This window comes from Diadema setosum, chromosome 6 (genome assembly GCF_964275005.1).
Source record: "Diadema setosum chromosome 6, eeDiaSeto1, whole genome shotgun sequence".
Taxonomy (NCBI): Eukaryota; Metazoa; Echinodermata; class Echinoidea; order Diadematoida; family Diadematidae; genus Diadema; species Diadema setosum.
The window spans coordinates 22,569,184-22,641,272 of NC_092690.1; the positions used below are offsets into that span (position 1 = coordinate 22,569,184).

General features: G+C 39.0%; 2 protein-coding genes and 2 pseudogenes across 2 annotated transcripts; all 4 read left to right on the top strand.

Moving 5' to 3' along the window:
• The first annotated feature begins 20,282 nt into the window (after positions 1-20,282).
• On the top strand, positions 20,283-26,563 carry LOC140229646 (uncharacterized; annotated as a pseudogene).
• A 2,229-nt stretch (positions 26,564-28,792) lies between these two features.
• Positions 28,793-32,267, top strand: LOC140230016 (uncharacterized). Its single transcript, XM_072310223.1, has 2 exons — positions 28,793-30,176; positions 32,141-32,267. Exon 1 carries the CDS (start codon positions 28,906-28,908, stop codon positions 30,154-30,156), a length of 1,251 nt encoding a protein of 416 aa, XP_072166324.1. The 5' UTR covers positions 28,793-28,905; the 3' UTR covers positions 30,157-30,176; positions 32,141-32,267.
• A 22,821-nt stretch (positions 32,268-55,088) lies between these two features.
• Positions 55,089-60,971, top strand: LOC140230036 (uncharacterized; annotated as a pseudogene).
• Positions 60,972-65,010: 4,039 nt separating this feature from the next.
• Positions 65,011-71,400, top strand: LOC140230037 (uncharacterized). The gene is made up of 4 exons (XM_072310241.1): positions 65,011-65,144; positions 66,330-66,381; positions 69,216-69,286; positions 70,799-71,400. Exons 1-4 carry the CDS (start codon positions 65,021-65,023, stop codon positions 71,086-71,088), a joined length of 537 nt encoding a protein of 178 aa, XP_072166342.1. The 5' UTR covers positions 65,011-65,020; the 3' UTR covers positions 71,089-71,400.
• Positions 71,401-72,089: the final 689 nt, after the last annotated feature.

The following is a 72,089-nucleotide window of genomic DNA, read 5'->3' on the forward strand; positions in this document are numbered from 1 at the left end:
GACGTTTTTTCAAAACGTTTTCAGAACGTCTTTTTTGTGGAAGGTTTCGACGTATTTAAAACGTTTCAAATGGACGTTATAAAAACGTTTTTAAACGTTTAGAAAACCAATTAAAAAACCTTTCGACATTTTTAAGGACCTGCAGAAAACCTTGTGGACGTTGTGGACGTCAGTAAAACCTATTAAGAATACTCAAAACGTTCTCTGGACGTTTTGCGGACGTCCAGAAAACCTTTGAAAACCGTCTAGAACGTTCAAAAAACGTTTTAAGAACGTCTAAAAAGTCTTATGACCGTTTCCAGAACGTGCAGAGAACCTTCCATATCCGTCTAGAAAGTCCAAAAAACCTTTTAAGAGTGTCTAATGTGCATTTTTATAGGGTATTATAAAAATCATAGTTATGAGATTATAGATGCAATCTGAGATTAATGTATCCTAACCTATATAATCCTATCCTAACCTATTCCTAATGTCCTACCACCTATATTACACCCTATTTCTAATTGATGAATCTGTATTCTTTTATATACCACAAAAATGTTTTGACGCATGAAGACATGGTTACTAAAATTAGATCACACACACCTTAATGTGAATATTGATAATTTTGCATGAATATTCATAATAAAGAGACGTACAGAGGACGAAACAAAAACGTTTTTTTAAACGTTCATTAAAGACGAAGTCGACGTAGCAGACCTAATAAAAACGTTTTGTGGACGTTTCCAAAGAAGGAAGACATTGCTGACATACTAAAAACGTTTTGTAACGTCCACTGACGTTTCTAAAACGTTTTCCCAAAAAAGGTGTGCTTTGCCAGCAGGCATGTACGTTTTAAAAAAGGTCAATTTTATACGAAGACGTACGGAATCTTAAAAAAAAAAGTTTAGGAAACGTTCTGAAAACGTTCTGTGTTTACTTGGAAGCAACCTTAAAGCAAATCACGTAGGCCTAACTGGTGAATATGGAAGTCTCTCGCGTGAAGCTAACGACTAATCGGATAACATAATGCTTATAGTGTCAGAGCATACTACTATGTACTACAGCAAACCTTGTCTGGCTTACTGTTTTGAGGAAAAAAAAAGGCTTTATTTAGACCTATATTCATTGGACCCGAATTCTGATTGCTTGATTCCATGATAACAATGTCCTATTATACTAGGTGTTACAAAAAAAAAAAAAAAAAAACAAAACAAAACATTTTCCATTTTTGATCTTTAATAGTTCATACTACATAGGTCTAACAGATAACAATGACATTGATATGAGCAAAAGCTGAGTGTACAATTCTTTTGGAGGTAGTTTAGAAATGAAAACATAAATCAGATTCATGAACTTCTTAATTAATTTTTGAGTAAGGGTTCAGATTTTGCTCCGTCTTCAACCCTGTGTACGACCCTCTTTACATTGCACAGGGGTAGGTCGGTGTGTATGGGAGTGTTTTGTTAACACCCAGACAGTGGCCAGGGTGTGAATGTTTTTTTTTTTTTATTATATCTACGAGAAATTCCACCGTCACAGCTGGTTTAAATTCATCCTGAAATGCAGTGTATCCAATCACATGGCAACATGTGCTTACCCTTTTTTTTTAATATGCACGCATTTTACCCTTTATCATTAATTCAGACTAGCAGCGCCCAGGGCAATCCATCTTCAATTGAGTATCTGAATATAAGAACGACCCAAGTCCATGGAAGACCATTTCGAGTAAAGTTAAAAAAACTTACAAAATATCTTTTTATTTGTCCAATAATATTCTTGTGATAGCAAGGCAACATTGTATATACAAATTAGAACATATGTTATCATGACAATTAATATCACATTAATTGTGGAGAGGCCATTATGTGTGATGGACTTGGGTCGTTCTTTGAATCATAATTATGGACTTGGGTCGCTCTTTTAATCATATACATGATATTCTGCTATGGAGATGAGAGAAGGATGAAAGAGGGCGCTATAACATGAATATAAGAATGACCCAAGTCCTTCATTTTTACATTCATAAAAGATTTAACTCATTCATTTCAGGCACTTCCGGGGGTAATTAGGATTTATCATTTATACACAATATGAGTCCATGCATAAGCTACAACTTCCCATGTCAAACTGAATTTGGCCAAAAATTGGACTTGGGTCGTTCTTATATTCAGGTCTTTAATTATTAATAAAACATTCATGCGCCTTAGAGCAAGAGACTAGAAGCCTAGTCATCCTGGCTCTGAAAGGTTTCGAAATATTGAGGATCAAAACTGGGATTTTTTTTTTTTATAAATCTAATATCTAGTATATTTGTATCCCCCGAACAGAGTTTGGAGGATACGATGAATTTGGCCTCGTCGCGCCGCGTCCGCGTCCTCCGCCGGCGCCGCCGCCGCCAGCGCAGAGATTTCCTTGTGACCGCTCGACCAGCTGCGTTTCTTTTCCGATCATCTTCAAATTTGGCATAAGGTGTATTATGGTTAGACGAAGACGCCTGTTGTTTTTGGTGATGGCGCTCTCGCTTGTTCCGTCTTTATACATGAAAAGGTAAATCCAATAGGGTCTAGCTGCTTGTGAGCGCTCTACTGGCTGCAGTCCTTCTTCGATCATCTTCAAATTTGGCATGAAGGTGTATTATGGTAAGATGAAGAGGCCTATTGTTTTTGGTGATGGCGCCCTCGCTTGTTCCGTCTTTATACATGAAAAGGTAAATTCAATAGGGCCTGCTTGTGAGCACTCTTCTGGCTGCAGTTCTTCGATCATCTTCAAAAAAGTACATGAAACTGCGGCTGGATAGCCCTACTCAGCTCCGCCCTCATGGTGGAGCTGTTCTACCGAGGGGTCCAGAAGAAAATACACTCGGTATCTGAAATTAACATGCAAACTTGTATCAACAAAAACTACACTAAACAGAATTAAAATAACATCCTCTACTACCCTACAGTTATACGAACACTATTACCATGATGGCAATAAGCCAAATCAAGGAATTTAACAAATGGGTACATCTACGCTTCAATGAAATAGAAAAAAAAGAAAAAAAAATACATCTACAAACATACTCAAGTGAAAAATTTGATACTATTATATAAACACGATCCTCTATAACTAAAAGACTTACGGCAGTATTGAGTTTTGGGTTTTGGAAGAACAAGAGTACCAACAGAACGAAGATTATATGGCGTATCGGAAAATCTAAACATCTCTTTTAAATACAATGGAGAGATATTATTTACGGCCTTAAATGTCATGGAATACAAATGATCTTTGCGCCGGGATTCTAATGTTTGAATGTTCATCAGTGTATGAATTTCTTGATTTGAGACATATTTATAAGGGTTCACTCGAAGAATTATTCTCAGTGCCCTATTTTGTAATTTTTGTAATCTATCTGTGTGTTTTACCGCCGATGATCCATAAATAATATCGGCATAATCAAATAATGGGAGAATGAAAATTGTATATATCGATTTCAAAGTTGAAGTATTTACATAACTGCGTAAACGGCCCAGAAATTTCACCATTTTAACGATATTCTTACACATTGTGTCTATATGCATATCCCATTTCAGCTGTTGATCAATCATAACACCGAGGTATTTCACAACATCCTTCTGTTCTATTCTATTTCCAGAAATAAATAATTGTAATTTATTACATTTACTTAAATTATAACGAGAACCCAGTAACATACATACTGTTTTTTTCACAATTTACACTAATCTTATTTAAACACATCCATTCATATATGTGACCCGCTACAACAAAATGATCCTAAAGTCGGGTGAGGTCGATTATTTGAAAATTGCATGACAAAATTCCCTAATCTTTCTGCTTTAAATTGATATGTAACAATAATCATAAAAATAATCGGCTGCGGAGATATCGATGTTTAAAAGAGAGCATGTCGAGACGTATGGGAAATCACTGTTTCGAGAAAAGCGCCCTAAAAGTTTTCCTTGCGACGCAATCGCGATCAAGGGACACGCTAGTCAATTTTCACCTCCGGACAATAGAAGGTAAACCCTAGCAACCCCCGAAATGCTCATTCAAGCACAGCGTCGGCGGTCTCCTCACCGACCAATCAGTGACCAGGATGCCAGGAGAAGCGGTTGGGCATAGCGCACCCCGCCCGCACGCACCAGTCGACTTGGCAGTATGCGAGCTTCACGCTTCGGTTAGCGGCAAGCAGCAAACTGACCAATGAGATCACTCTGGTCGTTGTTATGGGCGGAGCCTATCTGTGGCGCTCAATCCAAATTTTCGAACCGGTTTCTGCTTCGTTGAAACGCCAAAAACATGGCCCAGAAAAACGCTATTTTTTGTACTTTCCTTTCATCATTTCGCTTCAAAATTTCGACAGATGATAGAAGACATGTCAGACTCCAATAATACGTCAAAATCAGAAAATCGTAAGTTTTGACAAATTATGATGCTCTGACTTCAAACTCGATTTTCACAGCTTCGACCGAGCGCGACTTTAGGACCTTTTTGTTGTAGCGGGTCACATATGTTCTGCAGGTCAGAATTCAATACACACTCTATTTCATTTACACTTTTCCCCGAACAATACAACACTGTGTCATCTGCATATAAATTTACTTTACATCGTTCAATATAGTCAACCAAATCATTGACATAAATGATAAACAGCAGTGGCCCGAGAATTGAACCCTGAGGCACACCGTGATCAACTTGTTGTAATCGTGATTTTGTCGAGTTTATCTGAGTGCAAATATGTCGTCTCTTCAAATAACTTTCGAACCATTTTAGACTTTCCTTCGACACCCCTATTTTACAAAGCTTCTGTATAAGCAAATCTGTGTCCACAGTGTCGAACGCTTTACGTAGGTCAATAAAGACTGCACCGACATAGCAACCGTCATCTATGGCCCGATACCAGTCATCCGTGACCTTTAACAATGATGTGACAGTTGAGTGTCTTGACCGAAATCCAGATTGTTCCTGGTTCAATATGCTATTATGTTTTAAGTAGAGAGACAGCTGTGACTGGACGATCTTTTCCAGAACCTTTGAGAGAGGTGAAAGAATTGAAATCGGCCTATAATTGTTAGGCAGGGATTTGTCTCCAGATTTAAAAACTGGTATTATTTTTGCACATTTCCACCGATGAGGAACGATGCCCTCTAACAGTGACCGATTAATAAGGTAAGTAAGTGAATGCACTATGCCAGATGCAGATAATTGTACAATTTTAACTGAGAGACCATCTAGACCAGTTGACTTTTTCGCTTTGAGTCCTTTGATGACTTTAAGTACCTCTTCCTCATTTACTACATGCAGAGTCAAACTTGATTGTGTTGAAACTTCATTTACAATACATCGTTGTACATGAGGAATTTGTGATGCCAGATTTACACCAATGTTTGCAAAATAATCATTAAAATCATTAACTCGTGTAATATCATCATCGACTGAATCAGGCGACTTAGGTCTACTGCCTGATGAGGTTAATTCCCTCAACACATCCCATGGTTGATTTGGCCTAAATTTTTCTGTCAGCCTCTTTTTATAGTGATTCTTTTTCGATTTCCTAATCAGAGAAGTAACTTTGTTTCTTATCATCTTGTATTCTTCCCATAATTCATCATAATTAGCTTCTAAAATATGTTTATGATTTTCATCATTTCCATCCAAAATACGCATATGTACCTTTTTAGCTTTTCCTTTTAACTTATCTCGTTTTCTCATTAATACAATAATCTCATTAGTCATCCAGGGTGAGTATTTATTCCTGACACGTGTCTTTCTCACTGGCATGTGTTTATTCACTACCTCAAGGAAAAGCTCTTCCCACACTTTAACAGCATCATCAAGGTTTGAAGTATCTTCTACAATACTCCAGTTTTGGTTTCTTAAATCATCAAAATACAATTCAGTATCTATATTTGTCATTTTCCTGTATATTATCGTACGCGGGTTACATTTAGCAGTTTTGCATCTCCATAACAAATAAGACATCGAGTGGTCGCTCAGACCATTATGAATGACACCATACGTACTAACCATCTCTGGATTGTTTGTAAGGATATGATCTATCAAACTCATTGAGTTACGCGTGATTCGTGTAGGTTCCGTAACATTGATTTCATGTAATGCAAAAATATCATTAATTTGTTTTAACATTCTAGTTTGTATTGACGGTGGCGTTTTTAATAGATCACAGTTTAAATCGCCCATGATAACAATATCAGTATTAAAAGAATCAACAAAAGTCAGGAATTGTTCATACAAATCAAATGTATCATTTCCAATGTTTGGCGGTCTATACCATGTAACAAATGTAATTGCCTTTTCATAATCAAACCTTATGTGGATTGGTATTACTTCAAGGTTTGTTATGTATGGATGATTTAACAATTCATATTTCATATCGTCTCGTATATACACTGCAACGCCACCTCCATTTCTATTTCGGTCTTTGCGAATCAGATTATAGCCTTCAACTTTGAGCTCATTATCCGAGACAGAATCATCTAACCATGTTTCATTTAGAGCTAAGACTTGCACATCATTTTCGAGTAATATACACCTTATCTCACATAAATTTCGTAGTAAGCTACGGATATTCAACTGTAAAATCTTGACACCTTTGCCCTTCAGTTCTGCAAAATGTAATGAATTTTTTACTGGAGAATGAATTATTCCATTTTCATCATTATCAGATAGTTCATCATTATCAGATAGTTCATCATTGATATTCTGTTCTTCTACTGAAGTGTTCAACGGAAGGTAGGTAAATTGACACTTTGAACATTTCCAGTTCCAGAACTCAACATTTGGATTATCATAATCTTTAACACATATACCAGCACATTTTATGTGTAGCCACTGAGAGCATCGCGTACACTGAATTCCCTTTTGATTACTTCGAACAGATTTTTGACAACCAACACACGGATACTTGGGTCCCATAAAAATAACAAAGGGGGCTTCCTTTCTTTTACTGCTATAAAACTGCTTTACAGAAAAAAAAAAAGAGGGGGGGGGGTCTTAGAGTCTATTTAGGTCTTCCTTGTCATGAACTTGTCGTATCATTGTTCCACCGTTCGTAGTTGGGACCAGCACTAGGATGCGACCGTCTGACGACCATGCGGCTTTGACTTGTGGTACCCTTTTCGCAGATTGGAGAAGTTCGGAGTTTTGCTTCGTGAGGTTTTCGTCGATTCCGATCCCTGTCCCTTTCAAACGTCGTCGCTGTGACATGACCTCGCTACGTGTCCGGTACGTTGTGAATTTCACGATGATCGGTCTCGTAGGTGTTTTGCGACGATTGTTGCCTCCACTTTTTTCCAGCCCTTGTCGCGGTTGGATACGATGCGACCTGTCGATGTCATCAGCCTTCAATTGGATGCCCAGGTGTCGGGAAAATATGCCGCGGACTACCTCTGTTGTGTTCTCCGACTTTGATTCCGGTACTCCAAATACCATCAAGCAATTGCGTCTGGAGTATTGTTCCAAGGTGTTCAGATTGTCTTGCAGTTTCTTGACGACAGAAGCCTGTGTTTCAAGATTCTTTGTGAGAGAAGACACCTCCTTTGTCCTCTGATCGAGCTTGGACTCCAAATCTATTATCTGCCCCTCGGTCTTTTCAAGTCGATCAACGAACTCTCCAAGCTTCTTTTCAATGGCCTTACACACCGCTGACTCAATTGCCTCTACGAAAGCCTTGCTCTGAAAAGATTCTTTGACTATGTCACGAGCAATCTGCTCTATTTGTTCGACCGTAGGCTTCGATGTCTTAGACATTGTTCGGTTTCAAGACAAGATGGCGTCGAAAAAAAGCACACAATGTCAAAGCATATATCTCTGTGGCATATGAAACACTCAACCAAAACACTATATGTATTTCATACCGACAAGAACCACAAAACAAGACTTGAAGTGTAAAATGCCACACGAAGTATATAGTAGACTTGATCGTAGCGGTATGTATCAAACCATTTTAAAGTTGGGACTCAACATTCTTGTCGCAAACTTCAATCAAGTGGCGAAGTCGAAGGATCGCAACATGTGGGACTACACATTCAGATATGTGACGCTGGACTTACTCAGTTTGTCAGCAAAACTTGCTATTTCAGGCGCAGAACATGTCTCTCGATATCCAGCTTGTGGTAGATTTGTTCACATTTTTATCCCACAGGAGCACAACGACCGTCCAGGTTGAAATGTTATAGAATAGGAGAGATTTAGATGAAAATATCACCACTTATGTGTCATCATGTCTCACCACGTCTCACCACGTATCAGTTATTCCAGAGTGTTTGAAACTATGAAAGATTTTGCAGATGCAGATGTTTCATGTAAAGTGTGGATGTTTTATGTGTATATGTGATTTTAAATGTGTGAGTGCAATGTCTGCATGCTTCACGTTCATTACATTGATGTTGTCACAGAATTTGCCCGATTTCCATCCTTTTATATGGAAATAAACGGAACAAAGAAATTTTCATAACCTCTGAGAACTGTTGGCAGGCTGTAACTCATACAAGACGAATCGGAGGAGACAGTGTGCATTCAGTTAACTCAAATATTTTAATTGTCTATAACTGTGAATCTTGGTTTTACAGCAAATTATAAAAAGAGAAAAAACGAACATAAATTATCCCTGCTCAGTGGCTTTCTGGCTCTTAGTAACTCAAATTGGATTAATTTCACCTCGAATGGCTGTCACGGATGTACGTTGTGTGACGATGGCTTATGACGACGTATGACGACGTATGACGATGACAATGCAGGTCGATGACGATGTCGGTCGACGACGGGGCCCCGTTACGCTGGTGCTGGTATGGACTGTTGCGTGGTCTGTCGTAGCAACTCTTCGCGATCGCCGTTCGCGTGGTCGCTCTCCCGACGGACGTCTTCGCGATGTCTCCTCAGCATCCAGGAATGAAGTTCAGTCGACAGTCTATGTTCCCTTTACTGCCTCGGAGCTGGTCGACAGTCGACGTACGCCTTTTATGTGCCTGCCTCTTGCAGTACCAGTGGGTCCTTTACCCTTCGGGAAACCCGGAAACCCTTCAAATATTAAAGTAATCACATTACTTCAAGCCAGAGCACTGAAGCACATTCATATTACATTCACGTCCTGACTGACGTTCAAATTACCTCATTATACAAAATATATTCAGGCTCATGCAACCATAAATAACAACCATTCTATATTCTATATCACATATTAACTGAAGCGTTTAACAATAACCATTATATCTACATCACATATTAACTGAAACCTTTATCACAATTCACTCTCAATTTGGATAGATTCTATCCGTTACACAAACGAATTATGCCAATCAAATACATAAACACTTCAGAATTAATGCACTTACCACTATCTGTGGGTATCTCTAGTTAATACTGACTGGGGTGGCGGCCCCTGCCACTGTTAGCGAGTGGCCATTCTCATACAATGGTGTCACGGAGACAGCACCACAGCGTGATGTCCCCTTCAAGGCCTGATGTCATACTGCCGCTCCTTGCCACACATAGCACTACCGTGGCTCTACCGAGAGCGGTCTGGAGTGTCTTCTATTGACATGTTAAAGAGTTTGCGTCAATTTACATACTGAAGTGCTTATTTACAAATTCTATGCAAATTAACCTCAGTGGAGGAGAGCGTCTGTCACTCCACTCGTGACAGGTGTAAAACAATGGATCGGTGCGTGGAATATGTGCTGCGTGACTCTATGACATTACCCAATAGACCGTAATTTGCTGTTCGGTATAATTATATTGCAGGTACTTACCACGAACACTCGGGTGAATCGAAAGACACGGATGGTATGTCGGGCGGAAGTCACACGCTTAAACGAACTTCGTATCGCCTGACTGACCACATTATACTATTCGACAACCAAGGCCTCAACAGTTACGCGACTGATACCGATGAATACCAGAAACGAATGCGTAAGAATTGATTTAGATATAATGCATCTCTATATCGTTTTGTTTCTCACTCGTAAAACATACCTGCCACGAAATTAGCCTAATCATTAGGCTAATTGAAAGTCTCGAGGCTTTCATTGGTCATTGACGATACTGATACATAAATTTCGGTGAACTTCTTAAGCTCTTAAGAAGATCTTTTTATTAAAGAGAGAATTCTTTCAAGCAAAAGCAGCGTAGAATAACTTATACACATACTAATTGCGAAGGTGAGCACTAAATTTTGGCTATACTCCCACACAATTGAGTTGAAAAATTACTAACCTAGCTTCCAGTAAACTCGATTATGTGTCAAACAACGATTGCGAACTTGTAACTATTTCAGATTACCGTAACTTTTACAAGGAAACTGTGCTCTGTTATGAATACAGTATGCCAAATAACTGTACACTTACCTCTTCCATTTCAGAGAGCTTCTTTGAAGGCGGAATAAAGATACATTGTCCTATATTTGTTGGTGATGCAAGGTAAGGCTACGCTTTGACTACATCAATTTTACTTACATGTTGGAGATATTCTGAGCAACACGTTTCTTTTTTTTTCACGATCACATGAGCTGATAAACTTCAAAGTCCTTTTTTTTAAACACGAAAAACATAGAAATTTAATGAATATTTGATTCAAATTAAATGAATTCTTAGAGAAGTGTGATGATGTGAATGTTTGCAAACTCAACCATGAGATCACATTCTGTAGCTTCTTAGATAATTAGTAGTCACGTGACCACATTTAGTTTGCATAGTAGGCCTATCTCAAGTTTGTTATGACAAAAAAAAAAAGAACAAGAAAAGAAATATCGTTGCACTCTGTCCAAGAGTTGTAACAGGCGATATATGCACTTAGATTTCTAACAAATAAGAAATTTAGGGATTTCCTTGTCAATATCATATTTCCTGCTTTCATTTTAACGCTTCGAGCCAGCAATACCGCCCGAAATGTGATCACGGTGAAATTTTAGAATTTAGATTCATCAAACTCACACGAAATACAAACCCAGTGGTCAAATGGCAAATTGCGCCATTTAGTAACACAAAATGATCAGTGGTATTTTCCATGGTGATTTAGAATCGTCCATAAGTAGTATTTCTGTTGGAAATAACAGCAGTCAACTTAATAATGTAGAGTTAGTACTAAGTAGAAATCACAAAGGGAGAGGGATTTGGGGGACTCTAGTCTAAAGGTCATGGCCATGGTGTTGTCATGGTCTTTGGCCGAAGGCAGAAATGTATACATGTACTTCATCTGTTCATAACAAAACTGTGTAGAAATTTGATTTCTTTTGTGAAAAAAGTGGTTTGATTTCTTGAGGGGTCTCAGCCCGGCTCTCCCCTGATTCACTACCGTTAAGATAAAAAAAAAAATAAAAAATGAAACGACGAACATAGCATGCATACAAAAAAAAAATATTTAAGTCACAAGGTAAGAAGGTACAAGAATATAGAAAATAGATCAATGAAAAGAAAGAAAAGGAACATTCCACTTGAAGGAAGAAAAAAAAAAACACAAGAGAACCAGTGTGTCTAGAGCTTACTTGAGTATCACATGTTGTATATTCTTTTTTTTTTTTTAACATAAATGTATTCTTGGAGACTTACTAGCTAGGAAAAATAAAACTTGGAGGAGGAGGGTATGGCGTCCTTGGTACATTCCATCAGATTTTAGTGTCAATACCTTTTGAGTATGTATCCTCAAGGAGATGAAAATGTAAAATGAATAATGGCCCAAATGAGTTCTCTGCATCCAGGGATGCATTTGTACTTGTCATTAAGAAACGTTAAATTATAATTATATCGTACCACTTTGTAATAAGGGGGTCATGTAAAGCACTAACTTAAATAGCTCGATCATTTTCGGTTGTACAGAATATTTTCCAAAGATTTCTCAATTTCGGGGATTAAATATTAGTCCATGGGCCAAGACCAGATTTTTACGATATTGGTACCACTTAAAGGGACAAATTCTGCTAATGCATTTTGAAATGGTATGTATCTGTAGATGATATTTTGCTAGGATAGCACTTCCAGAGAAGTAGCTTAGTCTCAGTATCAGCCCTTAACCCTCAGAACTCCAAATACCTTTTTTAAGCTCGGTAAACCATAGAGGGCACAATCCGCTCCCTCTATAATTTCAATATTTTTCTATCAATTGCTCTGAAATGTGGAACAGATGTAAATCAAGACATACTCTACAAAATGGCACCATCAAAACTTTTCTTGGAAACCACAAAGAGGGAGCAATTTGTCAAAATACAAAGAAAATAAAGAGAATTCCATTAAATAATATCAAATTATCTAATTTTAAGACATATGTCGGGCAGTTAAGGCGAAATTGCAACTATTTTTTGCTGTTGATTTCTATCTAGACATATTGAGACATATTTGAACTTCATTTTAACCTTTTCGGAGCATTTACAGGTCCAAATCCTAAGAAAATTGTGTTTACCACAGAAAAAAAAATCAAGACAAAACACAAGAGGGCGCTGTAGCTTTTTCAAACATAATTGAATACTTCCTTTAAAAGTATAAAATTTTATTATTTCACGTTGTGAATACATAAGATAATAAGTAACAAGAAGCTAAAAAAGGGTCAAATGTGAAACGGAACTCGTTTATGTTTATTTGTTGCCATGGTAACCAAAATACTTTAACACAAACGGTTTACGTATATGCGTAATAAGTTTCGGGAAACGACATCAAATTTGAAGGTGATCAGACAAGATATCAAACTTATAATGAGCAAAACTTAATTTTCAGTGTCAGCGGAGCACCTCCCTCTCCAAAATTTTGCTATTTTGGAGATAATAACAATTCATCCACTGTCACATAAACAAATGCGAGGGCCTTCCCCCAAATTGCACACACGCGAGCTGTTGCATTCTTTGTGTTCTTAGAGTTGTTATTCAACTATGCGATCAACACTTTGGGGAATATTTAGGGGAAAAGAGTGAAAATGAAAAAAAAAAAAAAAAAAACAACCGGAATTTCAAAGGACAGTATCAATTGCGAAATTGTATCTGTCACCTTTTGTTAACATCATGATTACTATATTCGTAATCAAATAATTCTGTACTACTTCAAATAATCAGGGACAATATCATCACCAACATTAAATTTTCGATATCATTTTGACCTAGACACTTCAACAAACAACTCCCAAGTACCAAAACGCCAATAGCGAGATATCTAAATATTCAGCAAAATTAAGAGCGCAACGAGAGATAGCAAAACATCCTTCTTAATACTAATAATTCTGCAAAACGGGTGACTTAATGTTACTAAATAAATACGAAACACTCTTCAGAGCAAATTTACTTCGACACTTAATGGAAAGGATAAAGTGACAGAAAATAGAATAGATAGTGCCATGATAATCATACCAAAAGATATATGAAAAACGAGCATTAATTGTCCCCGCCGAACGAGTTCGAGCAGGGGACTATGAAACGGGCTCCGTACGTGTGTGTGTCCGTGTGTCCGTCCGTCCGTCCGTCCGTGTGTCCGTGTGTGCGTCCGTGTGTGATCAAAATGTTCAAAATGCTACTCCTTCGCCATTTCTAACCCGATTTTGATTCTGTTTGCTTTATATGATAGCACTACATGAGAGCTTTGAAACTTCTATACAGAATTTCAGTTGTGACCTTTGACCTTGACCTTTGACCTATATTGTACATTTTGCTTCAAAATGCTACTCCTTCGCCATTTCTAACCCGATTTTGATTCCGTTTGCTTTATATGATGGCACTAGGTGAGGGCTTCAAAACTTCTACACAGAATTTTGACCTTTGACTTCTTTGACCTTTGACCTTGATTTTTGACCTATATTGTACATTGCCTACAAAATGCTACTCCTTCGCCATTTGTAACCCGATTACAATTCCGTTTGCTTTAAGTGATGGCACTAGGTGAGGGCTTCAAAACTTCTACACAGAATTTTGACCTTTGACTTCTTTGACCTTTGACCTTGATTTTTGACCTGTATTGTACATTTTGCTACCAAATGCTACTCCTTCGCCATTTCTAACCCGATTTCGATTCCGTTTGCTTTATGTGATGGCACTAGGTGAGGGCTTCAAAACTTCTACACAGAATTTTGACCTTTGACTTCTTTGACCTTTGACCTTGATTTTTTTCACCTATATCGTACATTGGCTACAAAATGCTACTCCTTCGCCATTTCTAACCCGATTTCGATTCCGTTTGCTTTATGTGATGGCACTAGGTGAGGGCTTCAAAACTTCTACATAGAATTTTGACCTTTGACTTCTTTGACCTTTGACCTTCATCTTTTTACCTATATTGTACATTTTGCTACTAAATGCTACTTCCGGCGGGGACATATATTACGCACCGCGTAATTTCTACTTTTCCTTGTTCTAATTCAAACAAACTAATGAGCAAACACAAAATAGGCAAGCAGATGTGTATTATGGGCGTTAATCGAAAAGAGAGAGCTTTGGGGCGGTTTTGTTCTTCTGTTTTGTTTTTATTGGTCACCGCCATGCAACTTCAGAAAGTCAGCAAGCCTCGATGTAACTGGGGAGTAGCAAATGTCCGCAAATGCAAGTAGAGCTATGTCGACGGAGCAAATTAGTGTTTGTTGTGGATTATTTGTCAGAATTTTCACAGCAATTGCATTTTGGTGGAGTTTCATAAGTCTGGAACAGGGAAGAATTATTATAACGATTCACTCTGACACAAGGTATATAAAAAAAAAATCCAAGTAGATATGTTGCGACACGGATTGTCGCCCCTACACGGATTGTCGCCTCCTGCTCGGGGCGACAATCCGTGACGGGCGTTGGCGGCACGGATTGTCGCCCCCTACACGGATTGTCGCCAGGCGACAATCCGTGTAGGGGGCTGGCGGCACGGATTGTCGCCCGCCCTCGAAGCACATTTTGCTGGGTAATATCGTTCTGGACATAATCATTGAAATACTAACACATAACTTACATGGCTACATCCATGCAAACATGCCATGTAAAAAGTCATGGTGAGGTTTCAAGGAAGTGTGTATGTGCGCGTGCACATGATAATTTAGTGTCCGTTTGTGCGTGTGTGTGTGTGTGTGTGATGGAAGAATGTGTTTATTATGTCAGTTTTTTGCGTATGTGTTTTTTAGCTGCGCGTGGGGAGGGATACCTAGTAAGCTGTTGATGGAATAAACGTTGATATTGATTTTATCAGCAGCTTTGAATTTGATGAGTTTATTTGGCAGATTTAGTGTCCGTTTGTGCGTGTGTGTGTGTGTGTGTGTGTGTGATGGAAGAATGTGTTTATTATGTCAGTTTTTTGCGTATGTGTTTTTTAGCTGCGCGTGGGGAGGGATACCTAGTAAGCTGTTGATGGAATAAACGTTGATATTGATTTTATCAGCAGCTTTGAATTAAATTTTGATGAGTTTGTTTGGCAGATTTGTATAATTATGAATTCGGAGTGGAGCTTGCGTGCGGGCAGATGCTGCTTTTCTGCATACGGTCCATTGTCTTATTTATCAACATTGGGAAATCGTTTCATCAGGCTCATTCGTCCGAAGGCTCATTCGTCCGAAGGCTCATTATTCCGAAGGTTCGTTATTCCGAATTTCATTTTTGGATCAACGAACCTCTAGGTATAGGGAATTGTGTGTTTCGGATAAATGAAGCCTCGGAAAAAAACGAAACTTCGGAATAACGGAAGCTTCGTGTGTGTGTGTGTGTGTGTATGTATGTATTTGGGTTGGTGAATGTGGGTGTAGGATGATTTAGGTTTTGTTTAATCAGGGGTTGGTGGGTTGGGGATTGGATTTGAAGAAGGATAGTTATAAATGGTATGACAGATGTTGGTAGGATTTAATATTTAGGATAGATGTAGGCCCTAGATTTTGTTTCGGATGGGGAGGGGAGGGGGTGGTCGGGTTTTTTTATGACTGATTTCATTCTAGATTCGTGTAATGTATTTGTGTTTTTTTATGTATATGCCCTTGTAAGTAAGAAGGTGTTACATGATCCAAACCAATGTATTCAAGGAATATAGGTTCTGTAGGGCCCTACATGTCAAAACTTTCTCGTGAGAAATTGTTAGTAGGGTTGGTCTATAATCGAGTTATCTATGTTGAAGTGAGATTATTTGTGGTATAAATTGACAAATGGATTTGTTTCTGTTTCGAATTGCCATTTGTAACTTTTTTTTTTCATGTTACACCCAGAATGAGTCGATTTATGAATGATTTGAATGAAATCAATGAATATCAACGAAAAAAGTGTTGAGCTGGTTTATTTGCATTATGAGGATTTGTTTGAGTGTTTGTTGGTGTTTGTTTGTATTACGTATGTATTGGCGGTGTGCAATGACAGTTCGTTTGTGCTAAAATCAACTAACGATTGACAAATTTTTTACGGCGTGTGGAAATTATTCGCTCATGCATAAAGCATGCCAAACCTATTCTGGGACAAAGAATAGTGGTATGGACGTTCTAGTTTATAAGACTGATGGAAGAAAATGACTGCAGTGAAAAATGAACAAAGACAGATAACATTGGGAAGGGTACCTCCCTCGTATGTATTTTCTCTCGGTCTCTCTCTCGCCTAGCCCGCCTCACCGCTGATATTGGTTCACACACCCATACTATTTTTAGATCGACGCTGGTGTGAATTTTTTAAACACGTGCTCATACACTCTGAAGGCGTTTGTATTGCCACAGTAGCGCCACTATATTCCACATACACACGTAAGCATACAGGCACACGTATACATACAGACAAACAAACCACTACCACTATGACCACCACACATGCACAGTTTCTACATATTGTATTATTATACTCCAAACACACACACATACACACATTTACACACACACACACACAGACACACACACACACACAACAAATCATACACATCACATATCATGCAGCTCACAATACAACACACACACACACACGCACACACACACACACACACACACACACACACATATACGCATAACTTACCAGTCATACCCATCCCACCAAAGCTTAACACCGGAGGAACCACCCCGAGCCCGGGGCGACAATCTGTGACGGGGCGACAATCCGTGTCGCAACAATTTTTTTTTTGCCAACACGGATTGTCGCCTTCGAGGTCAAAAACTGGGAACTGCACAAGCGTCACGGATTGTCGCCAGGCGACAATCCGTGTAGGGGGCGACAATCTGTGCCGCCAGCGCCCGTCACGGATTGTCGCCCCGAGCAGGAGGCGACAATCCGTGTAGGGGCGACAATCCGTGTCGCAACAAGATACCGAGAAACAAATAGAATTGCTAAATCGAAATTACTTTGCTCCTTGCCATGCGTCATGCTAGAATGACCAAGTTGCGAGAAGCACAATTAACATCCCCCCCAAAAAAAACAACAACAACACACACGATAATTTTCTTTAATTGTTGAATGACTTACTCAATATCTGATAAATCATTTGAAAATGTGATGTCCATTTAAAAAAAAGGAAGACATAGTCTGGTTTGGGGGTAATTTGCTGGTATCAAGATCTGCAAATACCTTGTTTGACGCTGTTATCTAACTTTATATATAATGGAATTTACATCAGTACTCTCTTCCGCTCTGTATAATCTTGTCATTTTGAACTGCCATCTTTATTGTGATTACTGTTTGACCATAATTCCAATTTTCATTGTTCTTTCAAACAGGACATTTATTATCACTTATCATAATAGTATGTAAGCCTTGATTAAGCTATGTCTTAAATATTCATTGATACAATAGTCACTCATCCAGATGTAGCCCTTGAATTGGCTATAAAACTGCATGAAAGCAACCTTAAATAAGTGTACAATGTAATGTATAATAGTTCTTGCTCGGCAAAAGATATGAAAATATGCACAGTGGAATGTAACAGTTTATCGTAGAAATAAATTTCCATGGGTATTTTAGCGAGAAAATGAATGGCAATGAATGATAAGAAAATACCGTATTGCGGTAGCATCTCCCATTCCATACAATTTTTCCTACATAAAGAGAGGTACCATGTAGAACAGCATTTGGATATGGCCGCGGCTGCCTTGAACGTAGACTATCACTCCACAGAGAGAGATACACCGCGTTCAAAACATCGCGCTCCGTAGAGCCCGTGCTTTATTGTTCTCTGCATAGTCTCGATTCAGACGCGCGGGCTGATTATTAAAGCCCAGAATGCATTGATTAAAGACTACATTTTTCATGACTAAGCTACTCATTTGGAATTGCTATCATAGTTTGATACACTTATATATCCCTAACAAACAAAACGGCACCACAAAGGTTTTTTCCCTTTTGGTGGCACCAATATCTGGCCTGGCCCATGGACTATATCCCCTAGCTCCCCCTCCAAAACAAAACATAACAAAACAAAACAAAACAAGGAGGAGCATTACACCAACTTGAACAAACTGAGGTCCTATTACCCTCGGGATGTTGTTGCTGTTGTTGTTGGGGGGGGGGGGGGGTCAAAATCCATCTAATCACGGGGTTGTTACAATGAAGTCGGAAATGTAAAACGTTTACACACAAGGCATACCGTACTAAGGACTACGGATGGATGACACACGACGGACGCTGAACGATGAGTGGTAGGAATTGAAAACAACAATGGAAATCCTCATTACCATCATAACCATGATTGTTCGGATCAAACACCTAAAGTCCTGGTGTCCTGAAATGACTCATTTTAGATTGAAAACTGATCTAAAGATATGACATGATACTTAAGGGTTTTAAAGTATATATCAATATGGTAAATATCTTATTTGTTTTTGATTAAGTATCGCCATTGCTTTGTCGATCCCGTTTATAATGTAACAGACAGGATAGCGCCATCAACGATCTGAAAGGATTTCTGAATACATTTCCCTCAGAGATAGAAAAGTCATGTGGTAAGTGACTTGATGGGGCCTTAAGACAATTTTCAAGTTTATTCTATCCTGGTGGACGGGGGAAATAATGGGGGGGGGGGGAATTTGTAAACTTACTATTTGATTTTTATTTCATTTCTGAATGTTTTTTTCATACATTACTGAAATTCGAAGTCAATTGAATGAACTTATTGAACACAGTATAATTTGAATCTGACAGTTAAAACAGATGAATTATTGATTAAAACACAGTGCAAAATGAGAAGAAACAGGCATTACTTTGTGCATAGATTCATGCAAACATAGGATCCCGTGTATCTGTCGTTCAAAGACAAATTAAGCAATTCTGGATGTAACAGAAATACAGGAGACCATTATCATAAGCAAACGCTTGACAGGATGATGGCCGCAGAAATGATTGTCTAAACAATGCAACATTGTAAAAATATTGAAGTCACCACTTACTGAGTGGCGATGAAGAGAGAGGGATTGAAGAATGAGGGGGAAAAAGAGAAAGAAAAAAAGTGCAGCCGTGCATTGTGCAAAATATGAAGTGTTTACGTGGAAAGTGTTAGTGTTGCTCATGTAATTGATGGGAAAGTAATGAATCTTTACATTCTTTTTTTAAATCCATATTTTGTAATGTCATGTTATCGTAGTTATGACGCCCTATTAAAGTCTGGTTTGCGAGGCCAGAAAGACAGACATAGAGAGAGAGAGAGAGAGAGAGAGCGAGAAAGCAAGATAGAGTAAGGGGAGAGAAAGAGAGGGAGAGAGGATGGGGAGAGGGTGAGAGAGAGGGAGAGAGAGAGAGAGGGGGAAGGGGGGGGGGGGAGAGGGAGGGAGAAAGAACTCGGCTACATAACGAAAAGATGGAAGTTCCATGCCCTTTAAAAGGAACCCAACCCAAGAGAGCAATTTGGATTGAGTGAAAGCAGCAACATTAGTAGAACATAATTATCTGAAAGTTTTAGGAAAACCGCCCAATCAACGCAAAACTTTTTGTTGAAGCCGCTGGATGAGGATACTACTAAAGGTCGTGACGTAAGAGTGGACAACAATGTAAAGATAGTACGTATAACGAAAATGCCACAAGAATTCACTTTTCGCCCTAGCATTATGAAAGAGCACTTGACTAACCGCTTTCAGAAAGCAGGGGTAATAATTGCTACCCTTAATGCTTAATGTATGTTAGTATCAAGTTGATGGAATGTAATTGTAATACTTTTTTTTTTTTTGAGGGAGGGGTGGCATTTTCTTTATATTTTCTTTATATTGTTTTCCACACATACGTCATAACCTCTTGTGGACAGTATCGATGTATTCCTGTTGTTCTCACTTTCATATTATATTTGCATTCTGTGTCTTGTATTCTTCCGCTGTATTCTCTTATCCCCTCTTTTTTTTTTCTTTGTTATCTTCTCGAAGGTACGAAGTTGAAATACGTTTTCACGCATAAAACCGAAATGGAAAGTATGGGGCGGGATCCGCGGAAATTGTTTCGAAGTATTCCCGAGAAGGACATGATCGTAGTCGAAAATTACACACACAGTGATCATAGGGAAGATGTGAAGAGAAGCAAAGAGCTGCTGGAGTTCATCTGGAGCTGTCTCCAGAGAACGAAATGCAACAATGAATCGATGGACAAAAAAGAAAAGGAAAGAAAGGAAGAGCAACTCATGAATGAAATGCAGCACAGTCAGGAATCCACTGACACTCCTCTCTGTCAGGGTCAACAAGTGCACATGATGTGAACGCCAATATTATAGACTTTCGAGTTAAGCTCTCCCAATAAACGATGTGTTCATAATCTACTCTAATTCAGCTATTATTGCATCTGAAAAGAAGACCCAAGAGGATTTAAAATATTTCGCGTATGCAACTCTGCGGTACATAGGCCTACAGAGAGCAAATTTGACTTCCATTATACCACTGCTAAATGTTACTAACATTGTAATAATAATAATAACACTGAAGATTAATGTAGTATACATGTACAGCTGGAGTAACAATTGCACTGATGAAACTCTCTGTCATCCCCATAAGGATTTACAGTCATCATGATTATTCACTGGTTATAAGCCCTACGTATACATCCATGTCCATGTGACAAAATGAGCCTGAGTGTTCAGAAGTGATGTTTTTCCCTTTACGTGGTTTATATTAGAATAAAATGGGCGAGTTTATAGGTGATGATGTAATCATCGATTTGCATATGGTGGTTGTGGAATACGAATGCGGGACTCGAGTGCTGTTCCTGTTGCTTGTTCTGCGTCCAATTACAATGGAGCCTATTTTATCTTCCAATTGATCTATTTAAATTCATTGACATCAGTTATCTTTAAAATGGAGTGAAACCTCCCTCCCAGTAGAGCGTATTTATATTTTCTTTCACACACCGCACGTGGCGTATACCACCACAAGAGGAACAGACACTAAATTGTTGTGAGTTCATACCTATCCCCTCACTTGTATTGATTAGACATACACTTTCACTGTAATATTCTCATTTCTTTTCTTTTTTTATTGGTACAGTGTACATACGGATTTTACAAGGCTGCTTGTACATAGTTTTAGTCTTGCATTTTCTACTGCTGCTGCGGTCGCTTAGCAATGATATAACTTCAGTCGCAAACCATTGTCCCCTCCAGGTGATACATTCTCGATTTTATTGTTTAAAAAAAATAAAAAAATAAAACAAATCTAGTATTCCGTGACCATGATGAAGAAATCACGACTGAAAATTATCCAACCTCAATGACATTCTGTGGTGATGGCAGAGTAAAGATGAGGTGTTGTCAAAACCATTTCATCATCGAAGGTTTTTTGAACGGTGTGACGTTGGCACTCCTAACAGCCAGTGAAGTAGAATACGAACAAAGTGTAGATTTAAATTATGGTATTCTGGCTCTGTATTAAAATCAGATACGGCATTTCGATATTTGCCATGATGATACCTTGTGTGTTTGGATTTATCTGTCGTACGTGGCCACTTCTGCACTTGAGAAGATGCCAATGACCATGGAATCAATAACTATCCCTAGCTGCTATGGAGAAGGCAACAAGGATAAAGTGTCATGCCTAAATGTGCAACCGTAGTTACAAGCAGACTGAAACAATAGGACCTCAAACGACTGAGAGAACCTGATCTTGTCCATTAAACCGCAACGGGTAAATTTTTAGATGCAAGGTTGGATATGTGAAAAATCAACTCTCTCCACTTGTTGTATAGAACTACGTAAATTCATGTAAAAATGCGTGGTAATTGAATGTTGCTTTTGTCATCATTCGGACATAATGATGGATTATTTGCACGCATACCGTTTTTGATAAAGGTAGGTCTCAAAACAGTTTGTCTCATATATAGCATAATTGTTGTATTGTAGATAATACAGTGGCCGTTACTATCATACATGCATGGAGTGCTAGGCATGTTTTAAGATTTGGAGCAAGGTTTGTTTTTTGATGATTGTAATAAGCAACTAAACGTTTTTCATAATTCTAGTACAAATTTTTAAAGATGTATTTAGAAGCAAGCATTATTTATCTTTTCTATTCTGCATCTTCTTTTTAACTCACTGCCTTCTTGTGTGCGCACCTATAATACAATGTATGTCATGCCACTCTTAACTGCAGTCGTTTTGTTATACATGTACATGTATCTGAATATACCAATGCTCAATGGAGTTCTGTTAACTTTCTGTTTGTTTGTAAATGTATCATGTTGTGATTTTATGGGATTAAAACTCCTGTGATTTTGTAAGCATAGATATTTGAAGAGTTTGTTTGCAAAAACCGATAAGTCCATTTTTGAAGATTTTGAAGTACGGTCTCTGTCATAAAGTACAAAATAATACCTTTTAAATGATATATTGGTCACTACATATAAAAGTACATTTTTGAAGTTATGGTCAAAAGAAGCACACATTTTCTTGACCTTTAATCGCAAATATCTCCGTTTGGCAAATATGGACTTATCGGTTTTTGCAAACAAACTCTTCATTTATACCCATCATTGTAGACAAGAATGAACTGAGGAGGAAATTTCTCCGTGTCACGACGAGTCTACATCTAAGTTTCCATTTTTCAGTTATAATGTTTAAATTGTACAGTGCATTTCGAAGTAATGTAATGTATATTTAGGATATTTTGGGGATAACTTCCTGTTCATTAACAACTCAACTTAAATTCCCTTGTTTTTGTAAACTCACCTCTGAATATAACACCAAGATTATTTACTATTAATCTCCTGTCGTTAATTACCCTTGTTTGATGTTTACATCAGGGAGTCATTCAATCACCCTTGTAACAACCCTTCTTTGTCCCTGGTTTAATTACCCAACACCTTGTGAACCACCAGACTTTTTGTCTGCACCTTATCTTATAATACTTTCTCCTCCACAAAAGAATCCCCCTCTTTTAATTGGTCAAACATCACCCCTTAGGACAACCCCTTTGGTCACTCTTTTTAGTTATCCCTTTTTGATTGGTTGTCTTACCAAAATTCTCACCCATCACCCATTAAACATTTCCAAGTTTGGTGTTCTTTCCAAGGCCCCAAGGGAGATCATGATTTCGACATCAGAGAGTCAACCTCTACTTGATATTGCTCTCTCTCCTGCATCTTGATACTTCTAGATTTTACTCTGATGTACATACTCGTCATTTAACTTGTCATTGAACTTCATCATGATGTTTCTGAACGATTGTGAATAAACAGTTTGCATCGATGAAATGTACCAAAACTGTACCTGAGCTCCTTCATTTCTGCTTCATAATAACATTCCAAATGTAACACCACCCGTTACATTACATGGTGGAGAACCTTATATCGATCCTTATATCGGAATACCTCATCATTACAACTCGACATCGCTTTTGGAAGGAGACTTTCACCAGACCATGCAGGCCGAGCATTAATAGGACCGTGGCAGCATGCGACCTGAAAATTGTTGAAATGTGACTATAACATATTTTTTCGTCGACTTCGAAACTGCAGTGCTGACGAATCAGGCGATGGACTTCAACAATTATTTAGACAACGAACTTTGTGGTGACATGGCCTTTGCAAATGACGACTGATTGACGACCGACTTGGATGACGACGCAACGAGGACTACGACGACCACGACCTGAGGGACGTACGAGGAGGACCCATGACTGGTGTTGACGCGGATGCAGCTCCAGGGAAAATTCATCACAAATGGACGCTTTGCTGAATAATGACTGACACATTTCGACAACGATAGGACTACCAGACGGATTCAGGACCAGACATTTACAGTGTAAACATTAATAACATTTCCAAGGATAATTGACTCTTATAAACTTGGAGGACTGATAGTTTGATTGCTTATTGTGATTATTTTCTTGTTTTTGGAATAATATGCTATGCAATCATTTTGGGAATTGGAGACTTGGTTGAACCCTTTCACATTGGGTAAGTGGAACTTTGATTGTTATTACTGTCCCAGTGTGAGAGATATTTTAGAGTATGTTGATTTTGATTAGTGCTTACTGAGTTTGCATTATTTTATTTTGACTGGTTATTTGTATTTAATCCTCATGTGTTTCCTTATGAATTCTTATGCCTCCGTCACGAAGTGGTGCCGGAGGCATTATGTTTTCGGGTTGTCCGTCCGTCCGTCCGTCCTTCCGTCCGTCCGTCCGTCCGTCCGTCCTTCCGTCCGTCCGTCCTTCCGTCCGTCCGTAATGAATTTTGTGGACAAGGTAACTATCAAAACCTGTTGAGTTATCCTAATGAAACTTGGCATGTATGTGTATTAGGGGATGTAGTTGTGCCTATCAACTTTTGGGTGCACATGCTCAAGGTCAAAGGTCAAAAGGTCAAGGTCAAATACATAAAATTTTACTATTTCCACCATATCTATTGAATGCCTGAAGATATTTTCTTGAAACTTAGTGTATACATGTATTACCCAATTAAGATTCTCTGGTGAAAGTTTGGGTCATGAGGTCAAAGGTCAAAGGTCAAAAGGTCAGGGTCAAATACATACAATTTCACTATTTCCACCATATCTATTGAATGCCTGAAGATATTTTCTTGAAACTTAGTGTATACATGTATTACCCAATTAATATTCTCTGGTGAAAGTTTGAGTCATGAGGTCAAAGGTCAAAGGTCAAAAGGTCAAGTAAAAATATTAAAACTTCTTTTTTTTCTCCATACCTTGGGAAATTGTTCAAGGTATCTTCATGGAACATAGTATATACATATACTGACTGGAAGTGATTATCTAGAGAATGTAGGGTTCATGGGGTCAAAGGTCAGGGGTCAAAGGTCAAGTGCAACACTTCAAAATTTTACTATTTCCCTCCTATCATGCAATGCCAGCAGGGTTATTTTTTTTTTTACACTTGGTGTATGCATACATGTGTAACCTAATAGAAATTCTCTGGAAAGTTTTTTTTTTCTTCTTTTTTTTGCGTCAAAGGTGAAAAGGTCAAAGATCAAGTGAAAGTGCTGAACTAACTTTTTCCTCCATATCTCGGAAGTGGCTCAAGTTATCTTGAAACATAGTACATATTATGCATGTTCTACCTGAAAGTGATTATCTTACGAATTTTAGGGTCAAGGAACAGATGAAAATGGTAACAATTTACTATTCAATTCAGAAATTGCACTTTTTCTCCACACCTGTACCTTGAAAATTACTCAATGCCTAAATGTATGAATGGGTCAAAGCCGAGTTAAAGTCCTTAAATCCCTAGATACATGCTCTCCTATTCATCCAATTAAACCTAGGTCAAGGAAGATGAACATTCAACACATTTGGGACAAACTTGTCATTTCAATATTTTGCCAATTTGTGAAAATGTAATCACACATTGTCCACATGTACTATCTAGACCTATTGGGAAAATCATGCATTATGGCGGAGGCATACCAGTCGCCAAAGCGACATTTCTAGTTCATACTCATATTTGTTTGACTGTTATTACTGATCTTTGACTTTGATATTTGATTAGATAGGCTTTGTGTTACTCAATATTACACCATGACCAATCAGTACCAATACCACCATGACCACCAGTAGGACCCTCCGACAGACCGACTTTTTACCGACTAAATTTTCTGGCGGCCGACTAGATTACAATGACTGTACTGCCCATATTTTGACCTTTGAAGACTATTTAGACGCCCGTGACATTGACTCGGACAAAGCTGGCAACTTGACGACTATACTTAAGACTTTCAAGCGGACATTACAGGGACAGGCCAGACTCTGGATAGACAAATTGACTTTCACTACTTATGACGACCTAAAGACGGCTTTCACTAGGCGATTTAGCCTCGCCAAATCGACTTTTGCTAGGGTTACTGACTTTAACACCATGACTATGACTGATGGAGAGAGTGTCGAAACTTTTCTCCAACGACTCAGACAGACTGCCTCCTACAAAGACTATGGGGAGAAGCAAATAAAGGACAGTTTACTTGCTGCACTGACCCCCCGACTGTCGCGCCGCCATTCTTATGGCATCGCCGACATCAACGACCACCCCTGACGAGATAGCCGCGAAAGCGCAGCTTTTCATAGATCTTAGGACTGACACTACCCCGACAAAAGAGGTGACATTCGCAACCCAAGACGATGTCGACCTCCTAAGTGAGGAAATTTCCTCCCTTAGATTTAAAACCGAACAGAAAGACTCCCGAGGACGAAGACGAGATCGACATTCCCAGCACAATGACTCTGACCGCAGTACCAGCCGCAGCGCTTGATATAGAACTCGACATAGGGATGACCACAGCAGACATGAACGTAGTTTAAGTAGGGACCGACATCATTCTGACTACAGACGTAGTTTAAGTAGAGACAGACGACATGATAGTAGAGACAGACATCCTGGACGGCGCTCTCCTTCTCGTGATCGTTATCGGTCACAAAGCCGAGGACGCGACCAACGGTCTCGACCTCGATTCGCTGGCAAGTGTGACTATTGTCACATTCCTGGCCATTTTTGGAGGGATTGTCGGCATAGGTTGAGAGACATTGAACGCGACAGACGACCCCAATATTACGGACGACCCCCACCCCACAGACAACAATACAATGACTATAACCGACATCATCATCGACAACGACAACAACAACAACAACAACAACAACAACATCATCTACAATACACAGGACAGTACTTCGACACACATCCCCAGGGTTTTCATTAAGGGAGGAAAATAGAAGCGCTCTCTATTCCACCTCCAAAAATAATGGAACACCCCAGGCCTAGGGACGGACAAAAACTCAAATCGACATACTTAGGGACAGAGGACGTAGACCTGCAACTGACTAGTAATAACTTTGTTAAGGGACGAATTGACAGTGGTAAGCACATTTTCATTCTTTTTGACAGTGGTGCTACCAAGACATTGATTTCTGACCGCTATGTTAAATCAACTCCACACCTTTCCAACCTAAAGAGGCAGCGCGTGACTCCTAATCGATTTAAACTAGGGAACGGGCAGTTCCTTGAAGCGCAAACCGCGATTAAATTCAGAGTCACAATTCAAGGTTACAAATTCGAAATTTCTGCTTTAGTCGTTGAAAACCTTGTTGGTGTTGATTTGATATTAGGCAATAAGACACTTTCGGACGTAGACGGGACTTTGACTTTCAGGGACCATAGGTTCAAAATCAAACGGCGTAGGATACCATTTTCCCCTACATCAAAGGTGAAAATCGAACCATTTGGGTCCAGACTCATGACACTACAGGGACATACACCTGCCCACTTACGTAACTCTGACGTCATACTGACTTCCAATGACTACCTCAGTAGGCACTTCCCATCAACAATGGTGGTAAAACTAACAAAAGGTGCGACTCAAATCATTGTGACTAATACTACTGACAGACCTCTACATTTCTCTAAGGGTAGGGCGATTGCCTTTCTCGACACTGCTATTCACCCCGTACGTGTGACTGAGCCCCTCCCAGTAGATAACATAACTATGACCTTGACTGACAACACAAATGCACTTTACTCCACTCAGCTTGACACCGCAGACAGTAACCTTGACAACCAGACTAGACAAGCAAACCTTGACAAATACCCCCACCTTGATCCCAATGACCCCATTGCTAACATGACTGAAGACCAAATCATTAGAGCCCATATTGACTTAAAGGATAGTGTGCTTTCTGCCTCTGAAAGAATGAGTTGATACAGATCCTTAAAGACAACAGACCCGCATTCTCCCTCTATGGTGAGCTATCTAGTTGCCCAAACTTTGAAGTAGACGTACACTTGACCAATGACGAACCATTTTTCATTCGACCATACTTTGCTACTGAACCTGACAAACGACTGTCACAGCCGGTGAGAGCGTGTGATTGCTTGTTGGTCCAGTGTGACTCCTTGAATACAGAACTCAGACAAAGTAAGCACAAAACACCATAATTCCGGAAATTATAAGCTTTATTTCCGGTCTTTCAATTTAGATACAAATAAGGTGGTGGTACAAGAAACAAAACAACACACAGACACGTCACATACGCCCATGCACACGGTTCAGTCAATGCTTATCATGACACCTCAAATCTCACTCTAACGACGTAATGCTTGAACGCCGGCTTCATATCAATCTCCTAACTATTCATAGCATAGAGAAAACTTAACAAATGCTTCGCAATATGGCCATGAATATTGCCTAAACTTTACTCCGGTTACAGATATGGTTTTGCATAAGCTTCTTTAATTAAACTCAACACTTGCGATAACTCGTCAGTTTATACTACCTGTGCGCACAGTCTACAATTAGGGGTTTGAATATTTTACTTCTGGAGTCTCCGAAAGAGACTACATTGAGACCCGCTTTGCGCACGCGCAGTCATATCGCTTTTCTACGCACGAGTATTCGAACGCAGTTCCCTTATCGCAGTCGAAAATTCTGATCTTTTTTCGCATTTCGCGGTACTAACGGTTCTAGAAACCAGCAGTTCGTGGAATTTAGATTCCGCTATCTTCCTATATCGTACAACGATTATTCGGTGCTTAGCAAGGCGGCAAGCACAGCCTTTTCTAGCGGCCTCATTCCACGAAAGTCACGCGGTGGCTACGGTGATGGAGGTACAACAGCCCCAAGAACAGCTGCATCATCCGGCTAAGCCCGGCGCAGTGGCAAACACCAACGTTGTTTGCGAAGAACGTTCCCCTCCGACAGGCAAACAAGTCAAGCCGAAAAAGAAACTAGTTAAGTCGGTCACGGTTTCCGGTACTAACATGGCGGGTAAAGTGCCGCAAGCGAAGCAGGGCCCAAAGACGGCCGAAAAATCCTCGGATGTCGAGGACAGACTATCGAGACTGGAAAGTCTTCTGAGTAAAGTGGTCGACGCGCTGCCCAGTGTAAACTCCACGCCGCCGAAACCGGCATCGCGCCATTTTGTGGCGTACGATGAGGCGCACAGCGCCGGACAGTGTGAAATTCCTATGGAAACTGATTTTCAACAGTGCGGGGAGCCGCACGTGCGTGACACGGGCGAAGCCAACAGAGAAGAAGGCGAATTTGCGTCAGACGCGGCAGACGTGCTAGAAATCCCCGTTCTCGCAGCAAAATTTGCCAAGCCGGGTGATACAGGGCTACCGGTAGACGAGGACTTAGCCAGCTCTACTACTTACCTCATAAGCCACCCTCTAGAAGAAAAAGTGTTGGAAGAGACGGCATCTAAGTATCCAGCCCCGAGCAACTGTGTTTACCTCGCTACACCGAAGGTGAACGGCCCGATCTGGGATAACCTACCGCAACACACACGCAGTAGAGATGCCAAGTTACAGCGTGTGCAGAAGTCGCTGACGAAGGGCCTGAGCGCGCTAATACAGTCCTTCCCATCACCTCGGCTGACCGACACACAGCAGGACGCATTGGCGTTGCTGTGCAATGCCAATTTTGAACTCAATTCGTTGAGGAAAGAACTTATCAAGCCGGACATGGCAGCCACTTACTCTCATCTTTGCAAACCTTCCACTCCCGTCACTAAATTCCTATTCGGGGATGAATTGGGAAAGAGAATGAAAGACCTCAAAGAGGAGCAGAAAGCTGCATCAGGGGTGATGAGAAACCCAATTTCGCGGCCACAGTCTAGTACGTACCACCCGTACAGGGGAGCAGCTTTCTCCAAGCGACAATACAGAAGTGCTGGCTGGACTGCAAGTTCAGCTGCCTCAACACACAGACCAACAGCCGGCGGTAGTAGCAGGCCTTTTTTAGGTCAGCGCCCACAGTGGGGTCACAGCAAGCAGCCACCACCCCGCACAGCGAGCCGCCCCCCACAACAGGCTCCACAGCACAGGCCTCCAATGCAGCGCAAGAAATAACTACCAGCATACCCAAAGAGGTAGGTAGTTTCGATTCACATCATAATCATACCTGCATTCCCCAATGTATTTGTACGTGTGTGCAATGTATTCCAAAGAAAGCTCCAGTGGCAGTCGGAGGTCGAGTGAGGCTTTTTTACAGGCGATGGTGCCAAATCACAGCTGATCCATTTATTTTGGCAGCAATCAGGGGTTACAAAATTGAATTTGAAGAAGCATGTATGCCCCCTAGGAGGGATAAGCCCTTCATTCAATACAAACCAAACCAGCACAATTCAGCTTGTATTGACAGAGAGATCGCAAGCTTACTGACTAAGAATGTTATCGAAGAATGTGGTCATGAAGAAGGAGAATTTCTCTCAAACATTTTCACACGACCCAAGAAAAATGGGGGTGTTCGACTAATACTTGATTTGACAGATTTGAACAAGTGTGTGAGCGTACAACACTTCAAAATGGATAACATTCATACAGCTGCCCTTTTAATCTCCCCAGGAGATTTCCTAGCCTCAGTCGACCTCCGAGATGCTTACTACTCCATTCCAATTGACACTGAACACAGAAAATTCTTGAAATTTCCATGGCAAGGGAAATTTTACAGGTTCAAAGTCCTACCAAATGGGCTCAGCACAGCGCCCAGACTTTTCACCAAGCTCATGAAACCTGTTTTCGCTACACTGAGAGAAATGGGGCACATAGTATTAGGCTACCTTGATGATACTCTCATTATCGGAGAGTCAATAGAACAAACAAAGGAGGCTGTACGTGCAACCACAAATCTCCTGTCTGAGCTAGGTTTCGTAGTCCATGAGGAGAAATCTATGCTAGAACCCCAACAAGAGCTCACATTCCTAGGGTTTAAGCTGCACACTGGTGATATGACTATCTCCTTGCCAGAAGAGAAAATGCAGGACATTATCACAGTCTGTTCAGACTTGCTTGACAATACTAGACCCACAATCAGGCAGGTGTCACATGTTATCGGGAAGATAATAGCTACTTTCCCTGGAGTCCAACATGGCCCTCTTTTCTACAGATGCTTAGAACGTGACAAAATTGCCGCCCTTAAAGCTAACAAAGGCCATTTTGACAGACCTATGAAGCTGTCATTAGAAGGGAAAGAAGAGCTCAAATGGTGGATTAATCATGTCTTTGAGGAGTGTGCACCAATTAAGCGTAACAGACCTACACTTGAGCTGCGTACAGACGCTAGTGGGCTTGGTTGGGGAGCCACAAATCTGTCCATTGAAACAGGAGGCAGATGGAACGATCTTGAAATGGAAAGAGCTAGAAAGAATGATATCAATTACCTGGAGACATTGGCAGCCGGGTTTGGACTGAAGTCCTTTTGCTCTTCTTTACATGATGTTCATGTCCTCCTTAGGTCAGACAACACAACAGCAGTTGCTTATTTGAATAACATGGGGGGTATTAAGTCCAAGGACTGTGACAGTGCAGCTAGAGACATCTGGAGGTGGTGCATGGAACGTAATATTTGGGTTACTGCAGCACACCTTCCAGGGAGTGAGAACACTGAGGCAGACAGCAGGTCTAGAAAGTTCAGTGACCGAAATGAATGGATGCTTAACAAGCAAGCCTTTAACAAACTAGTTTCAGTTTTTGGGCTTCCAGACATTGATCTCTTTGCGTCCAGACTAAACAACCAACTTGAGAGATATGTCACTTGGTTGCCAGATCCAAATGCAGAAGCCGTAGATGCATTTACGTTGGATTGGGGAGAATTCAAATTCTATGCCTTTCCCCCATTCTGTCTCATCCCAAGATGTCTTCAAAAAATTAGAACAGATAGAGCTGAAGGCATAATGGTAGTGCCAAATTGGCCCACACAGGCATGGTTTCCTAAGCTGAAAAGGATGTTAAAGGGTGAAGCAGTGCTAATTACAAGGAGTAGGAACCTATTAACGCAACCTGTTACGCATGAACCTCATCCCTTGTATGATCGAATTGATCTTCTCTGTTGCAGGTTATGCGGCAGCCCTTCGAAAGGACAGGACTAAAGAAGGAAATTGTGGACATTTTGGCCGCTTCTTGGAGAGCCTCTACCCAGAAGCAATATTGTGTGTACATAAAGAAGTGGAAAGACTTTTGCAAGAGTAAGAAGAAAAGCCATCTTCACTCTAGTGTTCAGTTTGTTTTAGAATTTCTTAGTGAGCTTTTTCATGTAGGAGGTCTTGGATACAATGCACTCAACACAGCAAGAAGTGCGCTCGCATCATTCCTAGTTCTTGAGGATGGTGCCTCTACAGTTGGGAACAACATTTTGATATCAAGATTTATGAAGGGAGTTTTCCATCTCCGAACCCCAAGACCTCGCTATGTAGATACTTGGGATGTAAATATTGTGTTTTGCTATCTCAGAAAGCTGTCACCGGCAAATGCACTGAGCCTACAAGATCTCACCAAAAAGCTATGCATGCTCATGGCTCTCATCTCAACACAGAGAGCACAGTCGTTGCAGCTCCTGAATTTGGACAACATGATACTCAAGGGATCATCAGTTACATTTCATTTCAGCGAGCTACTGAAACAAAATAGGCCTGGAAACGCTGGCTACACACTGAGCATGAGAGCCTACCCTCCAGATCGTCGATTGTGCGTTGTCAACTACATCAAAGCCTACATACGGAGGACTGAGGAAATTCGAGGCCAAGAGCGTCGGCTCTTTATTAGTTTTCGCAGACCCCATGCGAAAGTTACGTCACAAACCATCTCCAGGTGGATCAAAGATGTTATGACAGCGGCAGGAATCGACACTTCAAAATATAAGGCTCACTCAACAAGAGCAGCTGCGACGTCAGCTGCACACAGAGCAGACTTGCCAGTTTCGTTTATCCTTGAGAAGGCAGGCTGGACGAATGAAAAGACTTTCAGAAAGTACTACAGAAAACCTTTGCTGGATGGGAGCAAGTGTCTTTCAACTGCTCTACTAAAATGACCAGGCAAGGTAAACAATTTACCGTTTTGGTAAATGACAATTCATAGTCATTTCTGTTATATTTCTTACAAATATGGCTACTGGGCTTCAAAATCTCAATGTAGTCTCTTTCGGAGACTCCAGAAGTAAAATAGAAAGATTAAATGAGAACTTACCTGTTTGAAATTTGATCTTTATTTTACGAGGGAGTTGTAGGAAGAGAATACATTCCCTCCTCTCCCTCCCAAAGTTTCAAACGTGAAGCTAAGTTCTCCATAATCTTTCAAATATCCAGCAGCCACATTTGATGCTTCGAAAAATGACTGCGCGTGCGCAAAGCGGGTCTCAATGTATTCTCTTCCTACAACTCCCTCGTAAAATAAAGATCAAATTTCAAACAGGTAAGTTCTCATTTAATCTTTCTATTAACAGTCCAAAGTGTTCCTTTCGGGATAAACAAAACCTGGTATTGTCATGCTGAAGTTGTCTCCGTGATCGTCGAAGTCGAACGCGAAACAGTTCGCTGCGAAGACGGAGTGCAAGTCCTCGTCGAAGGGACGGTTTCCAATTGGACGTGTAGTACACGGCGGGTTCCTTCCTTGTCCGAAGCGGCCCAAACACATTGTCATGAGCTGGGGTTATCTTTGCACGGCGTGCACGGGTTGTCTACGTACACCCGAATGACCCAAGTTAACGCCATCTACAGAGTACAGTAACGAAATTACCACAACATAAAAACTACTTACTCTCTTACCATTTATATCAGTAAACACCTATCCACATGGATTTAACACCGCAGCTATCACGTCGGCGCCTACAGAAAAGAGTTAAACATTTTCTCATGTCTATAGTCTACATTGTATGAACACAACCATTTTGACTTCGGTTGGGCATTTATCTTGCTATATAATGCTCCTTTCCGTATATCAAATATCAACATAAAAGCACTTCAGCACTCTGCTTGAAAGTAATCATTACGCCAGTAACCACCATGTATAATCTATTATCCTCTTACACATGCATCGGTGTTATTAAACAGGGGGGGGGGGGGAATAACTTCTCTGCATTACACATTATCACAGACGGTATATAATTCAACCTGCTTTCAACTAGCTTGCTCTATACCAGAGACTACAAAAGCTGTGCACATAATATAACACGTGGTCGGTTTACCAAAACCACTTTTCCTTTGTAGAATACAACTTCAAATAATAACTGACATTTGGAAAAAGGGGATATCGTAATAAAACTATTAACTTACAGTTTGGTGACTAAAAACTGCCGGTATCCGACCTCATATCGTCTGCTCAAGCCTTTTCCAGCAGACCCTGCAGTCTAACTGCTGCCCTTGCAACTGCTGCATAGCCACTGAGGTTGCTTCGATGAAGCCAGTATGACATGTGGTTGTATTGCCCCTATGTATTAAATCAACTTGCATTGTTCTGTGCAAACACCTGTAGCTTCCCCTGCACAGTGCTGCTCCACACTGGCAGCCAGACACTGTATGATTTCAGCAATGTATTGTTGCTTGGCCAGATTTCTATACACAGGAATGTTCTGTCCAGGTGTTCATAACTCCCTTTTGTCTGTCGGTAGTAGCCCAGATTCTTGAGTAGGGCGTAACAATAGCAATAGGAAAATCAGGGGAGAAATGACTTGTAACAACGACAAATCGAAAAGGAACTGACCAAACTCGTGAAACTTGGTATACTTGAGGTTGGACATCAGGCATACACCTCGCCTGTGTTACTCATTGCCAAGAAAGACAAGACTGAAAAACGAGTAGTGACCGACTTTCGTTACCTGAACTCTAGAATTAGACGTATCAACTATCCCTTTCCCCTATTGACTGAAACCCTTAAACGCATCGGACATGCTAAGACTAAAGTAATGAGTGTCATCGACCTCAAATCTGCCATTCACTGCATTCCCCTCTCTAAACAAGCACAACAGTATACCGGCATTGCCTCCTATCATGGAGGAAAGCACTATTACTATAAACGACTTGCCCAAGGACTTAACATTTCACCCGGACTATTCCAAGCAAAAATCGACAACATTCTAGGCACCATTCCCAACTCCCGCAATTTCTGCATTGCTCACCATGATGACATAATCCTATTTAGCCCTCAAGACATCCCACAAACTCCACCTGACCAAAGTAATACAGGCCCTCTCTGACAATGGACTTAAAATCTCTCCTAAGAAATGTAAACTCTTCACCAATGACGTAGACTACATGGGACATAGGATAACTATTAACTCGGACGGTGAGGCTTGTTTTCGACCACTGAACAATAGATGCGCCTCTATACACAACATGACTCGACCCAAGACACCCAGACAAGTTAGACGGTTAATTGGTGCTGTCAATTATGTTGCAGGATTCTTCCCCAAAATACAGTCTATTTTGAAGCCACTACACCAGCTTACCCGAAAGAGTAAGAAATGTAAATGGACTGACGAACATGAACGCGCCTTTAACAAAATCAAAGACCTCATGACCAAACCCCCTATACTACACATACCTACGAATACCGGACGATTCACACTTTACAGTGACACATCACGGACTGCGACTGGATCTTACTTGACTCAAATCATCAACGGACATGAAAGAGTTATAGGCTATTACTCTAAAGTTCTCCCTGACGCTTGCCAGAGGTATAGTGTAACAGAACTAGAATTGTTTGGCCGTTTGATAAACATAACTGCTTTCAAACACTTGTTGCGTGGCTGTGAATTCAATGCATTTGTTGATCACAGCTCAATTGTTCAGATATTAAAGTCCAAAGATGAACCATCCACCACCCGCCTTCAGAAACTAATCTTGAAATTATCAGAGTACTCCTTTAAGATCGCATACAAGAAGGGTACCGAACTTGTCCTAGCAGATTTTCTGTCTCGCATACCAAGCGACAAACATGCCGAAATAGATCATGTAGTGCCCATTTCATTTAGTTTAGTTGATAATCATGACCTAGATCATCTTAATCCTATACAACCTGCCGAGCGTCCAGTGACACGCGCCTTTGCTAAAAAGATGGGTATTTCTGTTCCCAATCTTTATCCTGACAGACCCAAAACTAACAACCACAACAATATTGATACTGACACCGCCCCACCCCCTGAACCAATCATCACACCTGCACCCAATAACAATACCCCACATTCGCATGAACCGGCCAATCAGAGATCAGCATTAGACACACCCCCTGACCTGCTCCCAACTACGACACACTTTGCCCCACATGACCATAACAGACCCAACACACAGAAACCAACACCTAAAGCTCCGAAGCAAACAGAACCTAGACTGGTGGACAAACAAAATGAGTCACCGTGTACACAAACATACAGGGATGTGCCCCCAGACTTGTTTACAGCCCCTAAGCCACTGATCTCAAATGTTGAGCAGATTGTTGCTCCACATATACACAAACAACATGACATAGACAAAGTACTAGACTTGATAAAGAGAAAAATCATCCGTGACTACAACCTGCCCATTGACATACGAAGACTTAAGACAGAACAAGAGACATCTCCATTTTTCAAACCGATCTATGACTTTCTAGCCCATGACATATTACATGTACCTAGTGACAAAAAGGCAGCGAAAACAATTCAGCTGAAAGCTGAGCAATACATCCTATGTGATGGTGTATTATTCCGCCTTTTCTTTGACAAGACTGACGAATTTAAACTACAACCTGCTGTACCAGAATCACTGACTGATGTTATCATTTCACAATACCATGACAACCTACTTAGCAACCATCAAGGAACAATGCGCACTTACTTGACAATACGACGTAATTACTATATGCAACAGATGTTTGACAGGGTACAAAACTATGTCAAAGCTTGCCTGAGATGCCAACAGTTCCGTGGCAAACCAGACAAGTTACGCCCATTTCACACTCGTGTACCTGACTCCTATCGACCCTTTGACAGAATAAGCCTTGACTTTAAGACCATGCCTACCTCGGCAACTGGTTTTAGACATTTGACGGTCATTTGTGACGAGATAACCCGCTTTGTTATTTGTGCCCCACTTCGCACTCTCGATGCCGAAACAATTTGTGAGGCATTGATACAAAAGGTTATCTGCATTTTCGGACCCCCTTCCTGCCTTGTGACTGACGCAGCAGCCGCTCTCACAGGCAAACTACTGACTACACTGTGTACCGCCCTGAACATTGATAGGAAAGTGATTAGTGTTGTAAACCACGGCAGCTTACAAGTTGAACGCCACATTCGAACACTCTCTGACTTCCTCAAGGTGAACTTGAACCAATTTGGAACAGATTGGGTTCGGTTTATCCCACTACTTGCTATGCCTACAACTCATTCTCTTCCCCTCATCTAGGTGACCACTGCCCTTACCAACTTGTATTTGGACGAGACCCCCCAACCATGACTAACTTGATCTTCAACCCAATGTCTGGTCTGACCCAGACTTATGACGAATACGTTTCCCATCTCAAACGGAAATTTGACCAGATCTCTCACACGATGCTTTCGCTCCAAAGGAGAACTCAAGACAAGCAGAATGTTGCCATTACAAATAAACTACGGCAAACTCCTATTTATTCAGTAGGCCAGCTAGTCTATTTGTACAAGCCAACTTCTTCCTCCCTCACTGCAAACTCGAGAAAGATTGCAGCTGCTTGGGTCGGACCTTTAGTTGTGCATGAAGTGCTCGATAGAACCCACTTCATTCTCTCCACTCTCAAAAGTGAAATTCTGCGAGATATCTTTAACTACAACAGTTTGAAACCCTGTTTCATGAAAGCATCGGATGAGAGGAAACCCATCACCCACCTCCAGCGACTAAAAGAGGCACTTGGAAAGACAGTGACCCCTGGAGACGGTGAAACCTCTGACAAACCATCAGTAAATTTTATTGATGAGCATGACCACACCCCTCCTGAATGCACTGCTGATCACATCATGTGCTTTTAGACGACAGACCCAATCCAAACATCTGACTATGTGACATCCATCACCCCTAGCAACGGAATAGCCGCCCCAACCCCCCTACGACAAACTGACCTTGAACGACAATTTGACCTTCTAACAACTGCGCCTTCTGACAATGACATGACCCCACACCGAGGACGATTTAAGAACGGGCAATTACAAGTACTGACTTCATTCATTAGGACTCCGACGGACGGTAATAACCCCAAAGAGGTTAGATTTTGGTCTAACATAGGACTGTATACAGACACAAGTAACTTGATAAGACAAATTCTGGTTGATAGAATCATTCCTGTCACGGGAACACCAAAGTAAATAATACATGAAACAATTATACATATAATTTTCTTGATTATAAGCTTTATAAGTCTAAAGCTGTATATGATATATTTCTTTGTCATTTTATGATTTGTTGTATTTGTTGCTGAAGTAATATACGTAACTATCACATTATTAATCTCATTGCCAAAATAATGAGAATATAAGCTTTGGAATCTTTTTTCAAGGCTGTGTAATACAATTGCATGTTATATTATTGTATCAAATTAATTGTCTTGACACTGATTGGAGAAATTTGAGTTTAAACTCATTTTTAATAAACAGACTTGAAAGTGTCTGTTCTTTCGCTTACTTCTATCGTTATCAATTTGGAGAAATTTACTTTCTTATCGAGTGAGGTTTGAGAGTCATATTCTTCTGTGTACATCCTTCACTGAAGTGATAATTCCTAATAGGCCGCACAGATAGCTCTCATACCTCGAGCGCACTCGTTACCTCTCCGCTGACACTCAATTAGATGCTTGGAAATTAGCGTCTGCGAGAATGACTCAAATTCTTGATTATGATTTGATATATTAATTTTCGCTGATATTTCCTGATTTGCTCTTTTAATCATGAATTCCTATTCATGCATATTTTGTGCTGGTTTAATTTTCCTTGTTTGATAATTGAGCATATTGAAGTTATAAATTATAGTCATTGCTCAGTTGTTATTGTTATGGCTGAAGAAATTGACCATTTTAGGATAATTATGTTGAAGAATATTGCATTAGTTTTGATTACTTAATTCACTGTATCTCATTGTAAATAGATCATCATTACGTCATTTAAATGTGTGAGAGTGAATGTGTGAAAGTGATAGTGGGACAGTAATAATTTGAGTTCCACTACCTACCATTCATTTGTTTTTATTTATAATATCTATCATTTTGTTTTCCAACATTCAGATTCTGGAAATTCCAGAAGCCTCTCTTTGTTCTGATTTGTTTGTAATATTTTAACCCCCCCCCCCCCCCGAGCCTTGTTTCCTAACAAAAGGGGATGTAATTTATATTTAGGATATTTTGGGGATAACTTCCTGTTCATTAACAACTCAACTTAAATTCCCTTTGTTTTGTAAACTCACTTCAGAATATACACTGTAACACCAAGATTATTTACTATTAATCTCCTGTCGTTAATTACCCTTGTTTGATGTTTACATCAGGGAGTCATTCAATCACCCTTGTAACAACCCTTCTTTGTCCCTGGTTTAATTACCCAAATATTATATACACACACCTTGTGAACCACCAGACTCTTTGTCTGCCCCTTATCTTATAATACTTCCTCCTCCACAAAAGAATCCCCTCTTTTAATTGGTCAAACATCACCCCTTAGGACAAACCCTTTGGTCACTCTTTTTAGTTATCCCTTTTTGATTGGTTGTCTTACCAAAATTCTCACCCATCACCCATTAAACATTTCCAAGTTTGGTGTTCTTTCCAAGGCCCCAAGGGAGATCATGATTTCGACATCAGAGAGTCAACCTCTACTGGGTATTGCTCTCTCTCCTGCATCTTGATACTTCTAGATTTTACTCTGATGTACATACTCGTCATTTAACTTGTCATTGAACTTCATCATGATATTTCTGAACGATTGTGAATAAACAGTTTGCATCGATGAAATGTTCCAAAACTGTACCTGAGCTCCTTCATTTCTGCTTCATAATAACATTACAAATGTAACACCACCCGTTACATTACAGTAAACACTGATAACATTTTTTCGAGAGAGAATGAATTACATGTACTTTATATTGCTTGCCACCGCTGTACATAATTTGAAAGAAAATGTTTTGATAAAATCCGTAATGGGATGACATAATTCCTTTTATGTCTTTTTTTTTTCAGTATGGATGATGAACACTGAAGACTACTTTTCCAACATTTGCACTTACAGTCTAGTATCCCTGGAAAAGTGATATTGACTTGCCTTTTACCTGTTTGACAAGCTAGGCGAAACGCTTATAATTTTAGCTGAATTCTGACAAGAACAAAACACATCATACTCATTGTAGTATACCATACAATAGGTTCAACGCATGGAGTCAGACTGTCCTCTGTCACCGGGAAGGTCATCAAGACCAGATGCTCCTCCTTCTGAAAAGCGTGTAATCATTTACTATGCATTCCTGTCAGGTAAGAAGTTCTGGACAACATGAAAACACAAGTGATATTGAAATCAGACGGAGATCTTGCCTGGATCTCACAAGGTGGCTATTTAGATTCCCGCCACTTTTTTTTTTTTCCAAAAGTGTGCGAGGTGTGGCACCAGAATCCTTGGTTACAGCTCGTTATTCCGAAGGTTCGTTATTCCGAAGGCTCTTTAAGTCCGAAGATTCGTTATTCCGAAGGTTCGTTGTTCCGAATTTCATTTTCGGATTAACGAATCTTCGAAATAACGAACCATCGGAATAACGCCACAAATGTTCGGATTAACGAACCCTTTTTGTCTCGCCCACCGGAGGTGAAGGCGGGACTAAGGGATCCAAATGGCGTCCGTCCGTCGTCGGTCCGTCGTCCGTCACAAATGTTAAAGTTTACCTGCAAGACTCTCTTATGATGCATAACTTGGCAACTGTTACAGCAATGGCAGCCACACTTGGGTGATAGAAGTACTAGGGGTATCTTCATGTTATGGTGTTGTCGGAGGTCATGTGATGATGTCAAAGGTCATTTGAGGTCATATATATTAAAGAGTATGTGCAAGACTCTCTTTTCTATGTTAAAGTTTACCTGCAAGACTCTCTTTTGACAAATAACTTCACATAAGTTGCTTGGATTACAACCTAACTTGGGTCCTAGATGCACTGGGGGTACCTTCATGTTATGGTGCCGTTGGAGGTCACAGGACAAGGTCAAAGGTCATTTGAGGTCATACGTTAAAGTTTACTTGCAAGACTCTCTTATCACACGTAACTCGACACATGTTGCTACAATGGCAATCAAACTTGGTTGATGGATGCACTGGGGGTACCTTCATGTTATGGTGCCGTAAGAGGTCACATGATAAGGTCAAAGGTCGTTTGAGGTCATATGTTAAAGTTTAAAGAGTATGTGCAAGACTCTCTTTTCTATGTTAAAGTTTACCCGCAAGACTCTCTTTTGACAAATAACTTCACATAAGTTGCTTGGATTACAACCTAACTTGGGTCATAGATGCACTGGGGGTACCTTCATGTTATGGTGCCGTTGGAGGTCACAGGATAAGGTCAAAGGTCGTTTGAGGTCATATGTTAAAGTTTACTTGCAAGACTCTCTTATCACACGTAACTCAGCACATGTTGCTACAATGGCAATCAAACTTGGGTGATGGTAGATGTCTCTTGGGAAGTTGAAGGTTACCACAAGGTCAAAGGTCACAGACAGGGGTCAACGAACTTTTAGGGCCCAATGTTAAGTTTTTAGGGCGCATTTCGTTTATGGCTCATAACTTTTGATCCCTTTGTCCATTTGTGACCAAACTTGGATGGAAGATGTCCCTTGGGGAGGTGAAGGTCGTCACAAGGTCAAAGGTCACATACAGGGGTCAACAAACTTTTAAGGCCCAATGTTATGTTTTTATGGTGCGTTTTGATTGTGGCTCATATCTTTTGATCCCTATGTCCGTTTGTGACCAAACTTGGACGGTAGATGTCCCTTGGGGTGTTAAAGGTCATCACAAGGTCAAAGGTCACAAAAAGCGGTCAACAAATTTTTAGGGCCCAATATTAAGTTTTTATGGCGCATTTCGATTATAGCTCATTACATTTGATCCCTTTGTCCGTTTGTGACCAAACTTGGATGGTAAATATCCTTTGGGGTGTTGAAGGTCACCACAAGGTCAAAGGTCATAAGCAGGTCAAATAACTTCTGGGAGTTATGAAAAATACTAATTCCTTGTACGCGAATGGGTGAGACACAATTTGGCACTTGCCTTGTTCATGTTCGGGTTTAATAACGAACCTCTAGGTATAGGGAATTTGCGTGTTTCAAATTAACGAACCTTCGGAATAGCGAACCTTCGGAATAACGAACAGCACCCGAATCGCACCCGAATACACATACGTTTTACCTTGCTAACGCACAGGTATTATATACTGTACAAAGTAAATGTGGATGAAAAATGCCACAACTTGACTTAGATTGTAGATTTTGTGGAATTTTGTATCAACTGATTCGATTTTCATGGATCGTCATTTTTAGTGCCAGAAAGCAAGATAAGAGTCTCTGCTGAAAAACGGTACGTGGCCACTAATGCTACGTATACACTATGCTAAGGGTGGCCGCGGCAGTCACTTGTTAGGACACAGTGGATGAAAAGGTGGACGTGAGACAGGGGGTGGGGGGGGGGGGAGACGGGATGGGCAACCTTAGGGAAGCTCAACAGGGAAAGCCCGACACTTTGTTTTCTTGTGTTTTACTAGTTTTATTTATTTCTTTGTTATCACTTGTATTGCTTAACCCTATGTATTTCTATGTAAATAAGCACTGAATTGATCAGTGTTTTAGTAGTAGCCATGATAAAAAAAAAAAATCATGATCAGGAGGTCGTATGTTCGAATCCTACTCGAGTATGTACGTCCATGATTTTTTTTTTTTTTTTTATCATGGCTACTACTAAAACACTGATCAATTTATTGCTTATTTACGTCGATGTACGGCAATTTGTCAATCAGTTGCAATAAAACCATCTCGACGGAAGAATATCATAAATTTGAGTATTTCTATGGTATCATGCAAAAAGAGAAAAGAATGGGGCGAGCCCTCCCTCCTTTTATGTTTGTGGGAGGAAGTTACATTCTTAAGGACTCAGGAGGAGAATAATGGAGGCATGACTGCTTAGCTCTGGAGTCAGAATACAAGTGTTATTTACTCATTGTTCTCCATCATATCATTCCAACACATTTACATTTGATACATCACTGTACATCATGCTTACAAACATGTCCCGGTGACTTTCCGGTGTTGTTTACATTTACATCGCTGATGTCGTGAGATGAGGTGAAGACAAATGACAGGGGGAGCGGAAAGGAAGTGGGAATAGAAAGTGGCTGTCAGCATATCAGAAAATCTTGATGAGAGAAAGAAACCAGAGAACGATAAGAACTTGACTGTGGAAGGGTGGCGGTGAGATGGATGACTATGGAATGAATGAGACATGCTGTTCACTGCTACAGCATAGATACACACAACATGTCTTGTGCAGACACAATATCCCTTCCCTTCTTGGAAAAGAAACACATCACATATGTTGTCTGAAAATGAAATGATAGCCAAGAGTTAAGGAAGAGCAATACATACGGAATACAGTCACGAGTGATTTTCTAGCAAAATACGGTCATGATAAACTGAAACAAATTATGCTTTGCATGTCAAACTTCAGTGGAATATGAATACATGCACTGTGTTATATACAATGTATGTACTTGTATGTAAGGATATCTAACATCATCAACTTGTGAAGATTGACATTAATACATCACAATGTACTTTATGAGCTTTATATATGTACTCTGCATACTTAAATTTGGTATACCAACAGAATTGTATCGCAACTTTCATATACATTGTACATTGTATCTTAACCGTATAGAAACAGGAGATAGAGTATAGAGTGTAAAATGGAAGATAGGAGGCAAACATGAGAGTAGGAAGACTGCATTTCTTGTCACTAGTAAACGTGAATACATTTTTTTTTTTAACACACGTGAACATTTCCGATAATATGACAATGCACGAATGAAAATCATGTCATACGAGCAATACAATGTGAATTTCATTTCAAGCATGTAAAAACTGATCATAATGAGTTGTCCTAACATATTCTGTGAATACATATCTTATAAACATGAAAAATGGTTACACATTTCGATCAAACATAATGATTGAACGTTAGACTTCTTTCGGAATCCCTTTCTTTTTCACGTTAGTCCTTTTGTTTTCAGTTCGAGTTCTTTGTCGAAAAGTCCATCACAGGCATCTATATATTTACAGTTAGAGTATTTACAATTTTTGTGGCACTGGTAATTCTCCGTTGAGTGTTCTTCGATCGCTTCTATCAGTCCACTTTTTCTATGATTCCAAGTTGTGTTCTTTTTTCAACTTCAAGTCCAACAGGATCAGTTATATATACAAAAGTTAACTTACAGTTTTCACATTCTCTATCGTAGTCAGGGACAGTCCATGTTCATGTATTCCATAGGTAAACTAGTTCGCGTCTTCCTGGTAGTCACTGATGTCACAGAGTCACTTATGTCACAGTCGTGGTCGTCGCTCTGATGCACATTGTATGGATATAGTTGTCACTCCAATGTGGTCGTTACTCCAATGTAGTCGTCATTCCGATGTAGTCATCACTCCGATGTGGTCGCTACTCCAATGTAGTCATCACTCCGATGCAATTGTCACTCCAATGTAGTCGTTACGCCAATGTCGTCATCACTCCGATGTAGTTGTCGCTCCGATTGCGATGTATATGGTGCATTCTCGTAGTCATCTCTCCGATATGATTTTCTTTGTAGTCTGGCCATGCTGCATGTACTGGATCCTCGGGCCGTGGATGAAAATCGAAGTCCACACTTGTTATATCGGTTTCCCGTATCGTCGCAGTCCGGTGTCGTGATTTTCTTTGAAGTCTGTCCATGCTGCATATATCAGATGCTCGGGACGTGGATGAAAATCTAAGTCCACCCTGCGATGCTTGATCGCGTTTTCTCTCGTTTAAGTACTGGTCAGGCCATGCTGCATGCTTCCGATGCTCGGGCCGTGGACGACTGGTCCACTCGGCGATGCTCGATCGCGGTTCTCCTCATGTAAGTCAGTGAAGTGCTGGTCAGGCCATGCTGCATTACTCTCGATGCTCGGGCCGTGGATGGCTCATCCACTCAGCGATGCGTGATCGCTCTGTTAGCAAAATCTCTTGCATGTCGAAATCGTTCTCTCAGAATGTTACTGGTCATTAAGTCCTCGGGCAGTGTCAAGCGCGTATTCATCATGGTCATTTTCTTGTGATCATCATGGGCACATCGGTTTCTTCTCTGTAGGCCCGCATGCAGTCATTTTTGTGTGTGTGCTCACAGTCTGTAGTGGGCAGTGAGTTGCGGTGCAAGGGCCATGGGCACTATTTGTCTCAGCTGTACCTCGGAGTCATTCATTGTCCTCGTCGATCTCCTCCTCCCTTTCCTCCATGATGTAGGCAGCTGTTGTACACGAAGCAGTTCTACATGCTCGTCGCCATTTTTATGTTTGTGGGAGGAAGTTACATTCTTAAGGACTCAGGAGGAGAATAATGGAGGCATGACTGCTTAGCTCTGGAGTCAGAATGCAAGTGTTATTTATTCATTGTTCTCCAGCATATCATTCCAACACATTTACATTTCATACATCACTGTACATCATGTCCTGGTGACTTTCCGGTGTTGTTTACATTTTACATCGCTGATATCGTGAGATGAGGTGAAGACAAATGACAGGGGGAGCGGAAAGGAAGTGGGAATAGAAAGTGGCTGTCAGCATATCAGAAAATCTTGATGAGAGAAAGAAACCAGAGAACGATAAGAACTCTTGACTGTGGAAGGATAGCGGTGAGATGGATGACTATGGAATGAATGAGACATGCTGTTCACTGCTACAGCATAGATAGACACAACGGCCCGAATTCACGAAGGTGGTACAAATGAAACCATGGTTTAAACCATGGACAAAAACCATGGAGCGCCAAGTCTCGCACGGAATATTTCGTTACGAAATTGGTCATTTCGTCGACAAAATGACCGTTTTGTTAAGCAAAATTATCATTTCGTGGACGAAAAGTTCATTTAGTTACAAAATGTTGTCATTTTGTTACAAAATAATCATTTCATCGACGAAATGACTGATTTCGTAACGAAATGTTCCATGCGACACTTGGCACTCCATGGTTTTTGTCCATGGTTTAAACCATGGTTTCATTTGTGCCACCTTCGTGAATTCGGGCCAACATGTCTTGTGCAGACACTATACCCCCCCCCCCCCCCCCCAATCCAGTTGTGCCGGCCCTTTTTGTGACGGAGTAACTGAAAGTTCAGTGAGATTTAAGGTGTCTAATTACTTAAAAAAAAAAAAATATAAGAGGAGAGGATGATAGCAGATAAAAAAGGAAAAAAAAAGAAGGCATACCACGGTATACATAAACGTTGAAGTGCTAAACGTGAGAAAAGTTAGACTGTCGTCTTTCAATTTTTTTGTCTTCTTATCGCCATGCTACACAACATTCTACCATCAGGGAATATAATTGGCCTAATAATACAACGTGGGGGTATAATGCAAGGTAATGTGAAAGACTTTAAGGAAGATGTGTACTGTCTGAATAGACATAGGTACACCTACATCCCAGCTAACACAAGGACGTTTTCTGAACGTTCTTGAAACGTTCCAATTTCGTTCTTTGGAAGTTTTGTCAAAACGTTTTCAGAACGTCTTATTGTGGAAGGTTTTCGACGTATGTAAAACGTTTCAAATGGACGTTATAAAAACTTCTTTTTTAAACGTTTAGTACAGCAATAAAAAACATTTCGGAATTTTTAAGGACCTGCAGAAAACCTTTTTAACGTTATAGACGTCAGTAAAACCTTTTACGAATATTCAAAACGTTCTGCGGACGTCCAGAAAACCTTTAAAAACCGTCTTGAACGTTCAAAATAGGTTTTAAGAACGTCTAATGTATATTTTTATAGGGTATTTTAAAAAAAATTATAGTTATGAGATAATATAGACACAATCTGAGATTAATGTCAGGTTGGGATAGGAATCCCAACCTGTTCCTAATGTCCTACCACCTATACTACACCGTATTCCCAATTGATGGATCTGTATCACATTCTTAGAAATATATACCACCAAGATGTATAATGCATGAAGACCTCTTTACTAAAGTTAGATCACACACACCTTAATTTGAATATTCATAATTAGGCATGAATATTCATGATAAGGAAACCAATGACAAACACGCAGCGGACCAAATAAAAACGTTTTTTAAACGTTCATTAAAGACGAATTCGACGTAGCAGACCTAATAACGTTTTGTGGACGTTTACAAACGACGAAGACATTGCAGACATAATACAAACGTTTTGTAACGTCCAATGACGTCTTTAAAACGTTTTCTGGTTTGAACTGGTTTGCGGTAAATGCTAATTCCCCACTTTGACGTTGTATGTACGTTTTAAAAACGTCCATTTTATATGAAGACGTACGGAACCTCCAAAAAAAAAAAAAAAACGTTTAGGAAACGTTCTGTGTTTGCTGGGATATACTTTTCTGAGTGTCTGTTTGTATTAGAGTGTGCTGACAGGAGTTACCATGTTTGTGTGCATGTCCGTGTGCGTGTATGTGTGGTAGGTAAATTTGCATTCCTGCGTGACAGCGTGACTAGTGACTATAGAAATCAACTGGTATCAACTGGTATTTATTCAACTGGTATCAACTGGTATTCGTCCAACTGGAATCAACTGTTACCAGTTGTCAACTGGTATCAACTGCAATCAACTGGGATTCAGTTGACAAAATTAATTTTGTGTTGAATTATTTGATGTATGGGTGTTTCGTGTATGTCAAGATATTGTTAATATCTAACCTAGTATAATCATACAGCTAGTCTTAAAGCCTAAACCTACAACTACATTTAGGCTTAGCCTACATCCTAGACCTAGTTAGTACCAGGGATATTTCATTCATATAATTATATAGGGCTATGTAGCTATAATGATTTAAGACATGGTTACCAAGTAGGTTAAACTTTATATGAAAATATGAAAATACCTCATCAGAGGTACAAGTTAAAATTGTGAATATCACGGCAATAATATTAGATAAATTTCTAATGGATTTCATACATTTCTGAGTTTATTGAAATCATAAACAAAAATAAGTTTAACAATATTTTGTCATTTTCACGAAGAGAATTTGAATAGCTTATGAATATTCACGAGCAAAAGAACCAGTAGAAACCAATAGAAACTAACTGGTATCAACTGGTATTAGAATTTCAATGATTTAGTGGGTTTTAATCTGGAATGAAGTTGAAAGCAAGTCCAGTCAGTTATACATGGGTATCAAATTGTGTCAACTAATTTGCACACAAACCGACACACACACAAGTACACACACGCATACACACACACACAAACACACGCACAAACTGGTCAAAATACAGTCTGTCAGTTAAAGTGTCAACTGATCTTAATTGGTTCCAGTTTCATTTAGTTGAAATCATTAAGAGTCTAAGTTCAATCATGTAAAATGTTTCGTTTAATTGTGTTTTGTTTACTTTTTGATTTAATGTTTTAACTAAGTTTTGTTAACCTTTTCATTCAGCTTTAATTGATAAACTAATCGAATTCAAAAAGTAGATTTCAGCATATATGTCAACTGGTACACAATGAGACATGAACTGGTATCAACTGGTACCAGTAGACTTGTACTGGTTTCAACTGGTAAGCAGTGCAACTTCAACTAGTATAAAACTGGTACCATTAAGACTTCAACTGGTACCAGTAGACTTGTGCTGGTTTCAACTGGTAAGCAGTGCAACTTCAACTGGTATAAACTGGTACCAGTAAGACTTCAACTGGTACCAGTAGACTTGTACTGGTTTCAACTGGTAAGCAGTGCAACTTCAACTGGTATACACTGGTACCAGTAAGACTTTACTGGTACCAGTAGACTTGTACTCAGTTTCAACTGGTAAGCAGTGCAACTTCAGCTGGTATAAACTGGTACCAGTAAGACTTCAACTGGTACCAGCAGACTTGTACTGGTTTCAACTGGTAAGCAGTGCAACTTCAAATGGTATATAAACTGGTACCAGTATGGTTAAACTGGTATCAACTGGTACCAGTACATCTTCAACTGGTATCAACTGGTTTCAGTTAGAATTGCTTATTTTGTTAACATACTGGAAATTTGGAGTTGCCTTCTGATTTCAACTGGTACCAGTTGAACCAGTTAAGACCAGTTAAAACCAGTAAAGACCAGTTAAAAATGCTTACTGGTTTCTACTGGTTTTTCGACCTGGGAATTAAATGAATATAAAATGAAAGGTAACGTGATTACCAACTACAATCAGTTTCATTCTCATACTGTGTGTAATTTGCGAAACGTGTTATAGAAAACGCAAACCTTATACATTAACCTGTGTTTATGAAACCTTATATTCATACGTAGGGCTCATCAAGAGCCCTTGTAGTGCCTTGTATATGTATTTTATAGTGTTTTCGTTATAACAGTTTTCCCTTTTCTTTTGAATTGTTAAACTATATATTTTTCTATATTCCGTAGGGGGTCTACATTTACAAGCAGGACCTATCTGCTTCGTATAGTGGTCCCATCCACATTTGTAATTACCTGCAAAATGTCACCATGTCTCGTAGGCCCTACTGTGTATATACTATATCCACAATGTGGAATATGCATCACGTTCATTTCTTTCATTTTAAACTGGAATACAAATCTGTGCAGTACGTGCACTAAATGCCGAGTCGTTTTAATTTCGTTTATTTCTTTTGGCTTCAATTTCTCTAACACAGTGTTCCTGTACTCCTATAATTATACAATAGTTTTCACATGTAAGCGTGGGATTGACTAAAACTCCTGTAATGTCATGTAGTCGAGGGAGAGAGCTAAAAAGCGAGACCGAGGCTGTCGCAATGTCGATATTTTTATTTTCATTTTTATTTTTATGTGATCGGGGAATCCCCTTGCGTAGTACGCCATGCGCGCTCATAATGACCTAACCTCTCGTGGTGACTTTTTCGCGCACGCGTAATACTTTCTCCACTCTCTGTTACATGTGAGAGAAAGGCGGGTGCTCGTCTAGCTTCTTCTCGAAAATAAAGCAATACAGTTAAAACTGAACGTACATTGTAAATCTTCAAAACATACTACCGAAACTTCCGTCCAGATATGGAGTCTACAGTGGTCACTTTCCTTGTTGTCACATCAGCCATGTATCACGGTAAGTACATCATGTGGAATGAGAGCCTCACACGACGCTATGAAATGTGTTGTACCGTAAACGTCATGTGGTATTGCACTTGAATATGGCATGTGTCGATTGGTTGTACGAAGGTTGTCGTAGGCCTTAAATTATTTTCCGAGATCTGAAATCATATCATATGGGAGCCTACTTTCTTTCTGCTTGTGTGTTTGTTTTTGTGTGTTGTTTGTATGTGAGTGTGTTTTTCATATGCTTCGTTGAAAAGCACCTACGACTTTCCAAGATAACATGGCCAGTCCCAACGAAATTGGTTGTTTACAGGACTTTGACGGTTAGTGTTATTCTCCAATCGAAAATCTGCTATGCTTGGTTTGATAAAAATGGTTCAAGAATGTAGCCAATCAGAAGTGGTGAAATGAGTCGGGTACACGTGCGCTCTTGATTTTCTTACTAACATGCACGGCCGTGCAAAAAATTTATCATATGGCAGCTAGATGACTGGTGCGGGTATTTACTGTCTACGTACCAGAGAGATTGGTGTAATCTCTTTGATACGTACGTACTACTGTACGTGCGTGCGCGTGCAGCACCACTGCACACGGGGTCAGCACCACTGCACACGGTGTGATCGTCTGTAAAGCCGATTGAAGAGTGTCCCAGTTGTATTGAAATGTGAAGTTTTATCATTTGATAGACAGACATTATACCAAGGAGGTTCAAGAGATGGAGAAACAACAGTGTTATTCCCATTGATCCCATGTTTGATGCCGCCACTAAGAAATATTTGAAGTACATGTATGTGCTAAACTGGAGCTGCCTCACAGATAGGAAGACAGATGATTCATGTGGCATTGCATATCATGACTCGTCACTCTCAATGGGAGATACGTCTTTATGATGGTAATTACTTTTCGCTGTCCCTTCTTGTGAAACATGAGCGGTACATAACGGTACCGACACAGGCAGGTGACAGGGATGTGCGAATAGAAATTCCACAGAAATTGATGAAATAAGAATTAAAATTACCCAACTTTACATGTTTTTACACTAATCTAACATATACATGAATAAAGAACTACACTTGAAGATTATGCCATATCAGTTTCATTTTGTCGGATGTGATCGGAAAGATTATAAAATCGAATTTCCAGTAAGGGTGCAGTTCAAATACTTTTACAACGTACGGCTCAGATTTACACTTTTTTACATAATCCTGGACAGGAGTTACTTATTTTCATATGCCTTATCATTAGCTGAAATTTAATTTAATACAAAAACAACAAATATAGCCGACATAATGTTAGCGTTCCAAATTAGTCATCTCTGTGCTCGGAAAGACGGTGGCATCGAACCCCAATCATCAAAGTCACAAATGCACCTGTGGAATTCTTTTGTACATCAAAAGAAAACTGACAGCTGTTTGAATATTTACAGCCAGTTGGAACTCCATTTCTCAAACCTCCTTGATTATACTAAAGATAGTTCTTCGACCCATTTTATAAACCAAATAATGCACAGGTTTAAGTTTGTGACGTTAACTAGTGGAGATGTAGCGCATTCTCGGTATTCACAATGTAGTGCAACATGCACTCGGCTTCGCCTCGTGCATGTTGCACGATTGTGAATACCCTCGAGTGCGCTGCACTCACACCTGTGCATTATTTGAATGTGTAATTTTGATTCATTACTTACAGCTCATTAGTCAGGTCGCTTAAAGGACAAGTTCACCCTCATAGACATGTGGGTTGAGTGAAAGCAGCATTATTTTGTAGAGCACATCATTGAGAGTTTGAGGAAAATCGGACAATCCGTTCAAAAGTTATGAATTTTTGAAGCTTCTGTCCACTCAAGGCTGGATGAGAAGACTACTATAGCTTGTGATGTCACATGCACAACGATATAAAGAAAGAAAAAAGAAAATTCAACATATTCTCACTTTTCTCGCATAACAAAAAAAAAAAACACTTGACTTCTCTCTTTCAGAAGGTAGGGGGAATAATATTACCCTTAACATATGTCAGTAACAAGTCGAAGAAATGTTCACTTAATTCAAAAAGTAAAGTTTTGTGAAATTCTCTTTTTATTTTCTTTATATGGTTGTACGCATATGACATCATACACTATAGTAGTCTTCTCATCCAGCAGTGACTACGCAGATACTTTAGAAATTCATAACTTTTGAACGAATTGTCCGATTTTCCCCAAACTTTCACTGATGTGTTCTACTAATATTGCTGCATTCACTCAATCCACATGAATATGAAGTTGGACTTGTCCTTTAACGTCAAATTTTGAGATTACCGTTACACGGCGGATAAAAGCACCAAATTTGCAGAGATGACCCCTCAGGACCTACTCTGTATAGGAGCCTTCTGTAAAATTTTTATTTTCATGGTATAATTGCTGAACTCATTTGCAGAAAATTTCGCGGGCATGAAACAAAATTCGTGAGGAGCTAATATTTGCAAAAGGAAAATGCGCGCAATTCTAAACAATGCATTTAATGCCAGTGGGCTAAAGTTTCATGCTGCGAAAAAGACCGTCGGCTCCAATTCACGAAAATTTCACGTCGCGAAAATAACACTTTATTTATGTATCTGATGAAGAGCACGAGGAACATAACCAGTCAAACCCAAAAATACCGCCTAAATGTTGTAACTGCTTGCATAATCGTGAATTTGAATTTCTATAACGTTCGTCATAGATGGGTCGTGCCGGTGCGAATTTGAACCCACTTTTTATAAGTTAATATGAGATAATCATCAAATCGCGCTAAAATATAATCAAACTGAATGAACAAGTAAGCTTTTTTAATGTACATGTAGATCGCGGTGGTCGTTTGAAGTACCTCCATATTGAAAGACCACACCGTTTTCAAATCGGCAGCTTGGGCGGGAAACCTGTAATAATTCTTTATTTACACTTATTGTATGCATCTTTTACTACATGCATATTATTAAATTACCTGACTGGGTTATAAAACCAAGTTGTCTTGCGAATTCGGATGAGGATGGCACAGCAAGGGCAATCTTTGATCTGATTATCCTCAGTTGTAGAGGATGTGGGTGATGGGAGTATATCAGCTGATTATACAGTGTCGGTTCAACCCTCTTATTTCAATATTCGTAGTCATTCAGGTGCATGATTTTGGACAAGATTTCATCCATCACTTCTCCCTTTAAACAGAAATTGTCTGTTTTCATGTTTACCTTTCTGGCAGGACAAGTAAGGTCCCTCCCTGTACCGGAAGACGTCGTGTGGACGAACCCTCGCGCTGCCTTTTGGGAAGGACAGCGAATGGTCAGTCTCCCATGTTTATTCAGGGGTGAACCAATTGCAGTCTATTGGAAGAAAGGTAATAGTTATAGTAATGACATTCCTAATTCCATTCAAAATTATAATGATATCGATGGTACTAATGATGGTCATATTGAATGACAACAGTACAATATAATTCTATTCATTACTCGGTTCATAATACTAATTATGACTCCCCGTGATAACCATTGTGTAAAATTGGAGAGGTATGGCATGCAACTTCTTTTTATGGAACAGTGTGTGTGTGTGTGTGTGTTTGTGCGTGAACATGCGTGTGTTAGTCAAAGTGTGTGTGTATGTTTTGCGTATTTGTGTATAGGGCCTATATAAAATGATTGTGTGATGCGCTGGTAGCCAATGGGGTGTACACGACGTGTAGAAAGTTTAGCTCTTCAACTAACACCATTATGCTCTTTTCCACACATCCTCGATTTTTTTTTTTTAATAAACACTTGCGTATACTTTTCAATATTGGTTCAGAATGATATGTCTAAAGCTCTTCTTGGCATTTTGGTTAATTGACTAGACAGATTTGTGATAGTTTTACATCATAAACTCACGATGGCAATACCAAAGCAGGCCACATCCAAGCCAGCTGGAACCGCTCCACCATCGGGATGCAGAACGCCTCCTCATCGTGAGCAAATAGAGATTCTTGTCTGAAATAACTCCCTCACCATGAAGGTAGACAAAATATCGGCTAGCTCCACAGCAATCAACCTGAGGTTTGATGAATTGAAAACCACAGTCAAATTCAAGTCTGGCAATATCTCAGATACCAGGCAAAATGTTGAGAGAAATGCCTGTAAGAGTTAAGAAAGTCTCTTCAAAAGATGATCTCATCGTCACGAAAGCATCATCATGGAACTCCAGAACATGAACAAGCATCTATTACTGTTGTATCTATAGATTGGAATAGAATGAAGGAGGAAACGCATTTGAGGTGCTTCAAGAAACTGTTGTTTCTCTGGGATTTGACGACTCTGCTGCTTCCCGAATTGCAATATTCAACACTTAAGGCTTCCGAGGAGCAAGAAGAGACAAGCGCCCCTCCCCATCCTCTTCATGCACGACAGAAATATAACTTTATCTACCTTGGAAGAAAGAATGAGAAAGCGCGCATTAATTCTTTGACAGCCAAACGCACCTTGGTTCATTTTCACATTAACGAACTCTGGATTTAACCAAAACTTTACGCGTCATAACTTTTGAACGGACTTTCCTCAATTTTACTATAATTTTACTGTAATGTGTACTACTAAAATTATTTTGCATGTGTATTGTTTTAAGGTTACTCCTTTTGCGAAGTATAGGACCAACATAAGGATCAAAAACTTAAGGCTGAGATTTTGCTTTCCCGTCACTGTTTCCGTCACAGGTGCCACTGTTGACACGGCAGAGGATTTGATAGTCTGGTACGACAGGCAGAAAAGTGGAACAAGGTTTGACGACGGTTCTGTCGACATACTAGTAAGCCAAAACTACAGCCTTGTATTCAAACAACCTGTCGATTTCAACATCGCCGGAAATTACATCTGTCGCGTCTCAAACTACAAAGCGGAGCTCCACGCTAATAGTACCATGGTCACAGTTCGTGGTAAGTTCTATTATATCAAAAGTTTGGGCGAGCGCCCTAAGAGTTTTTCTCTTTTCATAATGCCGAAAGATGTCACACATTGACTTCATAATTATAATCTCTGGGATTGTTATGTTTCTTTCTTTGCTGAATATATTCTCGTTACAATCCTTTAAATTGCTCTGGTTTAGTTTGACACATGTACATTTTGTGTGTGTGTGTGTGTGTGTGTTACTTTGATACTCATTGGTGTCGGTGATGTGTTCATGTTGTTATTCTTTCGTACTTATTTCTTATATTTCTCTGACATTTCGATGACGACTTGTGCTGCCCTATCCGAGAACCGACATGTAGGAGAGCAGGCATCAGTCAAATTGTACCTTCCATGCCTGTATGTGTCTTCATGTCACCATGTCAATCCTCTTATTTACCCTTAACACTTATTACCATTGACTATCTGTACACATGAAATGTCAATGACACTCTAGGCTCCTGGTCGTCCGGGGGATACCATGGGGATGTAATTGACAGTGCTGGCCTGGAGTGAGGAGAATTTTTTTTGTAATTAACATAAATTTATGCGATCCTTTTGGAACAGCAAATAGAAGTGAACAAACAGTTCACACAAACATAAAAACAAACATAATTCAGAGATCAGCCTATTAAAGGGAAACCTGTGATTGACTACTTAACCGTATTCCCAGGGAGAATAAAACGAAAGTAATCGGGCAATATTGGACACGTATCAAGAAATATATTACAAACTCAGAGAGTCATGAAACTAAACACCTCCGGTAAGGAAATTGTATGAAATATCTGTAGTGGTTTCAGCAATGCAATTGCATGCAAAAAATCCAAGGTCACATGTTCATCGTTTTTTGACAGAGTCACGATAGAAAATTGTTTTTGTTCTTGTTTGTAATTATTATTGTACAAAGCAAAAAATATACAACTTTGGGGTCAGATGTCGAGAGGACTTTTTTTAATTGTATTTAGATTCAGGGAGGGGGACACATTTCGTTTGAACGAATTTAATACGGGGTTAGACGCAATGAAGTTATATAAACGTCACGTAAAAAAAAAGAAAATTAACACAAAACAATATGACCCCCCCCCCCCCCCGCGTTCTAATGACAATAATATTTGAGGGAAAAAAAATATCATGTTAATGATGACAATGCCGTACTAGTTGTTAAAAGACATACTTATAAGTTATCGAGTTTTTAAAGGTAAAATGATGCCCTCTTTTTTCTGATTTAGTTCCGATTTCCAAAGATTTCTTTACAATATGCCACTGCTTAAGTTTCATACAGTTCTCTGAGCATATCTCTCCCCCCTCCCTAATCTCAATACGATTAATTCATCGTACACAGGACAAAGAAAGCCTCGTTTGGATCGAAGAAAGGGAGATATTGAATTTCCAATTTCTTTCTCAAACGGTTTTCTTTTCTTTTAGCTCTCAAGTAACGTAAGGCATTGCAGAAATGTAGCGTCCCCTCAAAAAAGCATTAAATTTCTCGGTATTATCCAATCCAGAATTTCAAGTACAGACAACACCGATATTAACAATTTGGAAGGAGGAGACCGCTTCATTGCCGTGTAAGCTTCCTTACACGCCCTATCGGGTCCAGTGGGTCGATGAATCCAGTGGAAAAGTGGTGGCGAATTATACAAACGGTACCTTCCATTCCCCGTCTGTCGGGAATGGTAGATACCGCATGAAGGAAGATTTCAGCTTGACAATTAGTGAAGTCAGTGTTCTTGATGAGGCTACACTTACGTGTGCGGTCTTCGCGTACGACTCTAAGAGTTGGAGGAACTCGACAGTACTAACTGTGAATGGTATGTGTTTCGATCCTGCTGAAATTATACTGCTTGTGAACCTTATTTCATTCCATTTCGTTTCTGCCACTAAAAGAGAGAGAGAAAGTAAGACTTGAAATAAGATACATTTGACTCATGAGCATATTTGCAGAGATCAAGGGGGAGACATGGTGATCTAAAAAGCAAAGCTTTGATGTAAACATTTTGGTCACCTTTTAAGAGCCCTTCGGATTATAGCTATAGGCCTACTTTGTAATTGTAATAGATTGCGTCATATGTTAGAAATCCAAATGTTGAGACTCCACAGAACTCAATGATGCAAGCGGATTAGTTATTTCCTTCAAAAAAACCTGTATTTCCAGTAAAAAAAAAAAATGCTGTGTATTGACATAAAATCGTTCACAGTATTCGGATTTGTGTTGACTTTTTTTTTTTTCTAATCAGAATGAACACAAAGTTGACACCAATTATTTCTTATTATCGGTAGATCTGTGATCAAGAAACTGTTTGCAATATTTGATCTAGGAAAAACATTATTTTCTTAAAGTACTCATTGTTTATTTTTTTTTTTGGTTAGGTGGCACATTTCCATGTCTTATCTCATTTTCCATCAAAATTAAAACATTTTTCTTGACAAAGAAGTTCAGAGTTATGCAGATCATATTATGCATCATACGCCGAATATAATTTTCATCACATTCCGTCAACTTTATCTGCTGTGTGTTTTGACCCCTCAGCCCGTGGGAGCCATCATATCTTTGACAGTTGCGAAGGGGCTATGCACTGCACTAGGGTGGTGAACAGCCGAGAATTCCAGCTCTCGTGCACAGTACGCGGGGCCAAACCAGACGTCACAATGTCATTGACAGCGACCGGGAACTCCTACGTAACGCTTCTGCCAAAGTTATTCAAGGGACGGGGGGATGGTACCCGTGACCAAACCATCTATGCGAACGTGTCAATAAGCTCCGAGAGTAGCAGCGAAAAATTCACCTGCAGTGCCCGTGGAGAAGCTGTTTAGGGGATTGCAAATGCAACGATTACGCTGACCGTGAAATCAGGTAGGACTTTTACTGGAAAAGAAAAGAAAAATTTTGTGGTAAAGTTGACGCATGAACTCATAGAAACAGGACAGTCAAAGTAACGGTCAGTAAATCAGTAAGATAAAATGGTGTAACTTTAAGTGATAGTTTTACATGGCTTCATTGAACGGTGACATCGATGAAAACAGAAATGCAAACAAAATAAGGGAATAACTTCATGTGGCCTTACGAACATGGACCGTATTGTGAAAGTCATTACCCCTCCCGTACTCACCTTCTGCTAAGACTCGCTAATGCTGACTCATTGCAGTTCAAGGATAGTTTTATGCTGGAGGTTTTGAAGTCCTTTTTTTGGTTCTCTATTCAAGGGAGAAAACGTTTCGCGCAATATCTTCGCAGCGCGATAAGCTCCCGCTGCGATGTTTCATGACTTTTTTCTTTCAAGTATCGCGCAACTTTTGAGACCAAAATTGTTGCGCCCGCGCGTACCGTTTTGACGCGACGCCCGTTCGAAAAAAAAATTGTCAACCCCAAGATTGCTCCAAAACGTGATTTTGTGTACAAATCCAATGCAAATTGTGTTTTTTCAATTAATTCACATAAAAATTCATATCTTGACTTAGAATGGACGAAATTAATTTATTTTAGCATAATAAAGCTTCGAAAAATGTCTGTGACAAATTTTGGCCAAAAAACAAACAAAAACAAAAGGTCGAAAAACAGGGAAATACATAAGAAATTCAAAAAACAATAAAATAAATAAGAAATTAATTTCGATACAGATTTTTTTTTATCCTATGTCTCAGGAGAATGATACAAGAAACATTTTTAAAAAGAAATTAGCTCTTAATTAGAGCATTAATAAGTGATTTAGAGCCCAAAACTGATTTTATGCATAAATTTCAATAATTAATCAATATAAAATATAAGAAAAATTTTTCGGAGAAAGCAAGCATACATTTTGATAGTATACGTCGCGGGCGTCGCATGTGCCGATTTTCGGCGCGATCACGCGTTCCATAGGCGAGATATGAAGGGGGGGGGGGGGTGGAATCCGCCACCCCCCCCCCCCATCCCCCCACCCCCAGATATAGCATAGCCAAAAAAGCCCAGCCTGATTAGGGTTAAGGCTTTATTGTGAAATTTATGTAAATATATGCATCAAAATAATGTGATAACTCGAACATTCTTTAATAACTGCTCAAAATGGTTAGCAGAACTTTTATGAATTTATGTATCAAACTTGGACTTAGTGATTTAATGTACAACGAACAGGAGCCTGTGATCAAAATAATTGTATTGATATGTTAGCCTGCAAAAAGCCAATACATTGGTTTGAGGCAAAACCATACAAAAAAGGAAGTGACGATGTCATTACATCTCAAGTCTGCCACTGACATACTGCAGTAATCGCATCATCTTTTGCTTTGCATCCAACATATTGATATTGGTGAAGACATGTGCTATTTGGGAAAGCCGAAAAGTTCTTTCATCTAAATATGTGCAAATTTTATTTGTCTACCTTTACAGTGGTCTCAATAGGAGTATGGTCAACAGTGACGAACAAACAATTGCTGTTCTGGCAGATAATAATAACGATAGCTGTCATGGGAAAATATGGAAAAATAGACCAAAAGAAAAAAGACCACGAAAATATAGCTTCTTACTATTTTTCATGCTAAGAAATATAGAAAAAAGTAGCATGGAAATAGCCGCAAATTATGGTTTGAAAATAGCAAGAAAATATATATATATTTTTTTCATGCAGTATTGGAACCGAAAACTTAATGTAAAAAAAAACAAAAAAAAAACATAGTATATATATTTTACTAATATGAAAAATAGACCACGAAAATAAAGTTTCTCACTATTTTTCATGCCCAAAAAATATAGAAAAATAGCTTGTGAATAGTATAAAAATGAAGTTTTAAAATACAAAGAAAGTTTATCTTTTCATGCAGTGTTAGAACCAAAAACTTTAGTACAAGAACGTATCATTCATGTATTTTGTTACTGTTTCGCGCGTATTTAGAGAAACATTTTTTTTTCAAAATTTCTTCGCTATTTAATAAATAGAGAGAGAGAAAAAAAAAGCACAATAATCTTCAAATATAGTGATGGAATAAAAATGTTTTCAGTAAATTACCTGGAGTAGAATAATAACTCTTTTTTACAATACCAGCTATACATATGTATTGTGATATTTGTAAACATGAACATGAACTTGGGCTCAGAAACAGAAGAAGATCAATTCTCTATTCTTTTCATTTAGTTTATAGGTATAGTCGAAAAAGTATATTTAAACATGTGTGTGTGGGTGGATGGCTATTAATGTGTTAACTGACTCACTGTTTAATAAAAGAGGCTATGCGTATATACCAATACGATTAGGTTGATGTTCTCCCCAGCGTTTGCTCTCACACAGCCAAAGCTAACGACACATATCGAATACATCCACTATTTGGCCAAAGTGAGGAAACCAAGAAGTCCCAATTTACATTATGGTCTCTCGTATGTGTGCAGAAGTGAACATGCAGAAGTCAAACATTGTTCATGTGCATACCAAAGCTGGTAAATGCCATTGCTTCACACAACCGTCCGTGGTCATCATGCATGGGGCTTGTTTTGTTTTTATTTTCTTTCTGTCTTTTTTTGTCGTCAAGGTGCAGGAGGACTTTCTGTGTTCGCAATTATCGTAATAATCGCGATAACTCTTATCGTCTTGGGTCTGGTGGGTTTTCTTCTGTTTAAACACACATGCAAGAAGCAAGGTGATGGACACAAAGGAGGTAGATATCATTTTTTAACGTCTTTCAAAGCAATGTTAAGTGTTGTTATAGCAACGATGTGACGACATTGATTTGACTTATAGGAGTTAACATCACAACACAACACAACACAACACTGTCTGACAACACAGCACGGCACAACACAACACAACACAACACAACACAACACAAGAAAACGCAACAAAAGAAAACGCAACACAATACGGCACCGTTTTTTTCTTTTTACTGAATGACACCATGGAATAGAAATAGAAGGCAAATTTAAATTTCAAGGATATGTCCACATTCCTCCAAATGCACTTATTGTAATGACATCAAGGGCGAATTGAAATGTTGGACAAAGTTACACATGGATTGATATGAACCAACATGTCTTCCTGTGTAGAAGATGGCCCAACAATGACATTTGATAGCCTAAAAAAAATGACACTCTGAAATTGGCAGGAATGATATATGCTCAAATACCACGCTCTGTGAGTAAGATGTGAGGCATCCAAAAAGAAAAAAGAAGAAGAAGAAGCTCATCAAAAATTAAAAAATTAAAACATTCATTCTATAACAAAAAAAAAAAAACTGGTTATCGAAATTATTCTTTACCGTGACAATTATGTGGAAATTGGTAGGTATGGTGATATATCAGATGTTGAACTGAGGCATAAGCATGATTTTCCATGACGCCACATATTCATCAAATGTTTGCATTCAACTTTGAGGTACATCTATGGTTCAATTATCGGAAAGATAAGTGTTTTTTTCTCAGGAAAACAAAATATTATAGTTTGGTTGAATTTGACTGTAAAGTAGATTAGATTTTGAAGACTAGCAACCAAGCCCTTGCTATTAACCCCCTGCTCCAATATTCTGGATGAGAAAAACGCATGAAAACATTGTATCCACTTACAAATAATTATTCTATGGCTCGATAGGTGGCCACGAATTAATAGGTGGCGCGATACTTTTATTTTTTCGGCCCCGCACCAACGGCGCCAATGTCGAGAATCGATGTCTAGTGAAACATTAACATTTTCTTTTAAGTTTGTGTTATCAATGGAATATGAATCAGAGTTCTCGATTTTGCAAGCAATCCATTGAGGGATATTTTCATAGAAGTTTCTTCGAAAGTGGAATCTATGTTGTGTCGTTCTGCCTTCATATCAATCTTACCTGCCCCGTGGGTGTTTATGGTAGTGGGTCTCTGATAATGGAGTAAATGATTGTCGTATAATTATGCCTTCTTGCCATCCCCTCGCAGATAACTGCTGCAGTATAGGGATCTCTGTGTGTAAAAAACAGATTGGAGTCGTCAGCAAAACATATAAAGGAAAGAACTGGCGAGGAACTAGGAAGATCGTTAATGTACAAAATGAGCAATAATGGGCCTAATAAGGAGCCATGTGGAACACCACATAAAATTAACTTTAACTGAGAATCACGACCATTTATACTCACAAATTGTTTTCTGTTCGATAAATAATCTCGAAACCAGTCCAAAGCCTTCCGACGTATACCATAGTGTCGTAGTTTGTAAATCAAAATATCATGGTCAATTGTGTCGAAGGCCTTTGATATTGAAGTGACACACTGTCCAAACTGATACAGTGTTGCATAAAAAGAAATAAATGGGCACAGAACACGAATTATTGTGGGCATGCAACTCCAATTCCAAATGTAAGGTGGTAACCGTACGATGCAATGCAAAACTGATAGCACCGATGATAAAGATAATGATGACAATAAAGTTATATTAATAACATGAAGAGCAGTTGAACAGCATGACTTATAATGTCTGTAGCATGAAAAATCATAACTTTCCCGAGAAGAGATAGTGGATACCGAAATTCCGAAAAGCATCAAGAGAGTATTTACAGTGAAAGAAAGAAAGAGCGAAAGAAAAGGAGAGAGATAGAAAATAGCGAGGACATCTTAAAGACTGCTCTAGGCTTTGCAACATATTTTAGGAAAACTAAATCATTGAAGGAAATGGTACAACTGTTTTATAATTACATTTGTACCTGTGATTCGCCAGGGTGAGGGCATGTCATGGTGATGGTTATAATTGAAAATCTATAAAAAACACGAATAATTTTATAGAGTGACGTGTGTTTTCAAGTGCTCTGTCTTTGGCATAAAATAAAATTAGAATTTGCTTTAAAGGAAAATAAAAAGTCGTTGACTCACGAGATTTCGGATCAGTCGCCTACAAAGTTGTGAGCAATTATTGACAGGGCTCTATCTACCAAAGCGTAGCTGGGAGAGAGCATGATTGTTTTGTGATGGATGAGAAAGTGGTCATGTGAGGAGCGGGGATAGTGCAGGAATAGTCGCGTGGTTCAGTATAAAAAGAGTGTTTTAACATCACGTAATTGAATTTTACAAATATAGCTTTGTGCCAGCCGTCTGGACCCTGTTGTATGATATATCAAGAGATGCAATCAATCATAAGTCGATGAATTAAACAGTCAGACATCATCCTGTGAGAATTGAAAATTTACAGACTAACACATTGTACTTGATTTCTGACAATTTTGATCTCAGCTTTTATGCAACAGGGACTTGAAGAGTCATCTTGCAGCCAAATCTTTGAATCACTTCTTTCTTTTTTTAGTCCCATCACGAGAATCGTTGGAGAAACTGAGAACACAAATCTACAAGCCTGGTGATGCGACAGAAAGTGAACTTAGCGTGAACAAGGTGAATCTCGGGTTATTTGGTGTGATGTCAACTGGCAAGTCGGCCTTCATCAACTCGGTCATGTTTGCCCTGACAGGTAATGCATTTCCTTTGTATCGACACATCTACCTGCAACTTACTTTAAGTGTCTTACTGTGGACAAGTTGGCCAGTTGGGGAAAAAAAGGTAGAAACAAAGGGTATTGCATCAAGTCCTGCCCATTTTCTAACGTGATAGACATGTCGCGCACAGCAGAAAAGAAACGTTAAAACCATTTAAAAATAATGTTTATTCTACGTTTATCGATAACCACTAAATATTTTGTCAGCATGGTGTTGTCTTGAAATATTGGATATCATTGATTTATAAAAATGATTCATGAATTAAATTGAGTAATTGTGTCCTGTAAGTTTTTATTTTGTTTGAATTTCCTAGTCCAGTCTGCTTAAAGTGGAGACATTGTGGAGCCTTTGTTAAGACAATTCATGATATCATCAATAGTGTATTATCAGAAATCATGATGACAGCAGTATAGCAACAGTAAAAAGGTATTGCTCTTACGATGACTTTGAGAAGTTTTTTGTGTGAGATTTTATAACTTGCATGTTTGGTTGATCCTACAGTTTGTTGGTTTCATGATACACGTATATGTTTTCCGGATGCAATTAACCATTTCGAAGGACAAAAAAAAACAACCCCCAAAACAACAACAACACAGAACCATTGTGCTTGTAAGTGTGAAAACATAATTTTAAAATCCAAGAATATGTTTTTGTCCACGTGATGAAACTCTAACGTTTCTGTTTACTTATTCTTTGTATGTTAAGGTTATTTTGAACATAACGTGGACTTTCCCTCCCGGAAATTGCTCAAATTATACAGGCCTGCTGTTACTTCTCTTTGCTAAATCACGTGCACAGGCTGCTTTCTTTTCCTTCTTTGTGGCAGTGTCATATACAGTACTGCGCCAGGTTTCTGATTCATATTATTGGGTGATAAACTATATAAATAAAGCATTTCATTTATGTTATATTTGCATTGATTTCTGATGTTAATCACTATCGTCATTTTTTTTTTTTTGTCTGATAAAGTCGACATGAAATCCAGTCATCATGTATAGAAGGTAAATATGGAAGTCTCTCGGGTTGGGCTGGCGACACAGGGCATGCCTGGTGGCAGTATCAAAGGTTATACCACTTACCGCAGTCCTTATCTGGGTGGCTCTTAAAAAAAGAAGAAAAACTACACGTTTTGAGTTTCTCTTGCATAGTATTGAACTTATCACATGGTTTGCATGTTTTCATGCATATGATTATACGCATTGTGCATGTATGTAATGTTTGGTATACGCTGGGTAATCAGCGTTTCTTTAATTGCTGGTCACAACTATCATAATGCAGGTGAGTACCACAAACACGCTCACGAAACCACGGACGACCTGATGGCAGATGGTAGTGTTACAAAAGAAAAAACACCGTATCACCTGACAAGCCATATCACACTCTTCGACAACAGAGGCCTTCAAACTTACTTGGATGATACCACTCAATATATGGATCAAATGCGTAAGAATATGATTTTCTTCGTGCAACTTAAGTTGAATTTGACTTGATGGTGCCATTTCCGGGGGGGGGGGGGGAATTAGATAAGAAATACGTGTGAAGTCCCGTAATGATCACATTAGTGAAGCGATTTTTAATCAATTTGAGATTTTGAAGAAAAAAAAAAGGAAAAGGTGCTTGCATGTATGTAAAAGAAGAGTGTCTATGTGACACTCGTAGAGTTGTAATCAATTCTACGTACGTGTACATTGAAACATAAATTGAAGTATGCTGCCGAAAATGCTCATTATAGGTGTTTTCATACAGTGGATTTGCACTGCACAAATTATTTCAAAGACATTTTCCATGTCTGTATGGTTTCTTGCTTCCTTTTCTTCAAATATTGCTGAAGAGTTATTTAATACTTCGCCACAGGATATAGCTGTATTGCCTTTGTGAGAATTTTAGAAGGTGTAATGATAATCATTATGTATACATCACTCACAAATTTTCTCTATATTTCCTTTAATTGATCAGCTTAGTAGAATGTTTGGTTTCAGTGTACATAGTATACAAATATACCAGGCCTGAAAGGCTCTGGTTGAAATTAAAATGTACATGAGGTGACTTCAGTTGCACTATTTTCTGAGGGGCGCAGTTCCGAAAAAAAAAGGGCTACTGAAGTCACCGAAGGCACATAGTTTCAACCGGTGCCTCGAACAATGGCCTGGTATGTTACTGTGATAAAGATATGCTCCCAGGAAAGATAACAATGAGCAGACCGACAGACAGACACACACACCTACACACACACACACACAGGCCTGAAATGTCGTGGTTGCATCTAATTCATATTCGTTTTGTTTGTGTTTGTTTGCGAGAGGCTGGGATATGACCAAGTTATTTGTTTCTCTGTACATGTAACTCCGGGTTCTTTGTTGTGTTTTTTGGGGTTTTTTTTTGTTTTTTGTAAGAAAGAGAATTCTTTATAAAAATTCATAAAATCAAAATCAAATGAAAAAGCAAAATGCACAACAATACATGCATTAAGTTCAAAGGGAAATAATGTCGGCTACCCTCACATGCTTTAATGCTTATCATAGGGATATGATATATTATCCAAACGTCTACTAAGGGTAGACAGTGTATAATTGCGGTACAATGTGGAATGTAAGCAAATTGATTGTATGTTTATCACGTTCCTTTCAGGGTACAACGTCAGTGAAAGGATACACTGTCCTATACTTGTGGCTGACGCAAGGTGAGGCCATACTTGACAAAATCAAATTAATGCATGTTGTAGGCACCGTATTAAAGCAAAATGCTTTTGATAATCACATTAAATTCAAAGTATTTTTTTCAGTTCAGTGAAAATTAAATAAGTTTTTGGAGAAGTTTGAATGCTGAAAAAGTAAAGTAAGACTACATTCCATAGATTCTTACATAGGATAGTCATTGGTTTAGGGGACTTAGACCTTACTTGCGTAGTATCTGAAGTTTGTTTTGACAATAAAACATCTCGCTATTAGCTTTAAATAAAATATTATCGCACTCTATCCAAAATATGTAACACGCATCGTGCTCTTAGCCATTTCACACGCACACACACACTAAAAAAATTAATATTGGTAGTGATTATCTATTATAATAATTTCTTCTTTGATTATGTAGGGATATATACATTCAGCAAAAAATGAAAGTAAACGCTTTTTCAAGTTAATATTTCTCATAGAATATCTGGCTGAAACCTAATCTATTGTATACCATATGAAAGGTAATTCAATTGGCTATCAACTTGTTAGGTCACCAAAACTGAAACTTAACGCATGAGTGAGCACTTGTTTTTCTCTACCAGGGCACGAAAGTAAAAATTGCAAAACTGAACAAGTTGTCATTCATGCGTATATGTGCTCTCCCATAGAACAATAAGAACAAACAACAAACATCACACAAAACGAAACATGAAAAAGTCATAAAAATAAACGTTTGATCTCTATCATATCTTTAAAGCGCAAATGATCAATGACGGTTGAAAATAAAGGAGGATAATAAAGAATCGTATGTCAAATCTAAATTCAAATAGTATGAAAGAAGAAGTAATTAACAAAAATGGTTGAAATTTGAGCTTTCTTTCAAATTAGGAAATTGTAAATAATGTTTGGTTTTTTAATTTGTCTCATGAATTCTTAAATCACTAGATTAAAAGAAGTGAATAATGAAATTCTGCTCATTTAATCATCTTAATGCTTAATATTATTCCCTATATCATTTGAAGTTTGAATTGACAGAAAATTCTTATTTCTGCCCTTTAGATTCCCACTTTGCTTCTCTTGGAGGTTATAAAGGAATAAAGAGAATGAAGACTTATGTTTGCTATTTCATTCATGTCTCTCATTGTGTTTCACTGGTCTTTTGTTGTCAGTGTTATTGTGAAGGGCATTTGTAAATGAAAGAGAAAAAAATGTCAATTTTTGCAATTCTTAATTTTGAGCCTTCGAGGAAAAAAACTAATGTGCTCACCCATGCGTGAAGTTTTCTTTTTTTTAATAAACCTTAGCATAGTAGCCAATTAAATTATCTTTAATATAGCATATAACAAATTGATTTTCATCAAAATCTTCTTTAAAAAATATGACCTCGAAAAAGTGTTTACTTTCTTTTTTTGCTGATTGTATAATGTATACATGCATATATATATATATATATATATATATATATATATATATATATCATGATTATATAACGTTATGTCCATCATTCAGTTATATGTGTCATAAAGGCTAAACATATTTTGAAATCTGCAGATGAGCTGATCGTTAATATTGATGATAAATATTCTATTATGGATCATTAATATGCCGAATAAGTAACTCAAGAGGGGGAAACACGTAATGCAATAGGTTTTAGTCTGGTACTGATGTGTATCGTGTTCAGTATTTCTTTCCTCTCTGTCAAAACATATCCATTTTCATTAGATCTTATCAATTACCTTGTCATAAAGGCTGATGTGCAATACATTGCCAGAAAAGATAGTACATCTACTTAACTTTCCCCCTTTTACCATGGATTTTTCATTGTGCGGCTTTTTGTGCCTCTGCCCGTAAAAAGAAGGTGACACTGTCAAATCTCACATTACTACAGCTTTAATAACGAATGGTTAGGTCGAGATTCCGAAATCTTTAACATATCGTGTCAATAATCCATGGATTTATTTCAATCTCTCACTGTGGACCTTGTCTTTGCAATTTACTATTCTTCGAGTTTGAATCCTTCCTTGTACTTTCACCCACGCAAAAGATGTTTTACCAAATACCCCCTTATGAAAAGGGAAGTTGTATACTTAGCGAAACAATAGATCATCATTAAAACCCTCTGATAATCTATTATAGAGGCTACCCTTGGTTAATGAGGCATGGTATTAAAACAGCAAATATTAGAATGACAGCAAAAACAACAATGATAATACTTGTCATTGCCAACATCACGGCCTTATGCAATTGTTAGGATCAAATACTAAAATTCTGGTGTCCTGCAATGGCACATTTTCATCAGTAATATATTTCCGATCTGCATTAATTATTGCATGTAGAACCCGTCAAAAAATATGGAATAATCATTCAAGGTTTTCTGAATTTCAGTGAACAGCCATTAATTCAAGATGTGAATAGGGCGGTGAGTTGGCTCAGTTGGTAGCGCGTCTGCCTCACGATCACGCGGCCCGGGTTCGAACTCGAGTCTGGACTGAGCAATGTTGTGTGTAAGCGTACCGCCCCCTCTAGCCAGAGGCAAAACACTCTGTCCCTCGGATAGGACATAAAATGGAGGTCCCGTGTATGAGAGAGTAACAATTAGTAACTTATGCACGTACAAGATCCCGCTTCATCCATTCATCGCAAAGAGCAGGGTGTTTAACCCGGTGAAGTGCTCCCTCCTCACGTCCAACTGGACCACATGGAAGACCAGCTTAACGTAGCTGAATATGGGCTATCAAGCCATCTTCTCAAACGGAAATGAACAAACAAACAAACAAACAATTTTTTCTGATTCATTTGATATTGTGTTGGTTTATTTACATTTGGTTTTATATTTTAACAGAATGGAAACTGCTACCAACGATTTGAATGGATTTCTAGATAAATTTCCCAAAGAGGTAGAAAAGTTGTGTGGTAAGTGACCTTTCTTTATAGGTAATACAATGTGTGTGTATATATATATATATATATATATATATATATATATGTATACATATATATATATATATATATATATATATATATATGTATACATATATATATATATATATATATACATACAGGGTGGTCCACGAGAGGTTTTAGTATGTCGCTGCAAATTCTTGTGCAACATCCTGAAAAGCCAGCAACATGCTATGCAACATCCTCAAGAATTTGCAACAAGCTCAAAGTAAAAGTATTCAAAAATGTGCAAAACATGTGCATAACGTAAGAAACATCAAACTACCAGGTACTCTAGATATTTGTGTGCAAAACATGAGAGAGAACATTGAATGTAAGCAGCAAAATATTGCGTACTATACGTACTCATCGTGTGCGCTCCGCGCATATTCAATTTCTGCAATATTCTCAGATTCTGAGCTTCCAACATGCTAAAATTTCAAGTTGTGGACCACCCTGTATATATATATATATATATATATATATATATATATACATATATATATATATATATATATACATATGTATATATGTATATATACATTGAGATTTAACGTATTGGCTCCAGGAAGAAATGAAGAAACAAACTGGTAATGCACTTTTGGCCAAAAAAGAATGAGTTTATTCGACTCATTCCTTGAGTCGAATAAACTCATTCAGTTTGTAGCTGCCGTGTTGATCCGTGTATGCCGTGTTTGTCCGTGTAGATGCCGGGCTCTTCCGGCCTTATCCGATGGCGTGTTACTGCCGTGTTGATACCGTGTGTACAGTCACATCAACCCTCGTCGACTCTCCATCGAGGTCGATACTATCCCTGATCTCCTCGGATAATCGTGTAGATCATTGAGGATCCGTGTTAATATGTGACTTGGGCCTTGGTGAAAGTCAACTCAAGTTATTGTGTACAGGAACAAAAATGAAATAAAGCCGTAAGGCAGGGAGAGTAATGAATTTCTTGGGAAAAGTAGACAGTAATATTACTGATCTAGATTTCACGTGCTCCATTTTACCAGTGGTATCCACATCTGTGAATTATGATTGTAATGAGAGCATACCCACCCTTACAACTGTCTCACAAATCAAGTCCGCATCACATTTCCTTTTCGAAGTCGTGATTGGTAACTTCCAGATCTAAAAATGTATTTTTGCGGTGTATTGTATATAATGTGAAAACTAATAAGAATTCCTGTGAGAGTGACGTAATCAGAAATGCAATATGCACATTTTTTGAAAAATATACCACAGTATCTGGCAAATAAAAATAATTCAGCTTTGAATAATGGATCGGGTTTTTTTCAGTATTTACCGACATAAGTTTCACTTTAACAGTAAATGAAACTTTTATTTTCCTGTCATTACACAGGCGTTTCTTTGTGGTGTTTTAACCATGCAGCAACATAAGTATGTATGGGCATATTCTGTGTTTGTATTCTTTCCTTATGTTTTCTCATTCTGTCCCTCTCTGTGTCTCATTATCTTTTGAAGGTGTGAAGATGAAATACGTTTTCACGCATAAAACCGACATGGAAAGTAATGGGCGGGATCCGCGGAAATTGATACAACGTATTCCCGAGGAGGACATGATCCTAGTTGAAAATTACACTTACGAGAACCATGAAGAAGATGTGGAGAGGAGCACTGAGCTGCTGGAGTTCATCTGGAGCTGTCTCAAGAGAGCCGAAATTAACATCAAATTGATGGACAAAAAAGAAAAGGAAAGAAAGGAAGAGCAACTCAGGAATGACATACAGTATCCACCGGCAGGAATCCACTGACACTCCTCTCCGTCAGGATCTACGAGTGCAAATGGTGTGAAAGCATTATTATAGACATTCGAGTGAAGCTCTCCCAATAAACGATATGTTCGTAATCTACCCTAATTCAGCTATTATTACATCTGAAAAGAAGACCCAAGACGATTTGAAATATTTCGCGTGTCCAACTCTTCGATACGCCTACAAACAGAGAGCAAAGTTGACTTCCATCACCACCGCTACTATATGATTAGTACATTGTATAGTAATAACAGTGACGAATATCGTAAGAGTAACAGTTTAAATCGTGCATTTTTAGGGGGAGTCAGCATTTAATATACTGATGAAACTATGTCATATTCATGTAGATTTTCCTATGCTGACTCCCCCTAAAAATGCACGATTTACAGTGCGTATTCACTGGTGCTGAAGAGGAGTAGGTGCTATACGTACGTTCGTGTCAGAGCCCTTTATTACAATAGAGGACTCTGGTCCATGACCAGCGTGTTAAGACGTAATTTTGTTTTATTGCTACTTTCGTTGTTTATGTAATAATGATGAAAGAGTTGATAGCGATCAATTTGCCTATGGTGGTTGTGATACCAATGCGTGACTCGAGTGCAGTTCCTTTTGCTTGCTCTGCGTCAAATTACAATGGAGCCTTTCTAAAATCTTCTGTTTGATCTAGTAAATTCATCGATTTCAGTTCTCTTAAAAATGGAGTGATGCTTCCATGCCAGTAGAGCGTATTTGTATTTTCTTTCATACAAGGCACATGGCGTATACCACCACAAGAGGAACAGACACCATTGTTATACGGTCATACATACCTATCCCCTTCTTTGATTTTGTGTTGATGAAACATGCACTTTCTTTGTAATACGTGTATTCCCATTTCATTATATTTTTTTATTGATACAATATACATACGGATTTTACAAGGCTTCTTGTACATAGTTTTAGTCTTTTCTACTGCTGCTGTGGTCCCTTAGCAAAGATACATGTATAACTTCAATCGCAAA

Coding starts and splice junctions, on each gene's coding strand:
- LOC140230037 (XM_072310241.1), top strand. CDS start 65,021: ATGGCAGATGGTAGTGTTACAAAAGAAAAAACACCGTATCACCTGACA. Junction 65,145..66,329: donor TCAATATATGGATCAAATGC/GTAAGAATATGA, acceptor CGTTCCTTTCAG/GGTACAACGTCAGTGAAAGG. Junction 66,382..69,215: donor ATACTTGTGGCTGACGCAAG/GTGAGGCCATAC, acceptor ATATTTTAACAG/AATGGAAACTGCTACCAACG.
- LOC140230016 (XM_072310223.1), top strand. CDS start 28,906: ATGGAGGTACAACAGCCCCAAGAACAGCTGCATCATCCGGCTAAGCCC.